The sequence below is a fragment of the Beta vulgaris genome, chromosome 3 (assembly GCF_026745355.1).
Source record: "Beta vulgaris subsp. vulgaris cultivar EL10 chromosome 3, EL10.2, whole genome shotgun sequence".
Lineage (NCBI taxonomy): Eukaryota > Viridiplantae > Streptophyta > Magnoliopsida > Caryophyllales > Amaranthaceae > Beta > Beta vulgaris.
The window spans coordinates 44,246,166-44,305,136 of NC_079204.1; the positions used below are offsets into that span (position 1 = coordinate 44,246,166).

Consider the following 58,971-nt stretch of genomic DNA (forward strand, 5'->3'; position numbering starts at 1 on the left):
CCAAACCTAAATGGACATACCTTAATGGGGTGGGGAGGGAAATCTAAGGAATGGATTGGTTTGTGTTGTTTTATTGCAATGTGCATCATTTGCCTAGATACCCGTTCGAGGCTTACTCATTAGGAGTAAGTCTTGAATAGTCCCCGGTTTGGGACTGTCTTTGAGTTTCTTATCTCACTTAGGATGTGAATGAATATTTTTTTTCTAGAAAGATCCGGCTCATTTCCCTAAGCGTTCTCTGGGTACATATGTTGATAGTTTAACTACTATCTTCATCATGTACATGGAGAACTGGAGGGAAGTGCTGCCGGATTTTTCTTAGAATTGAAAACCAAATATTCATTCACTAGTGAGATGAGAAACTCAAAGATGGGTTAGGTTGGAGTAATAAGGACCCAAATGGTCATGACTGCATTTGATAAACTACTTTGAATGATGTGATCGATTGTATTCTTGTTTGGTGTCTCTAGTGTATGAATATGGATCGAAACTGGATGTATGGTAATCGAATTTCGGCGACATTTTTATAAGGGGTTAACGAATTTATCAGAGTTGCGTTAGAACATCAATCGGAGAATGGGTCAAAGTTAGTCTTGTGTCCTTGTTGTGATTGCAATAACTCAAGGGGGTATCGTGATATGGATCAAATTAAAGATCATTTGATTCGTCGTGGGTTTAAGAGTAACTATACTAGGTGGACATGGCATGGAGAGTTTTAGGATGTGGGTATGAGCTCCACTAGCTTGTGTGATGATTTGCATGTTGATGGGGTTGAGGTTGAGATTGAAGGAGATGGTGATAATGAAAATGATAGGGTAGATAATGAAAATGATAGAGTAGATGAGATGTTGCACAATTTGGAGATGAATGAACCGATCGTCCGCCTATGTATGATAGTATTTTAAGTGCAGCGGAAAAACCTATGTATCCGGGGTGTACGAATTTCACTAAACTTTCTGGAATCCTCACATTGTTCAATATGAAATCGAAGCATAGTTAAGTAAGTGAGTTGTTCACTTTTTTACAAGAGTTGCTACCTGAAGGAATGAAATGCCCAACTCTACCTACGAGGCAAAGAAATTGTTGTGTCCATTAGGTATGGAATATGAGAAGATACATGCATGTCAAAATGATTGTGTGTTGTATCAAAACGAGTACCAGGATTTGTGTGAGTGTCCTAGGTGTGGAAAGTCTCGATACAAGGTAAAAGAGAATAATGATGAGGGGATGAGAAAGAAAGAAACTCCGGCGAAGGTTCTTTGGTATCTACCAATCATTCCGAGATTTAGGCGTTTATTTTCGGATGAAAATAATGCTAGATTACTAAGATGGCATGCGGACGAGAGGAAGAAAGATGGGATGCTTAGACATCCGGCCGATTCTCCGCAATGGAGAAATATCGACCGAAAGTTTCCCGGTTTTGGTAAAGAACCTCGAAATCTTAGGCTTGGACTTTGTACAGATGGGATGAACCCATTTGGCACACTAGGTACCCAACATAGCACTTGGCCGGTTCTACTGACAATTTATAATTTCCTCCCTGGTTATGTATGAAGCGTAAATTTATTATGCTATCGCTTCTTATTTCGGGTCCTAAGCAACCCGGAAACGACTATGATGTGTATCTTGACCCGCTCCTTCAAGATCTAAATTGTTGTGGGATGAAGGTGTTTCCATGTTCGATGCGTATGCGAAAACTGACTTCACATTGCGTGCCATGATATTTTGCACGATTAATGATTTCCCGGCTTATGGGAATTTGTCAGGGTATACGGTTAAAGGAGCAAAGGCATGCCCTATTTGTGATGAGAATATGATTGACAAGCGGTTACATCATTGTGGGAAGAATGTGTACCTGCATTATCGTACATGGCTTCCTTTAGATCATCCATTCCGTAAGAAGAAAAAGTTGTTCAACGGAAAAGTGGAGATGAGAGAAGCCCTGTACCCTTACGTGGAAAAGAGGTTTCTAATAGGGTAAAGGATATTGAAACAATTTTTGGCAAGCCCTTCAAAAGTGTCTCAAAGAACTTATAAAGAAAAGATCTAAGTTTTGGGACCTTCCGTATTGGGAATGTTTGGAAGTCAGACATTGTCTTGATTTAATGCACATTGAGAAAAATGTTTGTGATGCCATTGTCGAACATTGTTGAATATGCCCGGAAGACAAAGGATGGAGTTAAAGCTAGGAAAGACATGGCTGAAATGGGCAGCCAGAACTAGCACCTCAGGAGCGGGGACAACGCTATTATCTTCCACCAGCTTGCTACACTTTGTCTAAGAAGGAGAAAACTAGTTTTTGTGAGTCCCTGCATAGGTTAAAGGTTCCTGCTGGATACTCGTCAAATTTTCGAAACCTTGTTTCACTACAGGACTTGAAACTTGTTGGTTTGAAATCTCATGATTGTCATATCTTGATGCAGCATATATTACCTGTTGCAATTCGAGGAATTTTGCCTTCCCAAGTAAGATATACAATCACAAAATTGTGTTTTTTCTTTAGAACTATCTCTAACAAGGTGATTGATCCTAACATTCTAGATAACTTGCAAGCCGATGTAATAGAGACGATGTGCCGATTTGAAATGTACTTTCCACCATCATTCTTTGACATCATGCCTCATTTGATAATCCATCTTGTCAGAGAAATTAAACTTTGTGGGCCCGTTTTATGAGGTATATGTGGCCTTTTGAAAGACATATGGGTACTCTGAAGGGTAAAGTGATGAATCCAGCTAGACCAGAAGCAAGTATTGTGCAAAGAACAGTTGCTGAGGAAGTATCTGAATATGCAAGTCAGTATTTAGCACGTGCACAAGCAATTGGTTTGCCAAAATCTAGACATGAAGGAAGGCTTGAAGGTTGTGGTACCATTGGGAGAAAAAGATTGTGTCTTGATGGAGAGTTGAAAAGAAAAGCAATTGATTGTGTTTACAAAATCTGAAACAAGTTCATCCTTACTTAGATGAGCACATGACTGTGCTTAGTGTTCAGTATCCATTGTTTAATGAACGTGACTTGATGATTGAGCATAATCGGACGTTCGTTGATTGGTTTAAAGAACGATTATGAACCAATTATCTGATACTCCTAACGATGTATCTGATACGTTGAAATGGTTGGCATATGGGTCAAAGACGCAAGTTCTTTCCTATGAGGGGTATGACATCAATGGTTATACATTTTATACTAAACGGCAAGATGACAAATCCACGATGCAAAACAGTGGTGTTACGAGGGGGCTTTGTCATCAGAGTATAAAAGTAAAAGATAGAACGATTTTGAGACAATGAAGTCTTACTATGGGTTCATTAAGAAATATTAGAACTTGACCATGTTGACTTCAAGATTCCGCTGTTCCAATGCAAGTGGGTTGATATTCGTCGTGGTGTGAAGAAAGATGAACATGACTTTTTTACATTAGTCAATTTCAGTCGGTTAGGACATCATGAAGATAACTTAATATTGGCATCACAAGCAAAACAAGTATTCTACATGGTTGACCCTGCCGATTTAAAATGGTTTGTTGTCATGGAAGGAAAAAAGAGAATACTTGGAATTGACGATGTACACGATGAAGAAGATTACGATGCACAATTCAATGAAGTCATTGCTTCGTCAGTAGTCATTCCAAGTACATTAGGGGAAGATATAGACACAAATTACATTCGTCGAGACCACAATGAGGGATTTTACGTTGGCAAAGAAATAGCTGATTAATAGGTAAATTATGTAATATTAGCACAACTACTAATGTTTATAATCTTTAATTATTTATTTTGTGTTTTGCATGTTCAAATAATTGTATATTAATTTATTGATTAATCTAACATGTACCTGGTTTCAGGTGTAGTGATGGAAGATGAGATAATGCATGATGCATCTGATGAGCCCCAGATTACTGATGCAACTGTTACAAAGAAGAAAGTGAGTAGGCCAAGAGGTCCTACAAAAGGGATACGTTCCAAACCCGGCATTCAAAGAGTTCTTGCTTGGGATGAGTGGATACGTCCGATTGGGCGCTATGCTGGTGCGTACAAGATATATTGTGGGAAGATGATAAAGTAAGTAACCTTATTCTTTTAATAAACTAATTGAGATTATGTTTATTATTCTAATCGTTTATTATTAATTGGTTTATTTTTGTATATTGAAGAGAGAGTTTAGAATAGAAGAGGATGTTTTGAAGAAACGAGATGTCTTGACTATATGTGATAAAGGTGGAGAGATTTAAGTCAAGATTGGTGACTAGATGGATCACGAAAAGAGGAAGGGGCCTAACAATGATAGGCGACCATACGTGATGTATCCTTTCATCACGCAGAAGATCTGGGACAAGTTTGTAGAAAAATGTAGCTCTAAGGAGTTCCAGGTATGTATATATAATATGAAATTATATTATCATTACGTTCTTTAATATAGACTAGTTACTAAATTCTATATTAGGCTAAAAATGAAAAAGCAAGAATCTCTCAGGCTTCTAACAAGCATCCTCATTTTTTGGGTCAAAAATCATATGCGGAGATGATTCCCATTTGGCAAAGCAGAGGGTATATCCCTTCCGCTACAGCATCATTTGTTGACTCATCTACATCATCATTGATTTCCTCCTTGCCGGATCGGACATTGCCTTGGCTTCTCGCGAGATCGAAAAAAGATAAGGATGGAAATTTCTTCTTTCCTAATGAAGAAACACAAAAGATAAAAGAGTCCATTGTAAGCATTGTTCAAATTTTATAACGTTTTTCTTGTCTACTTACTCGTCTTCTACTAATCATATGATTTTTTTTAACTTGAACGCAGGATGATTGGAAAAAGAAAGAAGCTGAAGGAGAGTTTGTTCCAAGTCGGATGGATGATGCTCTTTCACGTGCTCTGCAGAGGAAAGACCGACCTGGGCGTGTGTTAACAGCTGGGCTGTAGCATTGGGATTACAATCGTTTGGGGAGATCCTGATCGGAGCAGTACTGCTCGCAAGGGTAGGAGGGCATGGATGATGAGGAGATTCAGGCATTAGAGGCTAGAGTGAGTCAAAGAGTTAGAGAGCAGACAATGGAAGAGATGAACTCGAAGATAGATGCATTAGTTCAAGAAAGGTTAATGGCTTTTGCGACGCAGTTAGGTATTAAGTACCAACTCCTTCCACTCCAGTCGTTCCTAGTAGCTGTCAATCGGGGGGCAATGATCCATTTTGGACTTGCAGGTATATTGTCATTTTATATATGTTCTAATTATTATATTATGCTTCTAAAACACTTAATTGATGTCATTCTTCTCTTATTGGATGTTAAGAGTCAAGTTCCATGTCGCTTGGCAATAGCGGATGTCTCGGGACCGATCATTGTAGCTGAGGGTACCGTTCATCCACGACAGGAGTCATCGTCACACTCTACGACTGCCGTGAGAGTATTTGTTGATGATTTTTAAGCGGATTACGCAGATGTTCCAGTTCCACTCTCTACTCCATTCATCACGAAACTCAGTCAAGACGAGGGTTCTGTCATAGAATGGCCAAAAGAGTTGGTATTTTTAGTCTCAGATAATCAGGTAACTTATGTTTAGTATTATGATTTAGTATATAATAAGAAATCTAAATGTATACTTAGAAATCTTTATTTATATAAACCAAATAATCTTTATTTTATATATAATATGAATTAAAAAGAAGTCGATTTGAATTAGGAACATATACCTAAAGAAGGTGCGACAGAAAAGAAGAAAAAGAAAACAGTTGCTAATGATCCTTGCACCGATGAGTCTGCACATAGACACGTAGATCCATTGATTAGCTTGTCACTTGAGGATATGTCTGATGCGGTCAAGGAGATACATAAATTGTTTTGCCAAAAACCCGCAGATGAGCCTTTTAGTATCGAAGTTAGTAGGAGTTCCTACTTCAGCTATACTACTGATCAGATGATCATTCTCTCTGACAAGATGTTTTCCAACTTCTGACGGGAGAATGGCTTAATGTATCCATTTTGCAAGAATTTATGATGTGAGATTTCTCAAACTCTAAACTAATCAAAATTGATATTTATTATTTATTGGCATCTAACTATAAAGATTTGGAGTGTAGGTACTCACCTCTTCTGGTTTATTTTGGTAGTCATGATCATGATGGAGGGAGGCCTTTTAAATTCCATAATATTCTTATAGAACATGATCATTTTATTGACATTGTAAGTGCAACTTGGAACTCAATAACACTCCATCATCAAATGCAGAGCTTATGGAACAAATTGTTGGCTGTTAAAAAAGCAGTTAAAGAACTTCATGCTAGTTCTTACTCTAAAGCTTGGCTGAAAGCTGAAGATTACGGACAAAAGCTTGCACAAATCCAAGCTCACCCAAATATCAATTACAATAATGAACTTCAAGCTGAAGAAAGGGGGTATTATAAACAACTCACACATTGGGCTAGGATTGATGATAGCATTTTAAAGCAGAAATCAAGGATTATTTGGATTGCTCATGGTGGAACCAATTCTAAGATTTTATTTACTGCTGCTAAAGTAAGGAAAGCAAGGAACAACGTTATTCTTTTATATAATGAGCAGGGTGAGATGTTAACAAGTCCTGAAGATGTTCAAGGTGAATTGGTTGGGTTCTATAAGAACCTTCTTGGTACTGCTACCCCAATTCTTCAATCCATTGATTTGGAGACTATGAGAGCATGGCCCAAGCTTAGTCATGAAGCTTGTTCTCTTTTGATTTAACCTATCACTATTCATGAAATTAATAGTGCTCTAAATAGTATTAATGACTCCAAGGCCCTTGGAGTTGATGGTTTCAACTCTTTTTTCATTAAGAAGAGCTGGAATGTAATTAAAGAAGATGTGTATAGAGTTGTGAAGGAGTTCTTTTATAACGCCATTTTGCATAAACCTCTCAACTCTACTTCTATCACCCTCATACCAAAGGTGTAAAATGCAGTTCATGCTAAAGAGTTCAGACATATAGCCTGATGTACTGTCATCTATAAAACAATCTCTAAGATAATCACAAAAAGAATGCAGGGGGTTATCAATGAAGTTGTTGCTAACTCACATGCTGGATTTATGCCTGACAGACATATTTCAGACAACATTCTCTTAGCTACTGAGTTGATAAGGGGCTATACTAGGAAAGGTATATCTCCTAGGTGTTGCCTGAAAGTTGATATCTAAAAGGCCTATGATTCAGTAGAGTGGCCTTTCTTACATAGTATGTTGGGTGAGCTTGGCTTCCCTCTCAAGTTCATTGACTAGATTATGGCATGTGTACGAAGTGTGACTTATTCTATCCTTATTAATGGTAAGCCTACTCCTCCCTTCAATGTTAAGAAGGGATTGAGGCAAGGGGACCCTTTATCCCCCTTTCTTTTTGCCTTATGCGTGGAATATCTGAGCATATTTTTTGGAGAGCTCCATTTCATTCCAGACATTAGTTACCATCGTGAGTGTGAAAGAATACATCTTAATCACTTGATGTTTGCTGATGATCTGCTTCTTTTCTTTAGAGTAAATCACAGTTCAGTCACTAAAGTCTTTCAAGCCTTCATGAAGTTCTCTGTTGCCTCTAGGCTTCCAGCTAGTCCAGAGAAGAGTAATATCTATCTTGCTGGCGTTACTAATGATGAAGCTAGAATTCTAGCTAAAGCATGCAATATGAACATAGGTACTCTGCCTTTTAAGTACCTGAGGATTCCTTTAAGTTCTAAAAAGCTCAATTATACACAGTGTAAACCTTTGATTGAGAGGATCACCTCTAGAGCTCAAGGGTGGGTGGCCAAGATGCTCTCCTATGCAGGAAGACACCAATTAGTGAGGAGTATTCTCTACAGTATGCAAAACTACTGGGGGTATATATTTCCTTTGCCAAAGAAAGTCATTAAGGTTGTTAAAGGCATTTGTAGAAGGTTGTTATGGACTTGGTAACACTATTGATTTAAAAAGCTCCTGTTGCTTGGAATAAGCTTTATGAGCCTAAAACTTGTAGAAGCTGGAACTTAATCAATATATATGTCTCTTTGAAACTAAGTTACTATGCTTAAGTTACTGTGGGCTATAGGTTTTAAATCTGACAGATTGTGGGTTAAATCAGTGAATGCATACTACATTAAAAGGCTGGATTACTCTACAGTGACTATCAGTGACAACTCCTCTTGGCTGTTGAGGAAGATTATTGAAAGTAGAGAGTTATTAGTTGATCTGGGTGGTTGGAATACTATCACTAAGGATGGCAAATTCAGTATCAATCAAGCTTACAAGTTGCTCAAAGGGGATGCTCAAAGGGTAAATTGGAATAGGCTGATTTGCAACAATCAGGCCACTCCAGAAAGCAAATTTGTGTTATGGCTGGCCTTGCATAACAAATTAGCCACTGCTGACAGGATCAACACCTGGAATATTTCTTGTAGAATAATTTGTAGCCTCTGTGATAGTGTAGATGAGACCATCCAACACTTATTCTTTGATTATCCATATGCAACATACATCTCGAGTAGAATTTGTCATATTCTTCACTCCACAGGGCAGAGAGTTAATTTTGAGCTTGAGTGTAGAGTTTTCATTGTTAAAGCCAGAGGTAGTAGTAGGCTTGCTAGACTATACACCATGTGCTTTACAAAAAAACAGTTTATGTTATTTGGAATCAAAGAAACAACAAGGTTTTCAATGGGAGAGTTGCTCCTAGTCATCAGATTGTAAAGGATATTATTTTTCATGTTAGTTGTTCTTGTAAGAACGAAGACAAAAATTGTTGCTTTACTAACTCCCTGTAGTTCCTTTATCTGCGTGTGAGCAGTGTTTGCTTTGCCTTCTTATAGAGCATGTTCTATAGTTTGTGTGGTTTTGTTGCTTGGTTGTTCCCCCTTTACCATCTTTTTTTTTTTTTTTTTGGTAATCAATAAAAAATTTCAATTGCGAAAAAAGAAGTAATATTTGGTTAAGAAAATAACACTGCAATTTCTTCACTACTTATGTAATATATACTCTAAAAACATGAGACATTACAAATAGATTGCATCCATATATAGAACAAGAAAAATAAAGTGAAAACAAAAACTTGCATATACGTAATTCATAAAATAAATTAAAGTAAGGAAGAAATTTTTTATTGATAATGACTAACAAAGGTAATAGAGTTGACCACTGCGAAGATATAATGTTCCAAAAATTTTAAAAATTTTAGATTGATTACTTAATATTAGCATTTTTGGCACGCTATGCATGCGTGTCCTATTATTTTTTTTGTTTTTCTCAATTAGTTATTCATCAATTGTATAAAAAATTTGATTCGAAAATACATTTAGAATTAATGTTAACTTTTTACTTTTTTTTTAAATCAATGTTTCATTGGTTTTATTAGTTATTTGTTCATCATTATTCAAATATTATTGAGAGAAAAAAAATATACATTAGAAGAAAGTCTATGCTCAAATAAAGTGGAAGAATTTATGTATCAGGTTCAATCATCGAAAATATTTATATAATAGAGATTACCGAAGAATAATCAACATTTAGCTTTTAAAATATTATGAGTATAATTATTAATATGAAATTCAAGTTTTAATTGTTTTCTTCTAATCGTGTCAATTAAGCTATAATATCAATTTAATTTATGAATAATTTTTTTTCACACGTAGGTAATAAGAGGAAATCATTCTCCTTATTGAAATTTCAAATTCAATTCCAATATTACCTTGTTCAATATATATGGCAAGTAAGAATAAAAGGTTTATATGACAATTTAATTTCATTAAGGGTATATTAGACTTTTTATGAGAGGACACCAATTTCCTCCCCCCTTCACTTATATAATAGAGATTTATGAGATTTGCTTACATGTCAAGGAAATATACATAAATTATCATGCGTAATGGTCCAATAATATCACTAGTGGAGAAAACCCCACCTGATGCGGTCAAAACTGGCCTTTCAGATGCGGTTTTGGTCTGCATCAGATGGGGGCGCAGCAGGTGACTAATCATTTCTGATGCGGTCCAAAACCGCATCAGAAAATGATAATCTGATGCGCTTTTACCTTAAAACCGCATCAGATTACCAATTAACTGATGCGGTTTTAAGGTAAAACCGCATCAGAAAAAGATAATCTGATGCGGTTTTACTTCAGAACCGCATCAGATAGTGTTCAGTAATGTCAAAAAAAAAAGTGCAAACCTGCAGTTTGCAGTTTTGCACTACCACGTTTCATTTTCAGTTTTTCTTTTCTTCTTTGTTTGTTGCTCAAATTTCGTCATACTTTTTCACAAAACTCAACTAGTACTCACTATTTCAAGATAAAGTGCATTTTTTACTGATACTCCAACAACAACAATTTTACAACAACAATGAACAACAATTTTACAACAACAATAAACAACAACTTTACAACAACAAACAACAATAATTTTACAATAAAAATAACAGAATAAATTACGAAAATACAAACAAAATGAAAATAAATTACGAATAAAACTAATAATGGAATAAAAACGAAAATAAATTACAAATAACTTAGTAACAGAATAAAAAATAAAAAAATAACAAATAAAATCAATAACATAATAAAAACGAAAAGAAATTACAAAAAAAAAAACTAATACTAAAAAACGACAATATAAACGATTAAAAATAAATAACATAAAAAACAAAGAATATAAACGAAATTAAACAAAAATAAACTGAACGAAAATACTAAAAAACGAGAATATGAATGAAAAGAAATGAAACGAAAATAAACTGAACGAAAATACTAAAAAAATGAGAATATAAATGAAACGAAAAAATTAGAGAAATTAAACGAAAGAACTAGAAAAATTAAACAAAAAAATAGAGAAATTAAACGAAAAATCACTAGTTTCATATCTAAATTCGCTTCATGTTTCCTTCGATTTTCTTTATTAACACTTCTTCCTTCGATATTCTTTAATGTCGCTTCGTTCTTCGAGTTTATGTAATGGCGCTTGTGGATTCGACTATTTAGGGTTCGATTGTTTCGATTATTGAGGGGTTAGAGTGGTGGCGTGAGTGGTGGCGTGGCGTGAGCGTGAGGGTGGTGACGTAGCGTGAGAGTGGTGGAGCGTCTGAAGAGAGAGAGAGGAGTGTTTGAAGAGAGAGAGAGAGAGAGAGGAGCGTTTGGAGAGAGAGAGAGAGAGGAGTGAGGAGCGTTTGAAGAGAGAGAGAGGGGAGTGAGGAGGGGAGTTAGGGTTAGCCGAGTCAGGAGCGTGCGTGGGCCGAGGAGATTAAGAGCTCAGCTACGTGGGCCGATTCAGCGTGTTGGGCGAACGATTTTGAGAGAAAAATAACAAAAATCTGATGCGGTCCTTTGAACCCCATCAAATTTTTTAAAAACCGCATCAGTTTTTTTTTTAATCTGATGCGGTCCACAAAAGGACCGCATCAGATTGTTGTCCCAACTTTCCCCTCTTATTTTTTACTGTTGATTTTCGGATGCGATTTTACGAAAACCGCATCTGTTACTAAGTGACAGATAAGGTTTTTTCCACTAGTGTATCCATCATAAAAGGAGAAGAGTAATATAAATCAAATACATGAGCATAAAATTAGTGAGTAGTATATAAAATATAAGATACATTAGGAAACCAATAAAATAATTTTAATAATATTAACATATAAACAATAACCTGTGCACTAAATGGCCGTCAAAACTATATATGTGAAGAGATATTTCATATTCAGGTTTACTTGTTCTTGTCAGTGAAATAATTTCATTTAAGCCTGATTAAGAACGTAGCATTCGAGTTGGTTATCTGGAATATTTTGTCAACTTGTCGACCCCTTGGAAGTAGGTAACATCCTCACATAACAAGTCAAACAGCAAAAAGAAGTGGAATCCCTTGTATTAAGGAGGTTGTTCCAAACCCCTACAGATTAAACGACATCCTAGCTGATTGAATCAGTCAACTAGCACATGCATCAAAAGTAGGTTGAATCGGTCAAGGTGGTTGCAACAATACCAGTAGTAGAATAATTGCTTATTGCTGCGATGATATTGTTGCGGTTTTACTCATACGCAGCAATATATCACGTAAAAAGAAAAGCACAAATATAAAATAACCAAATTGCTGCGGTTTTGGCCGAAAACCACATCAATATGGTTTCAATGGAAAGTTTTCGAAATTTTTTTGACTATTTGACCAAACATATTATTGTGGTTTCTGGCAAGAACCGAAACAACATATTAAAATAATATAAAAAAAAATATTATTTTAATCTATTGTTGCGGTTCCTTCTAGAAACGCAGTAATAGGGTCATTAGGGTTTAATAAAACTGAGGGTGTCGTTTCCTTCCTCCTCATTCCTCACTTTCACAGTATCTCTCCTCACCCTCTTTAGATCTCCTTCCTCCTATATCTCTCCTCACCCTCTCCAGATCTCGTCGTTCTTCCCCCACGCCAACACTCGCTCGACGCAACATACCCACCTGTGCTTCCTCCCTCATGCCATCAGCCTTCCTCCTCTATCTCTCCAGATCTCATCGTCGCAACACTTGCTCGATGCAACAACCCACTGGCGCTTCCTCCCTCACGCCATCAACACTCGTTTGTTCACTCATTTCCAACAACATTCGTTCATTCCTCGTCGCCATCAACACTCTTTCAATCCTCCAGATCTCCTCGTCGCAACACTCGTTCATTCCTCACTCGTTTGTTCCTCACTCGTTCGTTCCTCTATCTCTCCAGATCTCTGGTTCGTTCCTCACGCCATCAACACTCGTTCATTCGCTCGTCACAATATTGGCGCTCGTGGCTCCGGTCCTCTACCGTTGCTCCGATCCTTTGCAATAGGTGTGACTCCTCGTGGCTCCGGTCCTCTTCATCACTGTTAACACTCGCTCGTGGGTCGCGGTGTGACTCCTCGTGGCTGTGTGACTCCTCCATTTTCGGCCTCGCAAATTTTTGTGCTTTTCGTTTTCATTAATTTCTGTTTTTTTTCCTTTTTTTAGATCTGTTTGTAGAATTTTTTGTTTTAGGATCAATTTTTGATTTTCAGTTTCTTAGTTTTTTTAATATATTTTTTGCTATTAATATATTTTTGTACTAGTCATTTAGTTGTAAATGTTGTTTTTTATTTTTGCTTTTTCATTTTATTTTTTTTAGGTTTAATTGGCTAGAACAGAACAACATTGGGCTCAAGTGCAAGGAACAGCACAACCTTAAACGGGTGCAAAGCATAGCACCAACTTAAACACGTGGTGCAGAAAATAGCATAAATGGCACCGGAGCACGGAGATTCCACCGGAACTAGGGAATCTCCATTATTTTAAGGGTTAATTGGCAAGGAACAGCACAACCTTTGGCTCAAGTGCAAGGAACAACACAACCCTTATTTTAATAAACACACCATTCCTTAACCTCCACTACACTAAATCTACCTTGAACCACACTACATCACCGCCACCCTCTTCCCTAGCCCACAACACTACAACGCCACCACCTCCCTCAACACCATCATCTTCCTTCACCACACCAAACACTACCTTTACTCCAACAATGTCATCCTCTACCCCAAACACTGCAGCACCACCACACCAAACACCATCTCCGCCACAACCTCGCATTACTCCCAGTCCACAAGAGCAGGCGCTCCGTACTAATTCACCACAAAACAGAAGAGTTCTAGAAAGTTTGAGCGACCATGGCGCGACCTCGAAGCAGGCGCTCATCAAACCAACTCTTTTACAAACAGCATGTGGAGTGGTCTTTGGTGAATCAACAGTGAATATTGAGCTATGAGAAACTGAGATCAGCCTCCACAATTGTTACACGTCAATTATTAATGATGATAGATGTAAATCCAGCGACTTGATTTCGATATTTGCGCTGATGCAATGCGTCGAACGGGGAAATCAATTTTTTTTTGGCTCAAGTGCAAGGAACAACATAACCTTGAAGGGTAAAGAGGAAATCAATTTTTTTTGAGATTGAAGTTGAAAGTTGGCTAGAACAGCACAACCTTTGGCTCAAGTGCAAGGAACAACATAACCTTGAACGGAGATTCCCTAGCTCCGGTAGAATCTCCGTGCTCCGGTGCCATTTATGCTATTTTTCTGCATCACGTGTTTAAGTTGGTGCTATGCTTTGCACCCGTTTAAGGTTGTGCTGTTCCTTGCACTTGAGCCCAAGGTTGTGCTGTTCTAGCCAATTAACCCTTTTTTTTATCTTTTGTATCATTTATGTAACTAGCTTTTTTATCTTTATATATTAATGAGATTCATATGTCATTTCATCTTTAGTTTATTTGTGTATTCGATTGATAGTGGATGGGGTCGTTGCTTGGTTTTATCTTTCAAATTTGATTGCAAAATGCAAAAAGTAATTTTTTTCTTTTACACGTACCAGGACATATTGGTGCGGTTTTGGGCACAACCGCAATAATATGCCAAGATACTGTTGCGGACCTATCCAAAATCGCAGCAATACGTTGTACTTTTTTAAAAAAATAAACTTATTGCTGCGATTTTGTCTAGGAACCACAGCAATATCTTGGCCTATTATTGCGCCCTTAATTGCTGCGCGGCCAAAACCGTTGCAATAGGCTTCTTAATGACTGCAACAATAAGCATTTATTCTACTAGTGAGTCCACTGAAATGATGCCGGACATCTCAGACATGACCAGGCAGACGACCTAATTAGTTAGGGTTTATTTGATATTAATAGAGGTTAATGTATTCGTTTTGATTCTCCTTCATGCTTACCCACTCTCCACGGTGGTAGTTTAATCTAAAGCAATTAATACAAGTTTCTTCTTGTTCTTATTCTTAATCCTTGATTCTCGTTTGTAAAAAAAGATGATGTCCAATATTCTTCTCTTTTTCTTCAAATGTCATTTTTCATATTCTACATTAATGTATTGTACTCTAGTAGATTCTTCATTCATAAACAATTTTACAATTCAGTTGAATTACTAAGATCGATGGTCTCTTTTCTTAGGCAAATTGACCCCTTGGTAAGATATTTCCAAAACGATTTGGTGCCCATCGTGGGGGCTCACAACACCAGCGAGACCTAGAAGGAAACCTGATTTGTAGTCAGAGGATCCATAGTACCTTTGATCTAAAAGTAACCAATTTTAAACACATTATTCTAAAGGTTTTCAAAAAAAAAGGTGTGATAACATCCGAACTATTGTATGTGGAAGATTCGGAGGAACGAAGGTGATAAGTCGATTTTTAGTTGCATATAGGTAGGTATTAAGTCTCATTTTCATGAAGTTTTTAGTGCATCTTAGATGTAATTGCATGATTTGAGCATTCTTTTGAACTATTGTGTTATTTCGAGATACTTTAGTCTCTTTAATGTGATTTTCAGACTGTTGAGGCCGATTGTGGCTAGGAGAAGCTATTATGGTTCGTAGATGGTCTAGATGGCGGTTTATGGATGCGAGAAGATGAGTTTGAGTGCTTTGGGGTTGAAGGAATGATGATATTGAAGAATACTTTCTTTGCGGGACCGAGCAAAACTCCGCTTGCCCACGCACCAAGGCACACTCCCAAGCAGAATCTCGCTTGCCCATGCACCAAGACGCATGCCCAAGCGAAATTTCGCTTGCCTGTGCACTATTGTAAACCAAAACACTCTGTTTCGTGTGCACGCCCAAGTAGGATTATGCTTGCCCGTGCACTATGTTGCACGGCCGTGCAGCTTCCTGCTTGCCCGTGCACGATGCTATCGATTTATTTTCGCGACTTTTAATTATTTCCTTTTCTACTTTATGGAGACGATATTAGGTTTTATTAAACATACTTTTGAGAAGTTTTTCATTATTAGAGAATATAGTATTACTTTTTAGAGAGCTTTTTGAGAGAAAACTCCATTATTGAACCTGAATTCTACAAGTTTGATCCATTCCAGTAAAGACTAGGTTTTCTAATTTCCTCTTTCCTTTTTTATTATTATGTGTTTTAATTTATTTATCAATTGCTTTGTTATTTCAATTATGAGTGAGTAGTTGTATGATCTAGGGTTGAGTTTAACCCTAGTAATGATTAATGCATGAATCCCTCCCATAATCCCATCTAGATGTGATTAATTGTTCTTGCTTGATTGAATTGTGTTGACTTTCATTATCATACTAGGGATAGGTGATTTTGAATTGATTCCTTGTGTCTTATTTTCAATGGGAATTGAATCTAGATGGATTTGTTTATTAAATGAAGAGTAGGAATATATCTATGGTAATAAGTAGATAGGATTACTAGGAATTTATTCGTGATGCCATGCTTAATGTCTCTTTTTTGCATGATTTCCTGGGAATAGGTTTGATTGCTTGTTTAGAGTAGCCATAGGTACTCGAGAGCGGTCTTTGGTATTTATAGAGTGCATTACTCCTTTTGGATCATTGATTATGTTTATTGGGATGAGAATTTTTCATTTATTATTCGTGCTAGTGAGGATACTTAATTCTAGATGCCTTTATTGATTGATTTTACATTGTGTGTTCTTAGTAGTTATCAGAATTTAGCAATATTATTAGTTCAACACCTTTTTAGCATTGTTTGTCACTTGTTTAGTTAAACTGAGTCGAGATTTCAAGTGTTTGATATCGTTTGTCTCTGTGGATTCGACCTTGACTTGACCTGCTACATAGTTAGGAGGTTAGTTAGGAAGTTATTTTTGTTAGGTGCGCGAGACGCCTATAAAATTTTGGTGCCATTGCTGGGGACCGACTGTATTAGATTCGTTAATCTGATTTATTTACCGAAACTTATTTTTGTTCGATCATTGTTACTCTATTTGTTCTTTGAGCTCTGTTCTTTCGGTCTTTTTGTTGCATGCGCACTCGTAGCAAGGATTCACAAGATCTTATTACTCTTGATCGCGAGATCGAAGCTACATCAAGGATATTAGGAGGTCAAGGAAGAAAACAACAATAATCAATAATGGGAGACAAAGAACCACCAAAGTTTCTACGGGAATATGCTATGCCTGATGAGACCACCACCACCATTACTAGACCAACTACAACTGCTACACATTTCGAGCTCAAGCCACAGTTTATTCGGCTCATCTAACAGGACTCTTATGCGGGAACACCCAAAGAGAGCTCTACTGATCATTTGGCTAACTTCCTAGAGAAGTGTAATACTTTGAAACTAACAAATGTTTCTGATGATTTCATTCAATATTATGCTCTTCCTTTTTCTCTCAGGGATGAAGCAAGAGAATGGTTGAAAGAAGAAGAAGTGAGGAAGATTGCCACTTGGCCATAACTGAAAAAGACCTTTGTCTACAAGTTCTTCCCTCCTATGAGAACTTCCAAGTTCATAAATGAGATACTTGGTTTTCAACAACATGAATTGGAGTCTCTCTATGAGGCATGGCACATATACAAGGCTTTGCAAAGACAATGTTCAAACCATGGAATTCCTGAGTGGCTATTGATTCAGACATTCTACAATGGTCTGAAACATGATGTTCAAAGTTCTATCGATGCCGCATCTGGTGGTACTTTCATGGCCAAAACTCCAGAAGTTGCAAAGACATTGTTGGATGATATGGCTGCCAACAATTATTTGAACGATTGGAGTGTGTCTCGTGGAGCACCTAAAAGGGGAGGTAAGTATGAGGTTGATGCTATTGCTTCTTTATCCAACACTGTGCAGGTTTTGGCAGCTAAGGTTGACCAACTGAGTAGCGAATCAATAACACCTGTTTGTGAGATTTGTCAAGTGCAAGGTCACTCATTGAATGAGTGTCAATACAACACCATGGGAGCGATAATTGAGCAAGCAAATGCCCTCCTAAACACAAACATAAGACCACAAACAACCCGTACTCAAACACATACCAGGTTAGAAGAATCATCCAAACTTCTCTAAAATAACCAAGCTCAACCTCCACCCACAAACTACTCCAAACCACCTGGTTTCCAACAAAGGCCACTATTCAACTCCTCCTCCTCCTCCTCCTCCTCCTCATCCTCAACATCCAACCTTGAAACCATCATAGAGAATTTACCTTCTTCTCACGCAAAGCAAATTGAATATCAAGCGAAGTAGAATGACTTCTTCAGCAACTCCCTTCAACAAATTCATGCTCATAATAAAATGATGTAGAATCAGATGACCCAATTTGCTCAACAAATTAGTCACCTCTCAAAACCTTCAGGCCAACTTCCAGGGTAAACCGAACCAAACCCAAAGGGGTATATCCATGCTATCTCATTTAGAAGTGGTAGAGAATGGTAAGATCCCTATAGGAAGGTGAACGACCAAAGGAAGAGTGCAGAAGAGTCCAAAAAGCCGAGTGCAGAAGATCAAGACGAAAAAGTATTGGAAGAGGAAGCTAAGGAGACTAAGAAAAAGGAACCTGTCGTCATACCTATTGCACCATAAAAGCCACTTGTTCCATTCCCTCAAAGACTGGCACAAGCAAAGCTAGAGAAGAAGTATGGGAAATTCTTTGATATTTTGAAGAAGTTGCATATTAACATCCCTTTCTTGAATGCCTAAAGGGAACAGAACAATTAGCTGCAAATGAATTTTCAAGAGGAACTTGAAAATTGATGGGACCATCAAACGGGTTTAAGGCAAGACTGGTCGTTAGAGGATTCATTCTAAAGTTTGGAGTGGATAATTTCTATACTTATTCAACTGTGACTAAAATTGCTATCATTCGTATTTTATTTGCTTTAGCTTCGTCATTTAACCTGTTTGTGCATCAGATGCATGTGAAGACAACCTTATTGAATGGAGATCTCGATGAAAAAATATATATGGAACAACCTCCAGGTTGTGCAGTACCAAGGATGGAGCATAAGGTGTGCAGGCTGAAAAAGTCTTTATATGGCTTCAAGCAGGCCCCAAAACAATGGTATGAAAATTCTTTAAGACTATCATTAATTTTGGATTTGCTGTGAATGCTCAAATGCATGTGTGTACTCAAAGGTAGTGGGCTCTGATTGCATAATCATATGCTCATATGTTGATGACATGCTTCTATTTAGTGCAAGATTTAATGTCGTAGAGGAAACTAAGAGATTATTGTCTTCTAAGTTTGAGATGAAGGACTTGGGTGTAGCCGACGTAATATTAGGGGTAAAAGTTGTTAGAACTCCTAAGGGTTATTCACTGTCCCAATCTCGTTATGTGGAGAAAATGTAAAAGAAATTTGACTGTTTTGATGATCCTCCAGTCAGGACGCCCTATGATTCTAGTGTTCAATTACTCAAGAATAATGGTGATAGTGTGTCAGAAAGTGAGTATACGAAGGTTATAGGTAGTTTGATGTTTTTAATGAACTGCACTCATCTTGACATTGCTTATGCAGTGAGTAGGCTCGGTAGATACACTCATAATCCCAATTTGGATCACTGAAAAGTTCTTAAAATACTATTTAGATATTTAAGAGGAACCATGGATTGGAGGTTAAACTTCGTGGGGTTCTCAAGTGTCCTAGAAGGATATTGTGATGCTAATTGGGTGATTGATATTGATGAGGTGAGTTCTACTAGTGGGTATGTGTTCACTCTGAATGGAAGTGCAGTATCATGGAAGTCAGCCAAGTAGACATGTACAACTCGATATACTATGGAAGCTGAGTTCATTGCCTTAGATCTTGCTACTCAAGAGGTTAATTGGTTGAGGAACCTTTTGATAGATATTCCTTTGTGAGGGAGACCGACTCCTTCCGTGTCAGTTCATTGTGATTAACAAGTTGCGATAGGGGTTGCCAACAACAGTGTTTATAATGGCAAGAAAAGGCACATTCAAGTCAGACATGAGTCTATGAAACAATTTATTGTGAATGGTGTCATTTCTCTAGAGTTGTGAGAACTGAAAGGAATTTGGCTGATCCTTTTACAAAAGGATTGAGCAGAAAGCTAGTATTAGAATTTTCAGGAGGAATGCGTTTGTAACCTTTATAGGTTCTTGCATTCTTGAGTTATATATTGAACTTATTTATGATTTCATATCAATATATAAACTTTTTACTCTAATTTGAGTGGTTCTTGTTGAACAGGTTGCATGTGTATATTTTTGAGATTGTCCATGGCCTTTGGCTGATTTAATTTAATTTAATTGAACGTAATGGACAAGATGCTTCTATGGACTTTACGGCTGATTCAATTTATTTGAACGTAATAGAACATCATGGATGAGTGTGAAGGAATGGCCTCCTTCTGTCAAATGTCAAATGTCAAATGTCAAATGTCATTCTTGTAGGCATTCTAGAGAACTCTTTGTAGTCTCAAGGTGGTGGCCATGATTGTTGAACTATATAATGTTCACGATCATTTGAAAGACATGTGATTTGACTTGGAGGTAAAATGAATTGTATGTTCCACAGTGTTGTATCTTGTTCATGGGACAATTCGTGTATAACGCGGTGTTTCTCAAGCCTTGAAAGTAAGATATGTGCTATCGGGTCCCTTCTCTCTCCTGCAAGTTCAATCTTAGGATACTTGTAGGTGAAGGAACACCCCGTCTCACTAACATGTTAGTTCAATTCTTTGACACTAATATGTAAGTATTGAACTTTTCGTTTACTGCTCATTTCTCATTTCTTTTGGATTTCGCGTTTGTGGGGGATTGTAGGATTTTAACGCAAAGCTGCCGCGAGTCACGATGGAGGCTGTGACTTGCAGTAGCCCCGCATCTCATGGTCTTTGCCTTGTTCGCGGTAGATTGCCGCAAGCCTACCGGGACTCGCCGCATATTCCACAACTCGCGGTTTTCGAGATATTTGAAATTTTATATTTTCATCTTGTTTCCTGATTTATTTCGGAGTTGTTACCCTCATATAAATAGCATATTGGCCGTTTTTTCCTCATTATTCATTCATATAACCTAAAAAAACACAAGCTTATCCTACTCTTTTTGAGATTTGAGCAGTTTTTGAGAAATACCAATCTTTGATCCAGGTGCACGGAGTCAGACATAGTTGTGTGAACCTTGGGGGACTAACGTCATCAAGAATCCGCACCGGTGATGGCGAAATTCGTTTTTAAGGCAGTGACCATCATACCAAAACGTAACTTGTTCTTGTAATTCTGGTTAAGTTATTTGATTTCTGCATATTTACATCTTACAAATATGATGAACTTCTTATGGCCAGATTTGGTGTATGAAGGCTTAGGATGTAAGTTGGTTATGGTTTAATGAAGTTCCTTTTGGTTTTTACAAAAACCTCGACTTTTTGTTCTTTACACAGAAACATGGAAAAGTTGGGGGAGGTGGGGGGAAGACAAGAATTAGAATAAGAAAAAAAAAACAAAAAAGAGGCCAACTAAATGAGACATGTAAATTTAGTTGCTAACAAATAAACCGAGCGAATTTTTCCTAAAAAGCTTGATTGATATATTTGTAGAAAATAGTTGAATTTATTATTTGCTCTTAATCCAACCTTGGATTAGAGGATGAGTAAAGCAATGAGGATCCAGAAAAGCTTGTGTTATTGCTGTCTGGATAAAAGCTTTCCACATTAGTTGATCTTGATGAAGTTGCAACTCCATTTCTATGTTTTTTATTTCCTTGATCATTTGTTGTTGTAGTTGAGCCCTTAAGCAACACATCAACCTTAGCATATTCTTCCTTTTCATCCTTGATTTCTTTAAGCATTGCTGCGACGTCTTTCATTGTTGGCCTCTCCTGCGGTGAAGCGTTTACGCATAGCAATGCAATGCCTAACGCTTGCCTCATTTCCTCAATCTCGGTTTCAGGTCTAGACAATAAGCTCGGATCGAGGACTTCGATCCCTCCCTTCTTTTGCCGTGCCCAATCGACAACATGTAACCCTCCGGGAATCGTGGGGTCCACGGGTTGCTTACCTGTTAGTACTTCCAACACTACTACTCCATAGCTATACACATCGCTCTTCTCCGTAATCTTCATCATGTAACCATATTCTGCAGCAAGATATCACTATTTAGAACTTTTATAAACTTAGAATGGAATAATAAATTGCAAAATACCAAATTGTCGTAGTGATCAATGATACTGACCAGGAGCTATGTATCCGTACGAGCCAGCAATGGTGTTGGAGGAGCGGTTGTAATCACCATCATCAAGAAGCTTGGCTAAACCAAAATCTGCGATATATGGCTCGAACTCTAGGCCGATTAGGATATTGTTTGCCTTGATGTCCCGATGAACAATCGGTGGAATACAATCATGATGCAAATAGGCAAGGCCTTGAGCAGCACCAAGCAGGATTCGGTACCTAAGACCCCACTCCAAGGCATTCATTGAACTCTCATGCAAGAGGCTTCCCAAGCTCCCATTTTGCATGTAATCATACATAAGCAATCTTGTATTTCGGTTCCAACAACAACCAAGAAATCGAACAATGTTTTTGTGGCGAATTGATCCGAGGGTCTTAAGCTCAGCAGAGAATGAGTCCCGAACTCCACTCTTTTCATCTTCAGTACTGTTGGATGCAGAGCGTGCGGTTGGCCATAGCTTTTTAACAGCAATGACTTCACCGTTTTCCATATCAGCTCGATAAACCATTCCTGAACACCCTTTACCAATGATATTTGAATCCACGAGACATTTGAGCACTTGATCAACAGAAAAATTAAGTTTCTGAAAAGGGGTGAAATGCCAAGGCCATGAATCACCCAACTCTGAATCCTGTTCATCCTTTACGGTTCTTCGTGCTCGAACGATGGCAAAAATCCCCATTATCACCATTGCAACTGTCATAACAATAAGCAAAGCAATGGCTATTTTAAGAATTCTAGCTTTCTTTACTTCATTCTTGGAATCTGAAAGTTCCGAGCGAACACCACTGCTCGTGAAACACGAGTCTTTTCTGACCGAGCACAACCCTTCATTGCCTTCCATAGATGCTAAAGGAAGCTGCCGGAAGAGCTTGTTATCGGGGAGGAATCCAGTGAACTTGTTATAGGATATGTTGAGAGAGACAAGGTTATCCAGGCCAAAAAATGGGCTTAGGACTCCGCTTAGCTTGTTATGTGAAAGGTCTAAAACTGAGAGCTTGTTTAATGCTGATAGCTGAGATGGGATTGGACCAGAAAGCATATTTCCACTCAGGTTGAGTGCAATTTCAAGAGACTCGATCTTGCACAAATCGCTTGGAATCTCTCCATAAAGCTTATTGCTGCCAAGATCAAGCAACTGGAGACTTGAACATAGGCCTAAACTCGATGGTATTGATCCAGTGATCATATTGTTGCTCAAAATCAGCTTATTTAATGACACAAGACGACCAAAACCATCCGGAATTTCATCCACAAATCTATTAGATGAAGCATCCAATACTTGCAAAGACGAGAGGGATGACAATGAATAAGGCAAGGGACCGCCTAGGTTGTTCCTGCTAAGGTCCAGCATCTGCAACTCACTACAAGTCTCAATCTCATCAGGAACTACACCAGAGAGGTGGTTACTTGACAAATCAAGGAAGTTTAACTTCCGAAGACCCCCAATCTCTGGAGGAATTTCACCCGATATTCGATTATGTCCAAGCCGGAGCCTAATCAAAGAGGTACAATTGCCAATCTCGGGAGGGAGAATACCGGAGATCTCATTGGAAATCAATAGAAGTTTGGTAAGGTTTTTTATTTGAAACAACCCTGGGGGAATACTACCACTGAGAGAATTATGAGACAAATCGAGTGATTGTAGATTACTACAACTAGCTAAACTAGCAGGAATGCTCCCTTCAAGTTGATTAGCCCAAGCAAATAACACAGTAAGCTTTGAAAGAGACCCGATTTGTGGGGGGATTAAACCAGAAATCTGATTAGTATTCAACTGTAGCTGGATTAACTTACTACAATTTGACAAAACATCAGGAATTGAACCAGTCACATTGTTATTACTAATCATAAACTCCTCAAGATCAGATAAACCCCCAATTGACAAAGGAATAGTCCCAGAAATCTGATTCAATGAAAAGTCAACAGTTCTCAAGCTACTACAATTCCCAATCTCAACTGGGATAGAACCCACAAGTGAATTCTGCCAAAGCAGCAATTTTTCAAGTTTTTTCAACTTTCCAAGCTCAGGTGGGATTGACCCAGATAAACTATTATCATACAAATAGATATTTATAAGCTCAGAACAATTTCCCAACTCAGGAGGAATTTCACCAGAAATTGAAGTTGTATAAATTGAAAGTGTTTCAAGCTTTGAAAGCTTACCCAAATTAGAAGGTAATGATCCTGAAACTCCAGTATCAGCAACACCCAATACAGTAAGATTACTCAAATCACCAAATTCATCTGGGATTTTTCCCACAATGTCTTTATTACCTCCAACTCTAATCACTTCAAGACTATTAATTTTACCCAACTCAGGAGGTAAATTACCACTGAGCTGATTATCAAAAAGTAACAAGTTTCTTAAACTTAAACACCCACTAATCTCAGCTGGGATTCTCCCAGTGAGCTGATTAGAGTTCAGTGACAGATCTTGAAGATTTTTTAGTTTCGATATCGAAACCGGGATTGATCCAGATAAGGAATTTGAGCTAAGATCAATTGAAATAAGAGACAGAATGTCCCCAACTTCATCAGGGATAGACCCAGTTAAGTTACACCCAGAAATAGTAAGTTTCTGAAGAGAAGAAAAAACAGACAAATTTGCAGGAAAAGGAAGCTGAAGAGAAACAGATTGAATGTTAATTTCAACAACAGAGTTATTATCAAGTGTTGAACAAGTAATGAAGCTCCATTTACATGGTGTGGGGTCCACTAAGTTCCAATCAGAGAACTCAGGTGGCAGTGGTTGTCCATGGTGGTTGTTGTGGGCCCAAGAGTAGAGGATTGTAGCCTCCTCATTGGTTGCTGCAGCAAGATAAGAGAAAAAAATGTGGACGAAAAAATGAAGCAGCAGCAGAAAATAAACAGATGATGAAAAATGGTATTTTTGCCTCGAATTAAACATCATTGTTAGTCTAGTAGAAATAACATCTGCCTCAAATCCCAAACTTTTTCTTCATTGGGTTTTGCTAAACAAAATAAACTTTCTTTTTACCTCCTTCTTCTTCTACCTTTGTTTCTGTGTTTGTGTTTGTGTTTGTGTTTGTGTTTGTGTATTGCTTGGTTTGAACTCAAACCTCAAAAACACCAAGTAGGAGTGTTGTTTGTCAATGCAAATAAAAAAGAGTGAAGTAGGAAAAATTAGTTAAAAAACAGAAGAGAACCAAACAAGGCATTAAAACAAGAAAAAGATAAATGAGTAAGTGAAGTAGTGAAGGAAGGCATACCTAGAGATTAGCGAGAAGCACCTCCTACCCACGTTGAATGCCTCTGTTTCTGTGACTATATTATGCAGTATGTTTATGTGTATATAATATAGTCCTACTCCTATATGAAAGCAGGGGAGGAGGTAGTAGAGAGAAGACGACAACACCATTTTTTAAATTTATTTTCTTTTGAAACCTTTATTATACATCAGTATCTTTATTGCTTTGAGTTCAAATATTGATTATTGGGCTTCCCTCGAGTCTCGACTCAAGCCCCAAGGTCCTCCTCTCCTCAAAACTCGGTACTTCGTTGAAACTTTGAGTGTACATCCTTTTTATCTTTTAATAAAATGGAAATATGACGTGCACAAATCACAATTCCTACTAGAGGCAAAAGAGATGGTCAACCGTATGGGTTAATCCAACTCAACCCGTCTCTTAGGTTGCGTGGGCTGAGCCCTTGAAAAGTCCGGTCTAACACAGTTTGAATCGTGAAATTGGTGGGTGGATCGTGGGCCAGATTTTTTGAACCTAGCCCACGAAAGCCCGCTACTAAAACCGCCCAGCCCGATCCACGAAAACGGTCTAGCCCAGCCCATGAACAGCACCAATCCAGCCTTAAGTAATTATTCAACCAAATTGTGTATATTTTAATCAAATTGTTTATGTTTTAATCAAATTGCATATATTATAATTCAATAAAACTATATATTATAATTAATATTAAAGGCCTTATGTAATAATAATAAATGATTGGACAACTTTGAAAAACAAAATTCTCATGTCGGCCCGCTATCCCGCCAGCGTGCTAGGCCAACGAACTGTCAGATCCGCTTCCTGGACCGTGAAATCCGGTAACAGACCGGTGGGCTAAGATTTTTCAGCTCGTCGACCAGCCCACTCAAACCGTGAATTTCACGGTCCGGTGGTGGATCATGAAATCTCAGCCCGGTCCACTAACGTCCACGGACCAACCCTAACTAGTGGTCATCTCTAAGGCAAACGAGTTATTTGAGTCTGTTATGCGTGGAATTGGGTCATATTATGTGGGGTTAAGGTTGGGTCAATTACTAAGAGTTCGGGTCATATTTTTAGATTAGTATTACAAGTGGGGGAGGGCTCGGGTTGGACGACTCTGATAAATATTGGGTTGGGTTGTGTAGAGTTAACTTATATCAAGTTAGATTGGCATCAATGTTGTACATTATGTGTTATTTTTTACTTATATTATGTTGTGTATGGTACACCTCAAGTGTATATGAACAAAGAGGGATAAAGAGAGTAGCGGTGAAAACTTTGAAGAAGGAACAATGGGTAAGATGAGCAAAAAAAAATGCCAGTAGGAAAGCATAATGGAAGTTTTTGTAAGTGCCAATGGTGGGTATAACGTATAAGCTCTGGAATTATCATTATGGAGTGCTTGGAGAATCAAATACAAGTAGTTAGATTCTAGAACCAAAGTGGATTTATATAACAGAGTCTTGGATCTTAATACACAACTAGCTATTTTAAATAAGGCATCAAAGGACTTTTGCTTTAGAGGTTCTAGTAAGCACTATAACTTATGTGGGGGTAGAGTTGAATGTTTCTATGATACAAACTTTCATGAGGTAATACATAATAATGTTTGGTTGGTTATGTCCAAACATATTACGAGATGGTAATTGCTTGAAAAACAAAGTCGAAGTGAAAGATTACATCGATACGAGTTTCAAAGCATCATTTCGTTTATGAGTTAATCAGATCATCCTTGTCCTGTATTTTGAAAATATATTTGCTAAAACCGCTTTACTTCTATTATTCGATAATTAAGTTTGCCTAATAATTATTCTGTGATTACTACTATATTTCCTTGTCGATGTAGCTTTCATTGGACAATGATTGCGATATGTTTGTCAAGTAACCAAGTCGACCATTGTGATTATTTGTGTCGACAACCACCACAGTCCTTACTACTCAAATCATTGTTAAATAGGTAGCCTAATCGAAACTAAATACATACTAACTTATTAATATTACACCTTATAATGATCTTATAATTATGTATTGATGTAGTGTGATGAAGCAAAATAGTGGACAAAGACTTCAAGTAGCAAAAGCTCCTATTTGGATATCAGTCGAGGTAATATGAGTAATTTACTTATACACATCTAACATGAATGTCGTTGGATGCATGTTTTGGTGAACTTTTGTGTCTGCAACAAGATGATGGAGTTGCATGTGGCTATTACGTGATGAGGTTCATGTTCGATATCGTCAAACATTGCACTAAAATTGATGATCTTCAAATGGTATGTAACTTATTAGTATATGTTATTTTAGATTAAATCGATGGGTATAGTTAATTGCTTTAGAAACCAAAGTAGCACATATTCACAAAAAAGGTCATTTTAGGCTTATTTTTGCTTTTTCACGTCCAATTATTAGATTTTGAGTCATTTAACTCCAATTCTTTTTGAAAATCATAATATAAGGTATAATATAACTAGTGTGTAGATTTTTAGGCTTGCATTTGGTTTTGGTCGAATTTCGGGAACGTAAATGTGATTTTAGGTCTATTTTGCCTTTTTACGTCCAATTTGTATTTCTCGAGTCATTTAACCCCAATTTTTTTAAATGATAATATGAGGTATAATATAACTATTGTGTACTTCCTCCGTTTCTAAATAAGTGCAACATTTGCATAGTGTTTACTATTCACAGTTTAAACTTTAATTAGCTTTGGTGATTTACATTTTAGGAAAAACATAGTCATGTGGGATCTTGTTAGATTCGTCTGAATGTGAATTTTTTTAATATCAACTTTTTATAATTTTTACTTATTGATAATTGAAGATATTAATGGTTAAAATAATGCATTGGCAAACGTGCAAACAAGAAATGTTGCACTTATTTAGAAACGGAGGAAGTATATTTTTAGGCTTGCATTAGTTGTTGGTCGAATTTCGGGAACGTAAATGTGATTTTAGGTCTATTTTGGCCTTTTCGCGTCCAATTTGTATTTCTCAAGTCACTTAACCCCAAATTATTTTTGAACATGATAATATGAGGTATAATATAACTAGTGTTTAGACTTTTAGGTTTCCATTAGTTGTTGGTCAAATTTCAGAAATGTAAATGTAATTTTACGCTTATTTTGGCCGATTTGCGTCCAATTTGTACTTCTCGAGTCATTTAACCCCAAATTCTTTTTAAACATGATAATATGAGGTATAATATAACTAGTGTGTAAATTTTTAGGCTTGCATTAGTTGTTGGTCAAATTTTGAGAACGTAAATGTGATTTTAGGCTTATTTTGGCCTTTTCGCGTCCAATTATTAAATTTCGAGTCATCAACTCCATTTTTTTTTAATATGACTATATAAGATATAATATAACTACTGTTTAGAGTTTTAACCTTCAATGTATTATTGTTTGAATTTCCGAAAGGTATATGTACTTTTGAGAACTATTAACTACTATACGACAAATGATTGAATTCTTATATTATGTGTTTTATTCCTTGGTTGCTTTGCAAGGTTTATATGAATAAAAGTTTCAAGGCTTTCACCAGGAGGAATTAAATGAAACTCGGGATAAGTTAGCGACTTACCTTTGTGACGATTGCTTATGATATACATTTGGAGGATTTTGAGATATATTTTCCTTTTTTTTTGAAAAAGAAATTTTATTAATTGAAGTCCAAATGACATCAACAATAGGTATTAATGTAAAACAAGATACAATTAAACAAGACTAAACCAAAGTCGTCTTCGAAGAAAACTACAATGAACCATATCGAACAATACAGCACTGCCCTCTTGTATTTGCTGAATCAAGCAGTTATTGATGAGGAAGTCTATCATTCTGATATAGTTTGGGAAGAACATTCTTGATCGAGTCAGGTTGACCGCATCCGAGATTCCAATACCATCATGTTGAGTCTCGAACTTCAACCAATGGGAATAATTTCTCATACCTAAAAACAAAAAAGACCATACTCACAACGCCCCAACTCCCATAGGGGAGAAGGAGATTTCCAAAACAGAAACTAAAAACCCCATAACAGGGTTTGAGAAACTCTTATAAAGATAGACTAATTTATTGAACAAAACAAGAAAATGAATTAAAAACTGGAAATAAAAGGGGAAAAGGGGCTTACCATGGATGAAAACATCCATGGCAGTCCCTAATTGATGAAGAAAGGGTGGGGGAGGCTAGGGTTTGAGAGAGAGAAAAAGATAGGGGAGGCTAGGGTAGGGGAGGGGATTATGTGTTCATATTGAGATATATTTTCCTTTGTTATATAGTTTTTAGCTAATTAATATGTTGGTAATTTATCAATTCTATGTACACTTTATACATTATTAAAATATATTATTATTGCATTTGGGTTTTTTTTTTTGGAAGGTCTTGGGTTGGGGGTTGCCACGGTGGCTGCAAGGTTGGGGTGTTGGGCTAGGGGGCCGGCAGGGGTGGTGTTGCTAGCAGAGGATGCACGGGTTGGCAGGGGGTTGGCTGAGGGGGTAGGATGGGGGTGGCATGGGCCGGGCTGGGTCGGGGTGTTACTGCCAGCTTAGGGGTCGAGAGGCTGGCACTAAGGGTGGCTGGCAGCAACGGTGTAGGGGGTGCTGGCTGCTGGCAGTTTTTTTTTAACAGTTTGTTTGGTATTTTTTTTGTAAAGGAAGGGGAAAGAAAGGAAGAGAAAGGAAAAGAAAGAAAAAGAAGAGAAAAGAAGGTAGTTGTAGTTTCCAATGGTGGGTATAATTAATGAATTTGAGAGGAATCACATGTTTGGTTGTCATTAATAAAGGAAAGGAAATGAAGGAAATAAAGCTTGTTAGTTTTTTTTCCAATCAAATTCCTCCAATTTCGGGAGGAAAAAAAGCAAAGATTTAAGAGTATTCTTTTCCTTCTACTTTCTCTCCTTTCCAATCAACCTCTCAAATCCTCGCTTTTTTTGGTTTGATTGGAATAGTTTGCGAGCAAGCATGGCTCATTAACACCCATAACCATAGCCATGGAACCGCCACAAGCCCACAATAACACGAAACCACCACCATAAGACACCACAATCCATGAAACAACAAAACCCCCATCTTAGCCACCAAAACACCAACCTAAACTACCGAAAAACTCCATCTCAAAAACGAAAGAAAAATAATAATAAATTCAATTACCTTTACTATCCTCGATCATGCTTTAGATTGTCAAATACGACCATGAAAACTTTAGATCTGATGTTCTTGTGGTCGAATTTGACATTTAATTTAAAACCTCAAGTTTTAGCTTTTGTGGTGGTGGAGAAGGAAAGGACATAAGGGAGGAGGTGAGAGGGCGGCGACAACAACAATTGGAGGGGGTGGAACAACAATGATGACGGGCAACAACGAGGTGGTGGCGAGGGTTATTAGGAGAGAGGGGGAGAAAAATATATGGTTGGGAAATGGTGAGAGTAGAATGAGATGCATTATAACCAAACAACACTTTTAATCAAAGAGTTTGACTTTTTATTCTCATTGTTTCTCTTTCTTAAACCCTTTTCTTTTCCTTGATTAACCGAAAGCCCCATTAGAGCATTTCATACAGTGGAAACCCATTTGCTAATATGATGGTGCCAAGTGTATTGATCTCTACAGATCCAAATTGCAAGAGTTTTGAAGAGAATAACGACATAAGTTTACGGACGACAAACTAGGTGCATATATCGTTGAGGGTGTAATTAATATTTAGGTAAACATTATGGGGATTAATTACCACAATTGTAACTTGGAGAGCCTAATGCCCTGACCCCGTTTATGGACAAACATAAAAGGGTCCAATCCACACATTTGGCTTTCCTAGTCTATTAAACTTTAAACTTTTGGATTTTAGCAACCGCTCTTTCAAACTTTAGATGAATTTCATGTTTGTAAGATGATTTTGCAATAAATTGGATAATGAAGAAGAATTATAATAATATCATTTATTGTTGGAACTTGAAAATGGTCATAATTAAATGTGACCTATATTGCTGAGATATAATGGTAACACTAGTAGAATAAATGCTTATTGATGCGGTCATTATGTGGCCTATTGCGGTGGTTTTGGCCGCGCAGCAATTAAGGGGCAGCAATAGATAATTAATATATTGTTGCGGTTTTAAACCGCAATAATAGACCAAGATATTGTTGCGGTTCCTAGCCAAAATCGCATCAATAGGTTTATTCTTATCTAAAAAGCACAAAATATTGGTTTTAGTTATGAACCGCAGCAATATCTTGGCAGATATTGCTGCGGTTGTTGCCCAGAACCGCATCAATAGGTCTTGAGGTGGTTAGACCTATAATAGCTGATTTTTTCAGATTGATTAATAAAATCTCAAATATGTTCCGGAAAAAAAAAATTGAGGGGACAAACCAACTAGGTTGGACCCTCCCCAACAAAACTATAGACCAACTAATTACACACTTGAAGAGTAATTTGTCTCATCCACTCTCTATCCACTTTTGAGACTTTTTTAGGCATATTGTTATACACTCTATAATTACATTTCTTTGTATGCTGACACATGTCGTTTACCGTTTTAAATTAAAACCTATCTTAGACCTTCAAAAATATAAACAACTAGTAAAAGGGTAAGAAAGGAGAGATCCCACGGAAAGACTCATGAACTTCCTAAACTTAAAGTTTAACTAAGAAAAATACTATTCACATAAATAAGCAAGATCATACGACCATTTACCTATATACATAGATTTGGGGGGTTTGAGATTATAATAACGTACTAATAGAACTAAGTAAAATAGAAAATAATCTACTATCTACAAGTGATGACAAGCTACCCATTAAGCACATAACTCAAAATATACAACCTTTTAATAGCAAATTTGGGTCACACACGATTAGTTGCAAACATAATATGATAGATTAATGTTATGAATTCTGGTAGCCAAAATTTCCCTTATACCTCTTCTCCAAATCTAGCCAAGCGAAATTAACGCAACCCACTATGACTAAGTTATGAGGAGCAATAGCTAACTTCAAATTAGGCCAAAGTTAACTTTTAAAAATCCTACAATTGCTAGTAATTCGCAACTAACAAAAATTCAGATTAGTAGCATTAAGAACTATCAACCAAATCAATGAAAACACATAGATGTATTAAATAGCTTAATCAAATTATACTCTACTTTAAACTGGTACTATGTCGCCAATTCTAATTTAAACTAGTTACTTTCCAGATTATGTAATCCATAATCTGGACCTGTTAAGTATGTAAATTACTGAATTAAAAAATCTAACACTACAAATCTAATATAATAAGTGACTATGAGAAAAATTTGTAGCTCTTGGCCTCAATTATAAGCTCCCTTATAGCTCCGATTGGTGCCAAAATTGTTAGCGCTACCCCAAATATAATGCAAAACTGCAATTACAACAAACAAACAAACATTTCTTAGTTAGCCAGAAGAAAAATAGAAAATAAAGGGATAAAAAGTAATCAACATTAGAATTTTAAAGTTGAGAAACTAACCCAATTACAGAACCAAGACAAACTGTATTTCTTGGGTTTGCATATGATGAGCCATATTATACAAGGTATCTGCAATAAGTCAAAAGACAAATAATGTTATTATTTGATTGGTTCATCATATAAGCCTAAAATAGTAACATGTAATGAATGATAGAAACTTACGTAATAGGATGTGGGTGCAAAAGCAACTCCCCCCAACACACTGAGAAGCGAGCCAAAGAACGGGAATGCTATCCCGATAAACATGGTAAGCGCTGCATACAAATTAAAACCCATTATTTACACCAGTAACTTATATGAAATACTAACTTTGTCAAAAATTATAGTCAAATCATGTATTGCACAAATTAAATTCTTAGATTTCAAAAGGTAAGATATCTTACCAACATAGGAAGAACGGGTTACAATGCGAAGAGTCCTACTAGGTTTGAATTTTCGTTTCAACACTAGGAAAGATTCAAGCATGTCAAAAACCGGCATTGCGAAGACCTAAAAGATAAGTTATGTGAGAAATTAGTACACAAGCTATAAGAAAATGACACAATTGAATATCTTTTTGGATCGTAACAGTTGAGTTTTTACGCTTTTACAACACACAACTTTAACTATTAATATTTTTAATTATATTTTAGTAAAAATTATATAAATTTGATATTCAGAAAGTATATATCGAGACGAATATAACAAGATCCCACATGATTATATTTCTACTTAAAGATAACAATAGATAGTTAAAGGTGTTGAAGATTAATCTAGAAAATTCTAGGTGAGTGATATAAATTCTAAGAAAATATCTAATGTATTCTAGAAAAATCTTGTATTAAGTGGAAAAATTAAGTGATGTATCTAGATATATTTTGTTAAAATTCTAAGTTAGAAGAATGATGTGGAAAAGTCTGGAGATATCAAATTGTAGAAATATCTAGAGATATTTGTAGGTAGAAGTATTAGCATTAGATTATTATAGAACATTCTAGAGTTAAGTATGTAACTAGTATAAATATGTAATAGTTGTATGAGATAAAAGAAGAGCTCAAATGAAAGAGAGCCAAACAAAGTGAGCTCCACACAAGATATTAGGAAAGGTAGAAACAAAGGGTTCTACCAAGGCAAATGAGAGACATGAGCTCTCACAAACATACTTGTACAATTAATTATCAATGAAAATGCAATTTTATGATATTATTCGGGTCCATCAAAATTTCTGTGTGCGCCACAAATTCTATCAAAAGGGTGGTGAGTGAACAGTGTAAAAATCTCATTTTAGCAATTTGAGAAAGAACGAAAGAAGTATGAGTTAAATACCTGATAACTTCCGATAACATGAATAACAACAAATAGATTGGCAGCAGCAATCAGCCAATCCGGCTTCTCTAGTGAGATTAGAATGTTATCATCAACCGTGTTACCAAACACAAAGTAGCCCACAAAAGCTACTGAAAAATAACATATTGCCACAACTATGTAGGCAACAAAAGATCCTTTCCACATTGGTTTTTTGGATGGTTTTTCAGGAGTAGATGGGATTGTGGCTTGGATTTCTAACACAACATTGTGGCCTGAAAAAGCAAATGCCATAGTTCCTAAGCCGCTCAAAAACCCGAACGTTTGCCCTGGTGTTGTTGAATATCTATTTCCATATGAAACATCTGGTTCTACTCCCTTGATCGCTGAAGCTATCCAAGCAATTGCAGAATAGCTGAATCATATAAATTTCACCCATGTCAACAAATATATCCAATGTTATTATGTTAATACAAATTAAATAGCAATGCAATTATCAAAACCAACTTTAAAAAAATTAGAAATTAATCTCAACTCCCTCCTAATATGCCTAAATTCTCTTCACCTCGTTAATAGAAGTCATATTTTTAGAGATAAAGTAAGATACAATAAGTCATATATGTTAGAGATAAAGTAGAATACTAAAAGATATGATAAATATCTGTAGGATATATTAGTAGTTAATTTGGATATAATATTTATCCGTAGGATATATTAGTATTTAGGATATAATATTATCTTATGCAAATATTATCTTATGATTTATTTCCAATAAGTATTAGATAAGTATTAAAAATAATATACGTTCTGGAGATTGTTTCCAGATAGGAGTTCGATGTACTCTTATAGTCATTGTTCATTATTGAACACACTCTAATAAAATCATATTGTTTCTCTCTTCTCATACACTTATCAATATATGTTTTAAATTTTGCTTCAAAAATTATTAAAAGAGACCGTCTAATTTTAATATAAAAGTAGACTTAGTCATTAAATGAATTAAACTAGTCACCGGAAAAAATTAACCTAGCTAATTGTCTTTTTAATATTAGACTTACCATTGTCTAATTATAATTTAAAATTAGGCGGTCTCTTACAAGACAAACTCATTTTGCTTATTCTCTAGTTTTTAAAATTTTTGTTTTGTTTTTTCTCAAATTTATACTACCCCTGTCTCACTATACATGCACCCAGTTCTCATTTGAGCAGTATTCATCAACCAAATTCGACAATCTTTCTCTCAAAATATATGTAAGAAAAACAGTGTCAAGTGGGATCTTGTGAAATTCAACTCAATGCAAGAATTTCAAATATCAACTTTTCATAACTTTTACTTATACACAATTAAAGATATTAATGTCAAAAGAATAACGTTGGAGTGCGTGAAAAAACAAACAATGCATGTATTGTGAAACGGAGGTAATACTAATCAAAACTGAAATTTTCTCATAAAAACTAATTTAATTCATCTAAACTGTTTTGGTTGCTATTTCTTTAACAAAGATGATATAGAGCAAGCTAAGTTTAAATGAGAGATTGTTTGAGAGCTACAAATGAAATAATCAGTCTGAAGAATTGGAAGGCAGAAGTTACCTTAGGGACATGACAGCAGCAGCACAAGAGACTGTAGTAATAGAGTTAAAGTTGGGTAGGTTGGATAGAAAGAACTGTACAGAAGCGAATATCATGATGAAGTAGGAAAGCTTAATGGGTGTTCCATTCGGCGAAACAATGTTATAGAATTTCATCAATGATCTCCCTCCAGTCACCATATAAACGATGTCACAACCTGCCTGCACCATTAATTGTTGTGGCACTATAATCCATAGCCCCAGTTTTTCACCGAAAGCATATTGACCCAACTCATGATATCTATCGAACCTTTTTCCTGGAACAATCTCGTGCATTTCCACCATTTGCCATAGTGTATAAAATGTTATTGCCCATGATAATACTAATACTGTCACACCAGGACCCCTGAAACAAACATATCATATGATTGTCATTAATAAGTAATAATAGGATATATATTATGTTTAAAATAAAGATAAAATTCTAGGGTTAACGTTTGTTATCTTATCCTTTAATTAAAGAAGTTCTAGTGTTGATAAAATTCAATTATACGTAAACATGATAAGAGAGTTTCGAGATTGTTCAAGTAATCAAGTCCGATCCAAACGTAGTAGTCGTAATAAGTTTACATTAAGAACACGAATCAAGATTTTAAGAACGATAACCATCCAACATGATTCAAACTTTTCCACAACAAACAACCAACTTTTAACTACTATGATAACCCCAATAAGTAAATCTACCCAATAAGTAATTAAAGAAGTTCTAGTGTTGATAAAATTCAATTATATGTAAACATAAGAGAGTTTCGAGATTGTTTAAGTAATTAAGTCGAAACGTAATTGTAAAAAGTTCACATTAAGAACACGAATCAAGATTTTAAGAACGGCAACCATCCAATATGATTCAAACTTTTCGCGACAAACAACCAACTTTTAACTTCTATGATAACCCCAATAAGTAAATCTACCAAATAAGTAATTAAAGAAGTTCTAGTGTTGATAAAATTCAATTATATGTAAACATAAGAGAGTTTCGAGATTGTTTAAGTAATCAAGTCCAAATTAAACGTAATTGTAATCCGTTCACATTAAGAACACAAATCAAGATTTTAAGAACGACAATCATCAAACATGATCAAACTTTTTACGACAAACAACCAACTTTTATTTAACCCTATGATAACCTCAATAAGTAAATCTACACGTACAGTTGTAATTATATGAATCAAGCTTCTCGACAACAACCCAAATACGAATCAAATCTTTTAAGAACAATAATCAACTTTTGACACTGATAACAAATAACAACGTTACCCATTGGAAGAAAAAAAAAGTACCAATATGAGTCAAGCTTCTGAAAACGACAACTATCCCATAAAAACCAAACTTTTAACCATGAAAACCAGGTATAAAAAAAACTACAAAAACCCATGAAGAGTATATAAAATCATTAAGAATAATCATGCTATTAAACAACGACAACAAGCAATATGAACGAAACTAGAGAAGTGTTGTTACCATCCAAGTTGAGACATGGCATATGGAAGACCAAGAATACCAGCTCCAACCATACAAGTGATGTTATGAATAGCAGAATACCACCACTTTGCTTTCCTGCTCGACGTCACCGGAAGCCAATCATTGATACTCTGTTCATAATCCGATACTTGTGTCTGACTTTCACAATCTACTACTTCGTTCTTTAACTCAGACATGTTTTTACTTCTTTTCTTCTCTTCACCCTACGATAAAATTTATGATTTTTTTCTCTCTGTATATGAATGGAGGTATATACTTATGAATCGTCTGCTCGTTGGGCATCCGGTATATATAGAGTTTCATGAATCCGAATACTTTTATAAGTTTAACTCACGTAACTTTGCCGAACTATAATAGGATTAGGATTCTTATTTCACGTAATTGGACGTAATATTTTTTAAAGGGATTTTAGGTTAGTAACAGGTGGAGGTGGTAATTGGGTTATACAGGTCAGGTTATATTCGGGTCCACTTTGAGTTGAGATTGGATCGGGTCTATTCCTGTCCCACTCGGGTCTCAAGGGTGGAGTCGGGTTTCGGGCAAAGGGTAGCATAGTTTTGCTTTGTATCGAGTACTCTCTCTGTTTCCTAAAGATCTTCCCTCTTTCCGTTTAAGGGTGTTTCCAAAAGATCTTCCCTTTTTTGCTTTATTCCTTATTTGGCAAAACAAATTTCCCTATTTACCCTCTCATGTCACTATCATATGGTCCACCATTACATTATTAATTCAATTTTACTCCCTTTCTCTCTCCTACTTTAACCCCTTTTTATTTGTTTATTTATCTTAACTCATTTCTTTCTCCTACTTTACTCACACCATTCCCCACACAACTTGATGTTCCTTGGTATCTGTAGGAACAGTATGTGGGAAGATCTTTAGGAAACGGAGGGAGTACAAAAGAATGCTCCATAAGTAGTACAATAATTACATAATCCAAATAAACATCAACAACAAAAATTATAATTGTGCACGACGAATACTCAAATTTGAAACCGATTTACAATTAATCGATCAAGATTTACAAATTGTTCCCAAATATTTTTGGCTTAGTTGAGTCGAAGGAAGATCTGGATTATAATTAACTTAATTTTTATTATGTCCCTTATAAAAATAGTTTGAGGTAACTCTTTATCTTCTTTTCATAACTGTGAAATACAATTATAAACATATATAACATAAGAATTAATTAATCAAGATTCAACTAGTATTATTTTTGCTCTCATTAAAATCCATCAATAGAGCAATAAAAAGCAACCGCATGATGTCAAAATCACATCACAATTATATTATTCAAAATATCACAACTAATAATTCACCAAAATTAACAAATTATAATTCACCAAAATTCACAAATATATTTCACCAAAAAATCACAAAATAAGTTCACATTTCACAACTATAAATTAACAATTACATACCAAAAATAAAAATTGGCTGGTAAGTTTATACAACTCACAAATCCATAAACTGGCAATTTATAAATCACAGGTCCCAAAATCAACAACTGAAATTAGTTGGAAAAAAATGAAAGAATTAATAAAAAAAAAAAAGTAAGAAAAAAACCTAAGAACTACACAACTCACAATCTTTAGTGGTTCACTACAAGCAGCCACAAGCTCAATAGCCACCATGCCCACCACTAATAATAACAGTCGAAAACACACTTAGAACATACACACACTCTCCTTCTCTAACTCTCTCCTTTTCTTGTTTGTTGTAATCTGGTGACTAGAGTGTGCAACTTGGCAGCAATGCACTATATCCCTTCTATCTTTTCCATTAGTTCTCCTTCTTCTCTGCAACAACAACAACAACAATAACACCAGCACCACCATCTTTATCATCTTCAACCTCTCTCCTTATGCTACAAATCCACCCCCCACTTAGTCCCTACCATTGTTGTTGAAATTTCGATTTGGATCTTACGATCCTATCACTCTACGATCCGAAGGAACCTCACGGATCCCGATCCTGCATAGACTTTTAGGGGCATTTGGTTGGAGGGTTTCAAGAAAGGGGAAGGGAATTGAGTTCCTTGTTTCTCTTTGTGAGTATTTGGTTAGTGTGTTTTTTCAAACCTTTTACCCCTTTTTCTTATTAGAATTACCCTCCTTCCCCTTAGATTGATTCCCCAACACCCCCGAAGGTTTAGGATTATCCCATATCCCTCTACCATTTTATTATTATTATTATTATTATTATTATTATTATTATTATTATTATTATTATTATGTTTATTATGTTTATTATGTTTATATTTATTATTATTATTTATTACTAGTATGATAATAAATAATGTTATTATTTATTTTTATTATTATTATTATTATATTTATTATTATTATTTACTACTAGTATGTTAATAAATAATAATATTATTATTTATTATTATTATTATTTAATAATAATTATTATTATTGTCATTATTATTATTTATAATTATTAATATTACTATTTAATATTTATTATTATTATATATTATTATAATTATTTATTATTATTGCATCATTATTATAATTATTTATTATTATTATTAATTATTATATATTATTATTTATTATTTATTATTATCTTAAATATTATTATAATTATTTTATAATTTATTTATTATTATTATTTTATTATTTCTATTAATATTTATTATTATTATTTATTATTATTTGTTATTATTTTAAATATTATTTTAATATTTCGATCGTAGCCAACCATAAAAGATCACATGGTAGGATCTTAATGCAATTCTACGATCCTACGACTCTACGATCTGATCCTAATTCTAATAAAAATCATAAAGTGATTTCACATATTATATTTGTCCTAATAGATTTTGGTTGCATGTTAATTAATCTTATAGTATTCAAAAGTTATCACCATTTGTTAATGAAGTAAGTCATTATTAATTTGTGTAAATTTTCAACATGAGTTTCTCACCATATTCTAGCATAATCAAATCTATTTTACGAAGTTGTAGAATCTTGAGATCCTACAATCCGATCTCAATGATTCGATACTATCAACCCCTACGATCCAAAGTAGGATCCCGGTCCTAATAACCTACGTTCATTCTCTCTTAGATCTGGGCTTTTTTTTATTTTCTTCAATTAATTTTTTTCTGGGTACGGTAAGGTAAAATTGAATAAAAAGAAATTTGATTTTTGGTATGAAATCTTCTCAGAATGGAACGAAGAAGATGATTTGGGATCAGAGAGAAGCCCATCTTCAGCGGGTTCTCCTCACAAAAATAGAGGTCTCTTTTCTAAGCTTATTCCTCGCCAAAAGATAGGAGACTGAAGAGAGAGACGTGGAAGAGAGTGACTAAGAGAGAGCGAAGGGGAGGAAAGAGAGAGGAGGAAGAGGAGAACGTTAGGGTTTGGGGTCTTCTTGCAGCTTTTTTTAAAAAATATTTATAAAAAAAATCAGGGGTGGCACGGGCTACCCTTGTTACAACGTAACTCTGCCCTTATGAAATTTTGAGCCATGTACAGGTTTAATGACTCTAAACAACATCGGGCCGCATAAATACGGATGATATAGGTCGGGTCAATCAGGGTAACGTTGACTTTATTTCCGTAGCAAAGAAATAAAACACATATTAACACATATAAAGTGAGTCAAGTAACTGGAATAGTTCCACTTTCTTAAAAACACAGTTTAAGTTCTTTTACCTATGTTAATATTTTGGATTAATGTTGTCACACTATCTGTAATATTTATACTCTGCTCTGAATTAGAAACTTTTATGTTCCTTTATTAATTTCTATTTGGTTGTTATACTCAATTGGCAAGAAAGTTTGAGTTCATTTTTTTAGTGTTCGTGAAAAACATTGCATTATTATTTGAGGGTTAAGTTCGGGTCATAATTTTTGGGTCATGTAAGTACGATTTTGGTTGTTTCGGGTCTACTGGTTGCTTGCGAGACGGGTTATTTTAGGGTTTAACTCTCTATTTCGGGTTGTTTACGAGTGAAAACGGATCTCAGGGGTGGCACGGGCTACCCTTGTTACAACGTAACTCTGCCCTTATGAAATTTTGAGCCATGTACAGGTTTAATGACTCTAAACAACATCGGGCCGCATAAATACGGATGATATAGGTCGGGTCAATCAGGGTAACGTTGACTTTATTTCCGTAGCAAAGAAATAAAACACATATTAACACATATAAAGTGAGTCAAGTAACTGGAATAGTTCCACTTTCTTAAAAACACAGTTTAAGTTCTTTTACCTATGTTAATATTTTGGATTAATGTTGTCACACTATCTGTAATATTTATACTCTGCTCTGAATTAGAAACTTTTATGTTCCTTTATTAATTTCTATTTGGTTGTTATACTCAATTGGCAAGAAAGTTTGAGTTCATTTTTTTAGTGTTCGTGAAAAACATTGCATTATTATTTGAGGGTTAAGTTCGGGTCATAATTTTTGGGTCATGTAAGTACGATTTTGGTTGTTTCGGGTCTACTGGTTGCTTGCGAGACGGGTTATTTTAGGGTTTAACTCTCTATTTCGGGTTGTTTACGAGTGAAAACGGATCTCAGGGTGGCACGGGCTACCCTTGTTACAACGTAACTCTGCCCTTATAAATTTTGAGCCATGTACAGGTTTAATGACTCTAAACAACATCGGGCCGCATAAATACGGATGATATAGGTCGGGTCAATCAGGGTAACGTTGACTTTATTTCCGTAGCAAAGAAATAAAACACATATTAACACATATAAAGTGAGTCAAGTAACTGGAATAGTTCCACTTTCTTAAAAACACAGTTTAAGTTCTTTTACCTATGTTAATATTTTGGATTAATGTTGTCACACTATCTGTAATATTTATACTCTGCTCTGAATTAGAAACTTTTATGTTCCTTTATTAATTTCTATTTGGTTGTTATACTCAATTGGCAAGAAAGTTTGAGTTCATTTTTTTAGTGTTCGTGAAAAACATTGCATTATTATTTGAGGGTTAAGTTCGGGTCATAATTTTTGGGTCATGTAAGTACGATTTTGGTTGTTTCGGGTCTACTGGTTGCTTGCGAGACGGGTTATTTTAGGGTTTAACTCTCTATTTCGGGTTGTTTACGAGTGAAAACGGATCTCAGGTACGGGTCTATTATACCACATTTAAATTCCTAGGGACATCCCTATCTCTTTTGCAGAATTCCATGAGAAGCTCATCACAAGAGTTCGCAATTATCCATGGGTGAGTAGATTATCCACCCACTCGTCCTAGATAAATGGGTGAAAACCCGCCATGAGGCAAGTGGTGGGTGGTTGGAGGTTGGAGATGGGTGAAACTTTTTTGCCCCAACACCCGCTCCTCTCTCCTCTCTCCTTTCTCCTTTCTCATCTCTCATCTCTACTCACAATCATTCTTCTTTCAGTCTAATCACAGTCGCTCGACCATCGTTCGTCAGCCTTCATGGTCGCCGTCGACCATCAGCCTTCGTGGTCGCTGTCGACCCATCAGCCTTCGTTCGTTCTATCGCTCGTGGTCGCCGTCGACCGTTCGTTTGTCGCTCGCTAGAAAACAACAAGAATCCTTCGTGGGTTCGTTCGTTCGTCTCCACTAGGAAATTTGTCGTTTGTTCTACCGTTGTTGTATGCGTGTTTCTTTTGTGCGAGTTTGTTGCTGTTGTTGGCTACGGGTGTCCCTGATTTTTCATCCATTTCTTGGTTCAGTTTAATGTTGTTGAGTTCAATTCATGAGTGTGGTTTGTTGTTCTTGGTCCTTCAACTCGGCAGTAGGTTTGTTTGGTTGTGTTGGTGTTTGTTGTCTCATGGTTGTAGTAATTCTTTTTTTTGTAATTCCTTTTTTCTTGTGATTCCTCTTTTATTTGTAATTACTCCTTTATTTATGTTTGTTTAACTTTCTGGTAATTTCACCAGATCTAGAAATTATTTGTTATTTCATGTATTTCATATTTTATTTTTTCGTGTTTTAGTTATTTTTTTGGATTATAAATTATTTATTCATTTATATTTTTTGTAAATATTTTCTGGAAACAGAAATTTTTAGAGTTTGTTGTTGATTATAAGATGTCATTTCATCTTTTGTTTGTCTCTGAATTTCGTGGATAGTGGATGGATTAATTGCTTAGTTTCAATATTTCAAATTTGATTGTAAAATACAAAAAAAAAAAGTTGGTGTACCAGCAATATGCATATTTTTCACTATTAAATACAGCATATTGCTGCGGTTTTTCCTAGTAACCGTAGCAATATCCTTCATTATTCTGATATAAAATACATATATTGCTGCAGTTTTTCCTAAAAACCGCAACAATATGTTGTTATATTGCTGCGGTTTAAAACTGCAGCAATATAATTATTACCTATTGTTGTCCCCTTAATTGCCGCGCGGCTAAAACCGCTGCAATATGCCACTTTTTGATCGCATCAATAAGCATTTATTCTACTAGTGTATATATATGGTTGGGTTTTAATGAGAACCCTCTTATGGTGAGAACCGTGAGAACTACTTAAAATGAGCAAAAACTTCCTAAAATGAGAAAAAAAAAAACGTAACAAATGAGCATAAACATAAAATGAGTAGAAAACATTAAGTTATCAAAAACATAAAAGGAACAAAAATGTAAAAGAAGAAAAATGTAAAATCAGCATTAAAAAGTTCAATGCGAAAAAAAGTAAAATGAGCAAAACGTAAAATGTGAAAAAAAAAACGTTGATAAATGAGAATAAAATTGTTAAATGAGCAAAACCATAAAATAAGTGAAACAAAAAATGAGCAAAAATATTATGAAATGATCAAAATCTTCGTAAAATGAGGAAAAATGAGTGGTTCTCACGGTTCTCACCATAAGGGTGGTTCTCATATGAACTTAAACCTATATAGGGTTAGGATCCACTGAAAATAGCTCTTAGTCTGAAAACTAAAAACAAGGGTAACTTTTACCACTTTTACGATAACTTTATATACTTTAGGGGTAACTTTTGCCTGTGTTTTTAGGGTAACTTCATTAAATTAAAGATAACTTTATATATTTCAAGGGAAACTTTATATATTATAAGGGTAACTTTTAGTACGTTTAGGATAACTTTAATATGTCATAATTATTTTTCATCTTTTTAGGGTAATTTTGAATATTATAAGGATAACTTTGAGTATTATAAGGGTAACTTTAACTAATAGTATATATTACAGTAACTTTTAGGTCTTGATATCACCCACCTTCTTCTTCAACCTTCATCTTCTTCAACCTTCTTTTTCTCCCTCAACTCTCATAATAAAAAATTAGGATACCAAAAATCAAGAATAAAACCTCTGCAAATTGAGAACAGCAGCACTACTTAAAGAAGAGCTAATTTTCTTGATTAATTTGTGAAAACATTTCAATCAGACACAATAATAATTGAATAAATTCGCAAATGAATAAGAGATAGAGAGAAAAAAAGAGGAGAGAGAAAGCGTACGAGAAAGAGATCGAGAAGAACGTGACGAGGAAGAGGAGAGAGATCAGAAAAAGAAGAAAGATGAAGAGAGTAGTGTCAATTGTGAGGGAGCTCGTTGTTGCTATGGCGGTGTTCTTCGTTTTCGCCATTGGTTTGTTCAACCCACAAGTTTTCTGGGATTCGAATTCAAGCATTAGAATATATTAATTCATCCGAAATGGCAGATTTTGCCTTTGAATTATGCATACCTACCATGAATTTGCTTAAGTTCCTAGAAATCAAATGGTGAGAGGAGAGAGAATTTGGGGTTTTTTCTGGGGGGGAGAGGATCGAGAGAAGGGAGGGGGGTTATTTTGGGTTTTAGGAGGGGAGGGACAAAGAATTCCAGCCCTTGGATCGTCTTAGTAATATTATTTGATGGCCCAGATCTTTTGTTTTCAGTTTTCACATTAATGAGTGTTTTCACAAGATCCTATTCCTACACACACACACACACACACACACACACACACACACACACACACACACCACACACACACACACACACACACACACACACACACACACACACACACACACACACACACACACACACACATACACTAGTGGAATAAATGCTTATTGCTACGGTCATTAAGTGGCCTATTGCCGTGGTTTTGAGCGCGCATCAATTAAGGGGGCAATAATAGGTAATTAATACATTGTTGTGGTTTCTGGGTAAAACCGCAGCAATATATTTATTTTGTATCAGATTTATATAGCATATTGCTGCGATGTTTAGGGAAAACTGCAGCAATATGTTGTAGTTAATAAAAAAAATAGGCATATTGCTACGGTGTCTTGGGAAAATTGCAGCAATATGCCTATTTTTTATTATTAAATACGCTGCGATTTTTCCTAGAAACCGCGACAATATGCTTAATTTTTTAAAAAATATATATTTTTTATGCATGCAGTTTCCATCCAACCTCTAGGAAGCTATGCAGCAATATGCAACAAAATTTTATGCATAAATTAAATTTCGGTAGAGCTCCGTTTGTAAATTGGATAAAGCCATAATTGGGAATTAACTTGTACAATATTATATGCAACAACCAACATCCATCATCCAAAATTCATCCAACAAAGAACATCCATCATCCATATTCATCCAACAACCAACATTCATCATCATCTAAGAGCCAATTTTCCTCCAATATCCACCATCCAAATTCCAAGTTCAAAAATAAATAAATACGATTCAATCCAACACAAATATCATGCGAATCCAACATATATATATCGAGACATTTTTTTCAATATGCATTACATCGAGACAATGTCTAACTGGTAAGTATTTCCAATAAGAAAGTCTCCAGAATATAGACTCTTTTTCCAAATGACACCATCGTCTTCCGAAGGTTTAACCCCCTTACCAAATATTGTTCTCATCCTCTTAACACGATTATAAACTTCTTTCCGGTTAACGATCTAGGAGCTAAAGCATTTTCAACTAACCTGTTAAATGGTGTTTTTTCTTTCGATATGGATGAGAACTATGTAGGAATTGCCTATTAATGATGTATACATGTTTCCCACAATGTGGCAAATGTGTAGCCTCCGTACCATTCTCAGGACATGCCTTTTTCCCTTTGACCTTATAGCCCGACAAATTGCCATAAGCAAGATAGTCATTTATAGTACATAATAGCATAACACGAAGCCTGAAATCTTCATTAGAATACGCATCAAACACCATAACACCTTCGTCCCATATCTTTTTGAGATCTTCGATGAGAGGTGAAAGATAGATGTTTATATCATTTCCCGACTGCTTAGGCCCATAAATTAAGAGAGATAACATAATATATTTTCGCTTCATGCACAACCATGGAGAAGATCATACAAAAATCAGACGCTAAAAACGCGGGATCGGACGCTAACTGAATTAGCATCCGTCAACGGACGCGAAAAGTCTGATGCAAAACCCCTGGTCGCTAATACTTCCATTAGCGTCCGATAAGCGGATGCTAAATATTTAGCGTCTGATTTCTGAAAATTAGCATCTGACAGGATTGGACAGTAAATACCGTCCGCCTTCATATGATTTATAATCTGCCTCATATCGGATGCTAATTAACGTTTACCACGTTTGCGGACGCTAAATAGCGTCCGCTAAAACAGACGCTGTTTAGCGTCTGCAGACGTGGCAGACGTTAATTAGCATCCGTTAAGGCAGACGCTAAAAGTCAAATAGCGGACGCTAATTTCTCAACTTCTGGTGGGAATTGAGTTTACATAGAGCGGATGCCAATTTTACACGACGGACGCTAATTGTTTTTTTTTTTTTTTTTGAAAATAAACCTGAGTTGTAGTATTTGAATAGTTTTTAACCTGTTTCATTTTCCAACAAAATATACTAAAGCCGTCCGCTATTGCGCCAAATTCTGCACTAATGACCTGTTGCATTAATTAGAAATTCATACATACACTAACATAAATTCATACATACATAAACATAAGTTAACGGTCTTAACTAAATTATATGTTCTCACGTCCCGAAATATATACAAGATAGATATTGTAAGCAATCATAGGAGCCTAAGTCGCAAACGCATCACCACCGCCGGTGGGGGTTTCTCGAGGCCCGATAAAGTGAAAGGAACCACCACACTGGCTCATCATCTGGCTGTAGGTCTCCATAGTCTCCCTCATCTGCGCCAGGTACTCCTCATACACTCTGCGCTCCTCCTCTTTCTCCATTTTCCTGGCGAGGCGTTCCTCTTCTCTGTCCTTCTGTACCGCTCACGTTCTATTTGCAACTCGGTTCTCTCTTCCTCAAACCTCACAGAAAATTGAGAAAACATGGAAGGAGTGAAACTGGAGGATGAACTACCTCCCCCCCTCGAAGACCTCTCAAAATAGAGGTCCGCACTCGTCCCCAAACCATGAACCCACCCTTTCTTTCTGCCACCAACAGTCACAAAGAAAATCTGGTTCGGGGGCTTGGTTTCCCCTCTTTCTTGACATTGAGCAAGAGTTTTGTCATAGCTTTCCTACAAGAATGGATTTAGCAAGTTTAAGACACTTAGCCATTGAAAATGATTGAAAGTAAGCCATTTCGAGCCATTTTTTGGATTTAATGTTCCTATAATCCAACCTCTACGCTTATTTTAAGTTCTAATGCCTCATGCAAGTACTACAATACACATTTAAGATTTCTATTACTTGGGTTTATGATTCTAAGAAAGCTTAAGACACTTAGCCAATGAAAAGGAGTGAAACTAAGCCATTTCGAGTGTTGGTTTTAATGTTCCTATAATCCAACCTCTACGCTTATATCAAGTTATAATGCCTCATGCAAGTCCTACAATACTCATTTAAGCTTTCTATTACTTGGTTTTATGATTCTAATCAACTTTACGACACTTAGCCAATGAAAATGACTGAAACTAAGTCATTTCGAGCCATTTTTTGGATTTAATGTTCCTATAATCCAACCTCTACGCTTATTTCAAGTTATAATGCCTCATGCAAGTCCTACAATACTCATTTAAGCTTTCTATTACTTGGTTGTATGATTCTAAGCAAGTTTAAGACACTTAGCCAATGAAAATGAGTGAAACTAAGCCATTTCGAGCCATTTTTTGGAATTAATGTTCCTATAATCCAACCTGTACGCTTATTTCAAGTTCTAATGCCTCATGCAAGTCCTACAATACTCATTTAAGATTTCTATTACTTGGTTGTATGATTCTAAGCAAGTTTAAGACACTTAGCCAATAAAAATGAGTGAAACTAAGCCATTTCGAGCCTTTTGTTGTGTTTAATGTTCCTATAATCCAACCTCTATGCCTATTTCAAGTTCTAATGCCTCATGCAAGTCCTACAATACTCGGTTAAGCTTTCTATTACTTGGTTATATGATTCTAAGCAAGTTTAAGACACTTAACCAAGGAAAATGAGTGAAACTAAGCCATTTCGAGCTTTTTGTTGGGTTTAATGTTCCTATAATCCAACCTCTATGCCTATTTCAAGTTCTAATGCCTCATGCAAGTCCTACAATACGCATTTAAGCTTTATATTACTTGGTTGTATGATTCTAAGCAAGTTTAAGACACTTGGCCAATGAAAATTAGTGAAACTAAGCCATTTCGAGCCATTTTTTGGATTTAATGTTCCTATAATCCAACCTATCCGCTTATTTCAAGTTATAATGCCTCATGCAAGTCCTATAATACTCATTTAAGCTTTCTATTACTTGGTTGTATGATTCTAAGCAAGTTTAAGACACTTAGCCAATGAAAATGAGTGAAACTAAGCCATTTCGAGCCTTTTGTTGGGTTTAATGTTCCTATAATCCAACCTCTATGCCTATTTCAAGTTCTAATGCCTCATGTAAGTCCTAAAATGCTCATTTAAGCTTTCTATTACTTGGTTGTATGATTCTAAACAAGTTTAAGACACTTAGCCAATGAAAATGAGTGAAACTAAGCCAATTCGAGCCCTTTGGTTGGTTTAATGTTCCTATAATCCAACCTCTATGCCTATTTCAAGTTCTAATGCCTCATGCAAGTCCTACAATACTCATTTAGGCTTTATGTTACTTGGTTGTATGATTCTAAACAAGTTTAAGACACTTAGCAAATGAAAATGTATGTAACTATATTATTTCAATTACCTTGATTTCTTAGACTTTGTCATTGATCGGCACCTTCTTTCCAGACTCATCCCTCATGTGTGTGTCCATGAACAAGTCCAAAGCGGAAGGCAGCACCCCTCCACGTTGTGCGGCCTACACGTTCAAACGCATTAAGTAATTAAAGCTTCTGGATTAAATGTATTCAAGACAAGTTACACGTACCAATCTCTTGGTGCGCTCTGCTGAGGAAATGAAGCCCTGACAATGAGAAGAAGGTACGTTGCTGGTTAAGTCACCTCCTCGCCGGTTCTTGCTAGCCTTCTGATATTGTGCTCTGAACTCCTCGTCCTGTGCATTCTTCATCATCTGCTCGTGAACGCTCACAGACAACCATGTCGGACATACAGCACCCTTCTTCTTTACTATCCAGTGGTGATTATCTTTCAACCTTTTGGCCATTTTTTTTGTCGAATGTAGACCTCACTTGGGATTGAAGCTCCTCCCTCCATTTATATAGGGTCTACATGCATATAAGAAACCAATCACAAAGGGTTAGTTTACATATTAACTTAAGTATAAAGGGTTAGTTTACATATATAAGAAAACCAATCACAAAGGGTTAGTTTACATATTAAAAACTTAACAAATACGATTTCATCTTGAAAAGAGAAAACCAATGGTTTTTTGTGTCGTCATCAACCTGCGACCAATTCCTCCATGGATGATGGAAATGTTGCTTGAAGCATTTACTCATGTCGCGAATGACTCCATTGTCTTCAAACCTGATAAAAAGCAATTAAAACCAAGTGAACAACACCAATAAAATCTATTAAAAGTAATAAAGTATTACGCTCATAATATAACTTAATTACCAAAATCCATTGGGGTCCAACTCCTTTTTCTTGTCAACTACCCCAACCTCATGATTGTCTTTGTCCCTCTCCAACTCGCCATCACGCTCAGGCCCCTCTCTGCCACTACCCCCATCACGAGGACCACCTCGAGATCCGGCACATGATGACATCTGCAATATAAATCACCAACAAAGATTGAAGGCATGGCAAAGCTTGAAATTAATCACATATTATAATCAATAAACAATAAAATTAATCATAAACAAAATACAAAACCGTAGTAAAAAATATTGAAAATCACATAATTAATCAATTTGGAAAAAGCTTCAAATTAAACAAAGATTAAATGACTAAAACACATATAATAGAAATAAATAATATGTCTTACACATATAATACGACAAAGCGATAAAATGACAAACATATTGTCTTACAACAAAAGCAAACTACATAAGGTAACAAAACACACTAAACGTCATCAAACAAATCATCCTCGTCATCATCATCGTCAGTCAAATCACCAATCTCGTCGCTGCTTTCATATTCACTTGGTTCTCCTTGTTCATTTGGCGCCTCAAATTCCATGATCTCATCATTATTGTTGTCGTCACTAGCATCATAATCTGGTATCTCATTCGGAGCACAAAGAACTACAGCGGTATCAGTTCTTTCCTCCTGGAGAACATCCAAATCAACCGGAGCATCAACTTCGGACCTTACCTTCGTTTAAAACACAGCCCACCATTGCACTTTATCCCTCCTAAGACTGGGATACAACGCATAGTATACTTGGCTAACTTGGTACGACAACACAAATGGATCATATTTTGGGTATTTATTGGTCTGATTGACTTCCACAAGTTTGTACTGTTCATGAATGTTCATACCCTCGTCCGAGTCCATCCAACTGCACTTGAACAAAATTGTCTTATATACAGCCAAATTACCATGGTACACCAGTTACTTAACCTCCTCCAAAATGCCAAAGTAATCAGCTATATCAGCAGCTTGTACACATACACCATAATTCATGTTTGACTTGTTCTTGCCATATTCGTGTGTATGAAAGTCATATCAATCACAAAGAACTGATTCCATGTTCTCACTTGTCTGGAAGGACCCATAGCAAGAGTTCGAGTGACATCGTCACTTGTCATGGCACGAAGGACCTGGTTTTAGGTACTAAGTTAGTACATGAAGGTATCTCAATGGTTATAACAAATAATGTACGAAACTCACATTTGTCTTGAACCAACTAGGGAACTCGGCTTCGCATTTGCTCCACACATCATCCTTAGCAATGTTCGGTCTTGAATTGACAATATAATCCTCGAATCGCCTTGAGTAAGTAATGTCACACACGTTAGGACAAGTACAATGTAACTCAATGGTCTTTGAAACTTCTCACCAAATTACCTTTCATAATCTCTTAAGATGCCACTGTTTGCAAGTACGTAAAGATGTGCTCGATCGTACTCCTTGTCTTGCAACAATCGCAAACGACCATCTGTTCCCGGTCGACCACAGTCTTCCCTGAACAACTCGGGGACACCAAGACCATGTGTGCTAGCGACATCAGGATTGACATTTCTTCCTAAGTCCCTTGATTTTCCAACTTGCATAAGATATCAGCGATGTTGTTCTCTAAGCGCTTCATCTCACTGACTTTGATTGTGGACGCACACAAGTCTCGAAAGAATTGGCTTATTTCGGTTATCACCTTCCAAACATTCAAAGGAAGCAATTCTTTTAGACCAACCGGCAACATCCTTTCCATGAATACATGACAGTCATGGCTCTTCAATCCTTGCAATTTACTATAACTAAGATCCACGCATCTCTCAAGTTCGATGCAAAGCCATCTGGAAACTTCAAGTCACGTACCCACTCACAAAATACCTTTTTCTGAGCCTTGTCGAGTGCGTAAGGTGCTTTAGGCTTGGTCAAATTCCCCACACCATCATCAACAAGCTCCAGTTCCCGGCGTTTGCAAACACGTGCCATGTCCTTTCTTGCACTAAGGGTGTCTGAAGTTTGACCCTTCACATCCATCACAGTGTTAATGAGTTGGTCGAAAAAATTCTTCTCAACATGCATGACATCTAAGTTGTGATGGATAATCAAATCTTTCCAATATGGAAGCTCCCACAAAATATTTTGTTTCAACCAACCTTTTTTATCCTTCTTCAATCGATTCAGCGCCTCGGGACCATCAGTTGCTTTAGTTAAGTCCTTCACGCACTGCCACAGTTTCTCTCCAGACATTACGTGAGGAGCCTTCTCAACCCATTCTTCAAAAACAGTCTTATGCCTTCGAAATGGGTGGTCAAAATGAAGAAATTGTCGATGACAATCGAACCATGTCACTTTACCCCCATGTTCAAGCCAGAATGCCTTGCTTTTATCCATGCAATAAGGGCATGCCTTTTTTCCAGCAGTAGACCATCCGGACAACATACCATACACAGGAAAGTCACTAATTTTCCAAAGCAGCGTTGCTCAAAGGTTGAAATTTTGCTTCCTTGAAACATCATAGGTCATAGCCCCAATATGCCACAACTGCTTCAACTCTTCAACTAGAGGTTGCATAAACACATCCAAGTTTCCTTTGGGACTTTTAGGCCCCGGAACAAGCAAAGAAAGAAACATGAATGGTTTCTTCATGCACATGGATGGAGGCAAATTGTATGGTGTGAGGATAACTGGCCAGCATGAATATTGCCCTCTGAACTTACCATATGGAGAAAATCTGTCGGTGCACTGCCCGAGTCTAACATTTCGAGCCTCAGCGGCGAAGTCGGGAAAGGTTCTATCAAAGTGTTTCCATGCTTCACTGTCACTTGGATGTGCTAAGGTACCTTGCACTCGAGGATTGTCAGTGTGCCATGTCATTTGCTGAGAGATGTTCTTAGTTGCAAACAACCTCTTCAACCTCGGTGTGATTGGAAAGTAGATTAACACTTTTGCAGGAATAATCTTGCCCTTAGAAGTTTTCTTGTACCGATCACTACCGCATACACTACACTTATCTAAATGAGCATCGCCCTTCCAAAACAACATACAACCTCTAGGACATGCATGTATCCTCTCATGAGGAAGCTCCAAACCCTTTGTGTCGTAGAAAGTTCTTCCCATGTGGTTGTTCTGGGGCATCGCCTCATTCAATAAACTAGCAAACCCATCAACACACCTGTATGGTAGGTTATACTCACACTTTAAACTTATGATTCTAGAAGCCATCTCCAGCACGGACATCTTGCTCCCTTCATACAAGGGATTCTCGACCGCCTTGAGAAGGTCGAAAAACTTCTTCGCTTCACCATTCGGTTCTTCTTCAACTGAGTTTGAACTGGCAAGCATGGCATGATCTTCAGTATTCCCTAAAGCATCCACAACCATATCTATATACAGATTTGACTGAGCGGAAGATGAGGAGGACCCCGTAGCACGCTCACCATGACATAACCAGTCAAAGTATACTTTACAAATGTACTTTGACCGTGTCCACATCCAAGTAACGGAAGTTATTACACCTCATGCATGGACATTTTATCTTGTCACCGTCATTTAAATGTGGATGTTGTAAACAAAACTCAATGAACTTATCAACCCCTTTCACAAACTCAGTTCTAAGGGAACGCCCATCAAGTGTTTTATACATCCAGCTACGTTCCTTCCTTTTCATAATTTAAAACTCTACACAACTAGAAAGTATCAATTCACTATATTCACTACTTGTTAATAGAAGTACGTACTAAATGTAGTAGACAAATATTAGACAATTTATGAATAATAAGAATTAGTAACAAATCCAAAAGATTAACAACACTACATAATAAATAAAGCACAGTATATATATACTAAATACATTCACAAATATATAGTGAACATATACTAAATATACACTAAATCTATTATACTAAACATATATTTAATATATACATTCAACTCAATTCGATACAACTAAAAAATACATATCTTCACAAAGCACCTAGAATAATAAGCCTTGATAATATAAATTTGATATGTGACCATTAACGTATCATATGATTCATGACAATGAAAAAAAGTAACATTTTCTTTAATTTATGGTCATCCCTAACGTATTACATTATTACGATGTTGTAGGCCTATAGCCTTTTGATAAGTCCTTTTCTTTTAATTATTCGACTTAATTCCATTAATAATTGGTTACATCAAGGCATGAACAACTCTTAAATTATAATTAGATGTCAATATATTATACTTTATAGACATTTCTTGTAGAGTTATTGGATTGTGATTTGTGACCCTAAAATTATTTGTCTAATGCGTATACATCGACCAATTCTTGAATTAGTTATATAAATAACTTAAAGAAGTACTAAATAAGGCTCGACTAAGTGGTAAATGTTTGATTTTATAATTTTAAAATCATGGGATCAAATAATATTAAGAGCTTTTTGGAGAGTGAGGTTTCCCTTACCCCTCCCTCCCAAGAAAAATCAATTTTAAGCCAAAAAAATTTTAAATTAATGAACAATAACAACAACTAGCAAATTAAAAAAAAATTGACAACAACAACTAACTAATAGCAACAACAATCTATAAATTAATTAAATTAACTAATAGCTAATACAATTTATAAAGTACTTAACACTATTAACAACAACATTAACAATTAAAAACATGAACAACAATTTATATTTATAATTTTTACAACAAATAAAAAAAAAGGTATTAGCATCATACCTGGGAGGCGGCTGGAGGACTCGGCGACGGCTCTGATGACCGGCGGCTGCAAATGACCGACGGCTGCAAATGACCGGCGCGGCGGTAGTGCTTCGAATGAGAGTGAGACTGAGAGATGGGCGACGGCAGCGCTTCGATGGGCGGCAGTGAGAGAGACGAGGCGGACGAGTGGTGGCGGTGATGGGCATCGCTTCGATAGAGGACAGTGATGGTCCGGCAGTGAGTGGCGGCGCCGGAGATGGGCGGCGGTGCCTTCGTGACAGTGATAGAATGAGACGAGGGTTTTGGAGTGGTCAAATTAGAGAGAAGAGGAAAGATATAGGAGATCTGAAATTCTGGAGTGGTTGTGTAATGGTAAAGATTTAACTGTCCGCCAGCTAGACGGTAAATAAACGGGGGCGGACGATAAATTTTGGACTTTTTTTTTTTAAAAAAAAGTCCACTTTTAACGTCCGGAAAACGGACAGTAAACACAAAAACGGATGTAAGTTAGCGTCCGATTTATAAACGGACGCTAAAGCGGACGATAATATGCGTTTGGCTATAAACGAACGATAAATTTCAAATTTAGCGTCCGCTTTTGTTGTCGGACGGTAAAATCATACGCTAAAAAGACGGATTCTTGTTGTGGATTGTATATCACTAAAAGAGCAGACCAAGTACTATGTTGACTAATCCAATGTACCGTAACGGTTCATTCTGTCCGTACACAATGCAAGTCTCAAGTTCCTAGATTCCTGACCAAATTCTCTGTATCTGGAATCGATAGCCTTCCATTGAGGAGAATCTACTGGATGCCTAAGCATCTCATCTTTCTTTCTCCGATCAGCATGTCATCTTAGGTTTTTTGCATCTTCTTTGATAGAAAAGAGCCTCCTGAACCTTGGCACAACTGGAAGATACCACAACACTTTCGCAGAAGGACCTCTATTGCCCATCCCAGGCTAAACCCCATCCGACATTTTATTGCGGGACTTACCACGCCTACTCATTTCAATACAACAAGCAATCATTCGGACATGCATCGATCCGCTCATATTCCAAACCCAAAGGACAAATTGATTTTTTGGCATAGTAGGTGGATTTTGGTAATAAATTACCCTCGGGAAACATATCTTGTAAAGCTTCTAAGAGTTCTGTGAAGCCTACATCAGTCAAATTATGTTTCGCTTTTATGTTGAAAAGACTTAAAATCCCACTCAATTGAGTGTATTTTGTACACCCTGGATAAACGGGTTTCCCAACAGCTTCAGACAAATTGTCAAACACTCGTGGCCGCTCATTAAAATGGTCACGAGCCCCTTCCAACATCTCACCTAATCGATCTTCACCAAATCATCCTTAATGTCACTATTATCTCCGTGGTCATTTTCATCACCTACTACATCATCACCTTCAATCGTAACTGTAATATCCTAAAAATCTTAAACATATTTAAGTGAATAATTAACATAATAATGTAGTTAGAAAATATTTTATTTTATTCGTTCCACTAATTAAGCAACGTATAATGATTATAGAATTTTAACATAAAAATTTTACCAACTTAAATTATGAGGATAATTTATAAATTTACAATTTCATGAGTTAAACAAGAAGGCTAATGTAGTTGTAATTCACTTAAAGTACAAAATGTCAACATTTCACCCAAGATTTCATTAAGTCACGTTTAAGAGTGTTAGTATGGAAAAATTTCTGATTTTTCGTTGGGAAATAAAAAGGAAAAGGAGGAAACAAAGCTATGGTCAATCCCCCATTAATGGTGCCTTCTTCCTCACTCCACCATGTCCATTTGGCACCCATGCCTTCACTTTCTTATTCTCCTTCAGTCAAATCTATCACCAATCTCACCATTGCTTCTTCAAGTTAACAAATTCAGATTATTTACTTCACCATCTTCCTCCCAACCACTGATTTTAGACCTCCAAACTTCACTATAAATAGCCATGGAAATTCAACATCAAGAACCCACCAACAACAACCTTCACTCTCTCTTCTCTCACTAATCAGATATTCTGTCAACAAATTACCGGAAAATTGAAAGTGTAACTAAAAGAAACCCAAAAGAAAACCCCAAATATGTTCTCTCTCTCTCCTCTATTTCGACCCCCACAACCGACCACCGTCGGCCACCGCGCGCGCCACCTGCGCCGCACGCAGTCCCGCCCCCACCTTGTCGTCACTCGCCGGTCACCAGCCGCCGCCGAAGCTCTGCCAAACCGCCAGCAACTCGCTCACTCTCTCTCCTCCTCGCGCCCTCCCTCTCGCTCCTCTTCTCTTCGCGCGACGCTGCTGCACGCGCAGCACCGCCAACGACCCGCGCGCCCACCACCGAAGATCGACGCTGCTGCTCGACGCCGTTCACCGGAGCTGGCGTCCCACCCCTGCCGGAATTTTCGTCCTCCCTGCTCCTAGTAGCAGAGGTGATGATATTCTTCTTTTAAAATTTCTGATTTCTTTAGTTTATGTTAATACAAGCCCAAATTACTACATATTGTTAAGTTAGTTTAGATAGGGCCCAAATCAATTTAGTTAAACCAACTTAGTTTAATTGTTGCATGGATTTAGTTGGGTTTCAAAAATCTGATTTATATTAGTTAAACTTAAACCAACTCAATTTAAATGTTGCATGTTCACTAATTGGGCTCAAATCTGACTTTTTATTGTTTTAGCTAAGCTACTTATATTAGATGGGCTAAATGAGTTAGAGTAAAGCTGATTTAGTGTTTTATTAGGCCATGATAATTTAGTTATTAAGTTAAGTATAATGTTGGGCTTATAATCTGATTTACTTAGCTAAATCATTCAAGTTAATCTTGTTGCTTTAATATATTGAGCTTTAGTGGACTGATTTAGTTAGTTTCATTAAACCACTTAACTTATTTACTAAAACTATGTTTGGGCTAAAATTCCTAATGACTAAGTCGCTTGAGTTAACTAAAACTAATTAAATATAATTCATTTAGTTTGTTGTTTATAATTGCGCTTAAATTATGAGTACTTCACTAATCCTTAAGTTCACTTATAATAATTAGTTACTTGACTTGTTAGTTTTAAATGACTAAATAATATTAAATAATGTTAATAAATCTATTATAACTTTAAATTTAATTAATTTATTAATGGACGACTAATTAGTTATTAACTATGAACTAGAATAATTTAATGTTTTCGAAAGGTTATATAATATGTAGTAATATAACTTTAATGTTTCGATAATTCTAAAATATAGCTAAAGAGTTTTTCATTAATTAGTTGTTAAAGAGTCACCTTAATTAAAAAGTTATTAAGATTAAGAAATAATGACCTTTAAGGAGACCTTTACGACGTTATAATGACCGCTATGACCTTAATAAGCGCTAACTAATATTTGGGCTTAAAAGCTAAATAACGAAACGTTCATTAATAAAATTATTCTTGAATAGATTAAGGAAGATAAAGGATATTACAAGCCTCCCCCGGCTATCAAGGTTATTAAGCAGGAATTCAGGTAACGTCTATTGCTAACACCCACAATCCCTTTCGAATGAAGTTTTATGGTATTTCGCACTATGTTGTTGATGTATGGATTGTGGGATATGAAAGGTTTTATGAATATGATGATTTTCGATGATATGAAACGATTTTGATGTTTATGAAAATATGAGTATGATGCCACTATGATTTTAATGATGTTTCATGATTATGATTACAATGATGTAATGTAATTATGATATGTAAAAAGAGACAAAACATGATAAAGTACAGTGAAAGATGGTTCTTGGCAGTATGATACGGGAACCGCAAGTGTCACCTATGTTGTGACCGCCTGACTGTTTTATACGGGCACCGCAAGTGTCACCTATGTTGTGACCGCCTGACTGTTTTATGATACGGGCACCGAAGTGTCACCTATGTTGTGACCGCCTGACTGTTTAAATGATACGGGACCGCAAGTGTCACCTATGATGTGACCGCCTGACTGTTAGTAAGGGAGATCCCCATGTAATGATGTACTAGCCAAGTTACCAAAGTAAAAGATATATGATGATGGACATGATAAAGAAGATAATGTAACCTGATATGTCATGTTTGTGAAATGGTTTTACTTATTCTCTCCTCCCTTTTTTAACTAAAATGATGTGAAATGAATTTACGATGTTAGAGTAGTATGTTACTGAGCCTCGACTCACGACGTTTTGTTTTATGTTTTAGGTACCGATGGTGACAATGGGATGGCGTAGCAGTGAGGATTCAATTAATATCTAGTTTATATAGACTCTCATGGTTTTAATTTAAGTTTATGTCAAAACTCTGATTAGTA

General features: G+C 36.2%; 3 protein-coding genes across 4 annotated transcripts; 1 reads left to right on the forward strand and 2 right to left on the reverse strand.

Moving 5' to 3' along the window:
* Positions 1 to 7,253: 7,253 nt before the first annotated feature.
* LOC104888918 (uncharacterized) lies at positions 7,254 to 8,690 on the forward strand. The gene is made up of 2 exons (XM_010674031.2): positions 7,254 to 7,900; positions 8,069 to 8,690. The coding sequence occupies exons 1-2, from the start codon at positions 7,254 to 7,256 to the stop codon at positions 8,688 to 8,690; spliced, it is 1,269 nt and encodes a 422-aa protein (XP_010672333.2).
* Positions 8,691 to 21,218: 12,528 nt separating this feature from the next.
* LOC104888740 (LRR receptor-like serine/threonine-protein kinase RGI1) lies at positions 21,219 to 25,408 on the reverse strand. Of its 2 annotated transcripts, none has more exons than XM_010673790.4 (2): positions 21,952 to 25,401; positions 21,219 to 21,855 (listed from the first exon to the last, which is right to left on the reverse strand). In XM_010673790.4, the coding sequence occupies exons 1-2, from the start codon at positions 24,863 to 24,865 to the stop codon at positions 21,344 to 21,346; spliced, it is 3,426 nt and encodes a 1,141-aa protein (XP_010672092.2). In that variant the 5' UTR covers positions 24,866 to 25,401; the 3' UTR covers positions 21,219 to 21,343. The 2 variants fall into 2 exon arrangements, with proteins under 2 accessions (XP_010672092.2, XP_057249708.1); XM_057393725.1 differs by having other exon boundaries at positions 21,657 to 21,871; positions 21,952 to 25,408.
* A 6,856-nt stretch (positions 25,409 to 32,264) lies between these two features.
* Positions 32,265 to 37,234, reverse strand: LOC104888916 (lysine histidine transporter 1). Its single transcript, XM_019248375.3, has 7 exons — positions 37,036 to 37,234; positions 35,537 to 35,920; positions 33,965 to 34,358; positions 33,043 to 33,148; positions 32,822 to 32,913; positions 32,660 to 32,728; positions 32,265 to 32,551 (listed from the first exon to the last, which is right to left on the reverse strand). Exons 1-7 carry the CDS (start codon positions 37,230 to 37,232, stop codon positions 32,453 to 32,455), a joined length of 1,341 nt encoding a protein of 446 aa, XP_019103920.2. The 5' UTR covers positions 37,233 to 37,234; the 3' UTR covers positions 32,265 to 32,452.
* Positions 37,235 to 58,971: the final 21,737 nt, after the last annotated feature.

Bases quoted from the DNA above. Each gene is read 5' to 3' on its own strand.
- LOC104888918 (XM_010674031.2), top strand. From the start codon at position 7,254: ATGGCATGTGTACGAAGTGTGACTTATTCTATCCTTATTAATGGTAAG. The intron at 7,901-8,068 runs GTTGTTATGGAC...TAAATCTGACAG, and splicing joins GTTAAAGGCATTTGTAGAAG to ATTGTGGGTTAAATCAGTGA.
- LOC104888740 (XM_010673790.4), bottom strand. From the start codon at position 24,865: ATGATGTTTAATTCGAGGCAAAAATACCATTTTTCATCATCTGTTTAT. The intron at 21,856-21,951 runs GTCAGTATCATT...ATCTTGCTGCAG, and splicing joins GTACGGATACATAGCTCCTG to AATATGGTTACATGATGAAG.
- LOC104888916 (XM_019248375.3), bottom strand. From the start codon at position 37,232: ATGTCTGAGTTAAAGAACGAAGTAGTAGATTGTGAAAGTCAGACACAA. The intron at 33,149-33,964 runs GTATTTAACTCA...CTTATCTTTTAG, and splicing joins ATGTTATCGGAAGTTATCAG to GTCTTCGCAATGCCGGTTTT. The intron at 32,914-33,042 runs GTAAGATATCTT...ATTTGTATGCAG, and splicing joins AACCCGTTCTTCCTATGTTG to CGCTTACCATGTTTATCGGG.